Genomic DNA, 72,089 nt, shown 5'->3' with positions numbered 1-72,089 from the left:
TTATTACATATAGCCATCCTGAGTATTACTTTGTATTGCTAGTCCAGTGCAGTTTATGGTACATAATTTCTGCCTGGTACACTTGTGACTATTTAGGTGTGTGTGTGTGTGTGTGTGTGTGTGTGTGTGTGTGTGTGTGTGCGCATGTAGCTGCTGTGTGGTTGCCTTATTGCAGGGTATTTCACTTGGCATTCTATTCCTATATTGCTATACCTGAGCAGGCCAAGTGTTTCAGGTTTTTCTATATTTAATATCTGATTGTATCACAAGATATACTGTCGGGGTATTTTTCCTTGTGATTTATAGTCACCATATATTCTATATCTATTAAACTCCTGGTCTGTGCCATCTTAGGCTTTTGTTCTGAGAGTTCTTGCTAGGTATAGTGCTGCTACACTTTGTACCTGGTTGCCCATTATTGTGCACATAGTTATGTCTGCTACACGTGGCAACGACGTTGGAGCCTCTCCCACACTGCGTGGTAGTGAGGCCGCAGACGTAATAGAGGATAACTTAGCAGCTGAAAGTTCAGGTTCAGGGGGTTCATTATCCCCCCAGTGGGTCGGTAGCGCTTGGGGCATCACAGGACCCTCCTTGGGCTACATTCTCCACATTGTTAAACACACTTGTGACTAATTGACGCCCCCTGTGGGACTACCTGTGCCACTGCAACAGTTTATGGTCCCTGCTGTGAACCTGCCATGGGTGGATCAGCTTTCCACTCAGTTACAGCATTTGAACCGATTAATGACTAAATCTAAGTGTCGCTCTCGCCCGCCTAAGACTAAGTCATCTTCTAAACGGGCCATTACCTCCTCCCAATCCACGACTTAAACAGACACGTCCTCTGAGGAAGACAGTGTACATACTGACCGCTCTGACACTGACGCTGATGTTTCAGATGGGGAAGGGATGTCTTCCGTGGATGTCTCGGATTTGATTGAGGTGATCTGGCTCATTCTTCAAGTGTCTGATGATTCTGAGCCTGAAACTGTCTCCAAGAAACCGGATAGGTTTAAGCGTAAGAAGGTGGTTAAACAGGTTTTACCGTACTCGAAACGCCTGGTTGACATACGTCAGGAATCCTGGGAAAATCCGAGGACAAAGTTTACACCGAATGAGAGACTGTTGGCTCGCTATCCTCTCTCTGCAGAGGTGTGTAAAAATTGGGAAACCCCACCGCCTGTAGATTCTCATGTGGCACGCATGGTTGTTTCCTCTGCTCTGGCAGTAACTACCGTCACCTCTCTGAAGGAACCGACGGATCATCGTGTGGAGGGCTGTTTAAAAGCGATTTATACCCTTTCGGGGGCTGTGCAAAGGCCAACTATTGCAGCAACTTGGGCTGCTGTAGCTGTTGAGGTGTGGGCGGACTTGAGGCGGAACTGCCTTCCAATGCATCTGAGCATGCTCGACAATGTCTCATATATTGCCACGGCTTCTCTGTACCTTAAGGAGGCGGCCTCTGATGTCGGGGTGCTCGCGGCCAAGGCTGCTACTACGTCCGTCTTGGCCAGATGTATCCTTTGGTTGAGATCCTGGTCGATGGATATGGATTCCAAGAAAACCTTGGAGGTGCTTCCTTTCAAGGGAGACATTCTTTTTGGAGAAAACCTCAATAAGATTGTGGCTGATCTGGCTACTGCTAAAACAGCTTGCCTACCTAGTACGGCTCCTTCAATGCAGAAGGCTAAAAGTACTTTCCCTCGTCCCTTTTATCCTTCAGGAAAAGCAAAAGGTCAGGCGTACCCAAAGCAAGCCCATGCTTCCAGACCTGCCAAGCGCAGACCGAAGCGTGCCTGGGCCGCCAGTCAGCCAGCTTCCAAAATGGACAAGCCTGCCGCATGACGGGGCGGGCCTCCCTCTGAGGGATCCCAAGGTGGGGGGCCGACTTCTAGGTTTTGCCCAGGTATGGTTGAAAATCACTTCAGATACCTGGGCGAGGGAAGTTGTCGCTCGAGGTTACGCCATACCCTTCAAGAATCGTCCCCTGCATCGGTTTTGCCTGACAGATGTGCCTCTGGATCCAGCAGAAGCAAACACGTTGCACTCTGTGGTACATTCCCTCCTGACCACAGGAGTGGTAGTACAGGTGCCTCTGGCACAGAGAGGCAAGGGGTACTATTCATCGATGTTTCTAGTCCCGAAACAGAGCAGGTCCTCGTGACCCATTCTCAATCTGAAGTCCTTGAACAAGAATTTGCGGGTCTCCAAGTTTTGTATGGAAACTCTGCAATCTATTGTTCTGGCCATGGAGCCTGGGGACTATATGGTCTCCCTGGACCTAAAGGATGCCTACCTGCATATTCCTATTGCGGTAACTCATCAACAGTACCTGCGGTTTGTGGTGGGCAACCTTCATTTCCAATTTCGGGCGTTACCCTTTGGTTTGACAACTGGTTCCCGAGTTTTCACCGAAGAAATACGGTCATGACTGCTACGCTCTTTTTGGTCAGGATCCTACCGTACTTGGATGATTTGTTGATCCTTGCAAATTCCCCAGAACTTCTCCTGTGTCATCTCGATCTGACGGTCCAGTGCATGAAAGCCCACGGTTGGCTGATTAACTGGAAGAAATCCTCCCTGGTTCCTGCTCGGAGCATGTTACACCTGGGAGCGTTTTTGGACACTCAAAACCAACGGTTTTCCCTGTCTCAGGAGAAAGTCCTGAAGCTTCAGGACAGGATTCGATGCTTCCTATCTCGTCCGCAAGTGTCGATACATTCGGCAATGCAAGTGCTGGGTCTCATGGTGTCGGCTTTCGACATGGTGGAGTATGCTCCGTTCCACTCTCGCCCTCTGCAGAAGTTAATTCTGACCAAGTGGGACAGCCTGCCTCATCGGATAAGATCTCACATGATCTCATTGTCTACGGAGGTCCGCCTGTCACTGAGCTGGTGGCTGCAGGACCAACAATTGAGCAGGGGCCGTCCCTTCTGGATATCCAAATAGGTCCTTCTGACAACGGATGCCAGTCTGATAGGTTGGGGTGCAGTGTTGGAACAACACACTCTACAGGGTTGGTGGACCAAGGAGGAGTCTCTACTCCCGAAAAATATTCTGGAACTGCGGGCAGTGTTCAATGCGTTGAAAATGGCCCAGCATCTAATACAGAGCAGACCTGTTCAAGTACAATCAGACAACGCCACCACGGGGGCGTACATCAATCATCAATGCGGCACTCGAAGCCGCATGGCAATGAGGGAAGTATCACGGATTCTTCAGTGAGCAGAACGCCATCTGCAGGCCATATCCACAGTTATTTCATTCCGGGGTCCTGAACTGGGAAGCGGACTATCTCAGTCGTTAGGACGTGCACACCGGAGACTGGAGCCTCCATCCGGAGGTGTTTCAACTTCTCGTGGACACGTGGGGCCTTCCAGATGTGGATCTGATGGCGTCTCGACACAATCACAAGGTTCCGGTCTTCGGAGCAAGGACAAGGGATCCTCAAGTTGCGTTCGTGGACACTCTGGCAATTCCATGGAACTTTCAGCTACCGTACGTGCTCCCTCCGGTGTCACTCCTGCCCAGAGTAATACGGAAGTTCAAGCAAGAAGGAGGAAACCTGCTTCTGGTTGCTCCAGCGTGGCCCAGACGGCACTGGTTCTCCGATCTACTGGGTCTCTCGTTGGATCGTCCCCTTCTACTTCCACAACGACCAGACCTCCTTGTTCAGGGCCCTTGTGTTTACCAGGATTTGGCCCGTCTGGCTTTGACGGCATGGCCCTTGAGGCTTCCGTCCTGAGGGCCAAGGGTTTTTCTGAGGCGGTCGTTCAAACTATGTTGAAGGCCCATACGCCGGCTACTGCTCGGATCTCTCATAGGGTCTGGAATGCTTACTTTACTTGGTGTGCGTCTCACAATCATGACGTTTTCAAGTTTAGTACGGCCAAACTCTTGGCCTTTCTACAACAGGGCCTAGACTTAGGCTTGCGTCTGGCCTCCCTCAAGGTTCACATCTCTGCCTTGTCGGTTTGGTTTCAGAGAAAAATTGCTACACTACCTGATGTCCATACATTCACTCAGGGTGTGTTGCGGATTCAGCCTCCTTATGTACAGCCTGTTGCCCCTTGGGACTTGTCGGTGGTTTTGGAGGCCTTGCAAGTGTCTCCGTTTGAGCCTCTTGCCTCTGCTGACCTTAAGTTGCTTTCTCTTAAGGTCCTCTTCTTGCTGGCTCTTGCGTCAGCTAGAAGGGTCTCAGACTTTGGTGCCTTATCCTGTAAGTCTCCCTATTTGATTTTTTCACCGTGACCGGGTGGTTCTTAGAACGCGGCCAGGTTATTTACCTAAGGTGGTGTCTTCCTTCCACCTTAACCAGGAGATTGTGGTTCTGGCCTTTAATTTTCCTGAGTTGTCTGCCAAAGAGCAGTCTTTGTATGTGGTACGGGCTCTCCTTATCTACGTGAAGAGAACTTCCTCCATTAGGAAATCTGTGTTTGTTTGTTTTTTGTATTGTTTTGTTTTCACAAACGTGTCTGGCTTGCTTCCAAGCAGACTCTGGCCAGATGGATTAGAATGGTGCTTGCACATGCTGATGTACAGGCTGGTCGTCCAGCTCCTGTTACTATTAAGGCCCATTTTACTCGGTCGATTGGACCTTCTTGGGCGGCCCACCGTGGTGCGACCCTTGAACAATTGTGCAAGGCGGCTACGTGGTCCTCAGGGAACACGTTTATAAGGTTCTATGCCTTCGATACCGCCGCTTCCCAGGATGCTTCCTTTGGACGCCGGGTTCTTGTGCCCGCTACAGTGCGTCCCCTCCCATAAGGAACTGCTTTAGGACATCCCCGATGTGATTCCTTGTGGAGCACAGTGTACCCCGCAGCAGAAAACAAGATTTATGGTAAGAACTTACCGTTGTTAAATCTTTCTGCGAGGTACACTGGGCTCCACAAGGCGCCCACCCTGACGCACTTAGCTTCTTTGGGTTGGTATTGGCATAGCCGCGGACACCCTCTCCTGTGGTGAGTGTGTGGTGTAATTGGCTACGAGCAATTGTCGTCTCTGGTACCTGCTACTGCATTGGGCTGGTTAACGAAACTGAGCTCCTGTGCATGGAGGCGGGGTGATAAAGGAGGCGGTGCGGTGCATCTTGGGAAGAAGGTCAAAGCTTTGAGCCTGTTAGTGCCTCGGATCAAGATCCTACTCTACACCCCGATGTGATTCCTGGTGGAGCCCAGTGTACCTCGCAGAAAGATTTAACAACGGTAAGTTCTTACCATAAATCTCGTTTTCTCTTTGCGCAGTGTAGACCCATGCAGATACAATTGACAGCAAGCTAATTCTACACACTGACCATTGCTGAGGGAGATCAGCTTCAGGACCAGTACAGTGCTGATTATACAGTCGACAAAAATAGTTTAATTGAAGCTACAATATAAGAGAGATAGGGCCTAATTCAGACCTGATTGTAGATGTGCTATATTTTTACACGTCTACGATCGGCTTCCCTGACATGCGGGGGGACGCCCAGCACAGGCTAATCCGCCCCGCATGTCAGGACATACCCCGCCGCACAAGTACAAAAGCATCTCGTGGCGACTGAGCTTTTGTACTTGAAGAGTAGCTACCTACCAGCGCAGCTCCTGCGCGCTGGTAGGGAGCTACTCGTCGCTGTCAGAGTCGCAGCCTCTGCGTGTGACATCACGCAGCCACCGTGGACCGCCCCCGCACGGTTTGGGCACGCCTGCATTGCTCGGGCCACGCCCCTTAAACGGCGGCTAAGTGCCGCCGCCCTGCCCCCTCCCATCCAGCGAATGCCTCTGCCTGTCAGGCAGAGGCGATCGCAGGGCTGAGACGGCCGTCGGCTGTCCGGCATGCGCAGTTCAGACCTGATTGGCTGCTGTGTGGAAACGCACAGCAGCGATCAGGTCTGACTTAGGCCCATAGAGGCATCCACACAGCCAGCATAGCACATGCACAGTCGGGGTAAATTTACTGCAGCTTCTAAAAGAGAAGAGGTGATGTTGCCCATAGCAACCAATCAGATTCTCTCTCATTTCTTTATTGCATCTTAGGAAATGATAGAGAGAATCTGGTTGCTATGGGCAACATCACCTCTCTTCACTTTTAGAAGCTTTAGTAAATGTACCCCTTTGAGTCAGCTGCCAGCTTTATGCATCTGGTGCAGAATTAATAGATAGATAGATTGGGCTGGATGCAAATGATATCGCACCCACTATTTCCCGTGCGTCAAGTGCCAAAACCTGACTAAAGTAATGGGCGCGATCGTTTGGGCGCCCAAAGGGTCTCTTCACACGCATTTCAGCTTGCTACCTCCGGAGGTAGCGAGCTGAAATGGACTTGTCGCGCCCGTCGGCAGTAACATTACAATACTGCCGCCGGGCGCGATAGGGGGTGGGTGAAGGGGCGGAAGATTTGAATACGGCCAATAGTATTTGCTTCAGTGACTGCCCCTTATCTCTCACATAGTCACACTAAACAGCTATTAATGATGGACCCCTAGCACAGTATTGCTACTGATGACATTAATTCATTGTATGTATTTCATACTAAAACCATTCAATCAACTTCCCGAATGTCAAAGTACCGACATTTAAAATACTGACAAGGTCAAAATACCGACATTCCAAATGTTGTCAGGTCAAAAAGTCCACACCCATTTTTCATAGTGTTTTTTTTTATTTTTTGTTGTGTGTTTGACATAGGTTGACGTGGACACTGTATAAGTGTACCGTCTCCCCTTGCATGGCTCACTGCGGTCGGCACACTATCATATTCCCCCTCCAGATCCACTGGGATGGTAAAGTATGAACAAGTCTGTTTCAATGAAAAACTCAGGTCGACTTTTTGATCTGTCTGTATTTTAAATGGCGGGATTTTGACCGTCTGTCAATGGTTGTCGGGATTTTGACCGTAGGTAAATTGACCACACCCCCACTGAATGCTACACCAATCCTGTCAGCTGTAGAAAGTTTTTCAACAACTGGAGTACAGAAACTTAACTGCAAGAGTCATAAGCTATGTGCACCAACGAGATATTTGGCCAGATTAAAAAAAAAAAACAAGGGTGGGTCTATTTTATGAAGCAGTGAAAGAGTGGCAAAGTGAGCCAGTGGAGAAGTTGCCCATAGCAACCAATCGGTGTTGAGGTAACATTTAGAAAGTGCATTCTATAAAATTATACGGAGCAGCTGATTGGTTGCCATGGACAACTTCTCCACTGCCTCACTTTTCCATACTTTTCACTGCTTCATGAACAGACCCCTAAGTGGTAAGTTGATGTGATTAAGAAAATTGCTATAATTTAAAATAGGCTGTTTATATGAATTGCAAAAAGGACACATTCCTGATAAATAAAATAAGTTTTGTGTAACTGCTGTGATTATTGGGTCTAGGGATGGGTTGCCTTCACCTCTCTGCTAGGGAAGAAACAGGAACCTTACCTACGACTGAACAAACCTATTCGAACTGCAGGACATTAAAGGTGTGTCTCACACCTGCATTACATGTACTTATGTATGAACTGTGTAAAATAAACTAGGAGTGGTGCTCGTAGCCCCCCCCCCCCCCCCCCTCGCCCCCTCTCTCTCCCTCATTGGCCTGATAAATGGTTACCAGCAATCTTTCCGTTTGACCATTGCTTCAGGACTGAACAGGGTTGCAGATGTATTAACCTGGAGTAGGCATAAGGAAGTGATAAACCAGTGATAAATGCACCAACCAATCAGCTCCAATATGTAAATGAACAGTTAGGAGCTGATTGGTGCATTTATCACCTTGCATTTATCACTGGTTTTTCACTTCCTTATGCTTTCTCCGGGTTAATACATCTGCCCCACTGTTTGCTTTGTGGCCACAACAATGCATAACTGATACAAGTTTGTGATGACAAGATACACAATGTTCATATTCCATTTCCTCAAAATGTAACCTAGGTCCACAATGTTCTCTGAATGGATTAGGTGAGTACGAGCACCAGGTATTTGTTAATTGAATTCTGATACGTCTGTCTTCTCGCTGCTTCCGGAGGCACTATTATTGGAGGATGTGGCCAGTTTACCTGAATGGCTACAAAACATTACTATGTATCGCATCGATATGATGTATTATTTTCCAGTAGCTACTATGTGTTCTACATAAATAGAGCCTAAAGAGAGCTGCCCTTACCATATATGGCGATTTTCAGGGATCAGTGCGGGGCTGTGACAGGAGAAGTTTGAGAACTACTGTAACATACTGTATTTTAAATGCCAGGGTGCCCACTTTTCAGGTGCAGACTGCCTTGGTGGATAGCTCCAGCCATCCACCATGCTGACAGCCATTCACTGTGACTGCAGGCTCAGAGACAGGTAACCAATGCTGCTTGGCCACTCAGATTGTTCTCTGCCTGCCTGCCAAGACGCTATAGAGGCCCCAGCCCACTGGGACCTGGTGCCCATACGGTAAGGTGGCCCCGGGTGTGATAAAGGTGTCTGCTTTGCTTGTTTTTAACTATAACAGTGCCCGGAGCCAAGGAGAGAGGGTCAGTGCTGAAAGTGAGGGATGGGAAGAGACATTACGCCAGACCTACTGTTTGGTGAGACATCCTGATTTCCTCTCAAAAATCCCAGGCAACACTGTAGTAATTACCAAGAAAAGTCTTGGAAATCGGAAAGGAATAACCCAGTACCTGCAGCAGTTATCTTATTATTATTATTCTTAGGCATATATTTACTAAAGTGCAGGTCTTCAGAAGTGGAGATGTTGCCCATAGCCAGGGTCGCACTAGCCCACAGTGGTACAGGGGAAACCCCCGGTAGACCCCACTGCCTCCCCTAGGGATCAGGTTCCAGACTGTGCACTTGAATTATACACTATACATGTTACCTTTATACTGCACAGGACTATGGTGTATTTTCTACAGTGCATTGTTACTAATGTGGTACATTACCATGCATGCATTATTAGTATTTACTATATTTATGAAGAGATACAGCCCATGCACTCTCTAATGGTTAGGCAAACCATGTGGTGGCTGGCCACACCCCCTCTGGAGACTGACCACACCCATAAACATGTGTCCCTACCACTGCATTCCCCGGTGGGCCCTTCATGCCCTAGTCCGACACTGCCCATAGCAACTGGTCAGATTCTACTTATTTTTCTGGCCCCTTCTAGAAGATAATAGCTGCATTATGATTGGTCCCTAAGAGGAACATCTCCACTTCTGAAAACCCGCAGTTTAGAAAATATACTCCTTGGAGAACAGATGCTGACTGGAACGGACTGTAATAGCACTTCCCAATAGATAGCAAAATTGCCTCCAAGATAGATACAGAAATTTAGGGGCATATTGAACGGAGTGTATGATTTTTGCTGTAACAATTATACCTCTTTCACATCGCACAAATAACCCGGTGTCGACACGGGTCAGTGTGCGATGTGAAAGTACTTTCCGAGAATTAGCGGGTCGTCTGACCCAGTAATTCAACCCGGTATAAAAGAAGGATTATACCCGGGTTGAATACCTGGTCAGGTGCAGTGTGAATGGGAGCCGCGTCAATGCGACACGGTTCCCATTCACAGCATAGGGAGAGGTGGTGCAGGAGATGAGCTCATCTCCCAGCGCCGCCTCCACCCCTGCTGCTGCTGCTGCGCCCCCCTGCTGCTATGGCAACCGACCCGGTATATTGCCGGGTCGGAAAGCCAGCAAAGGAGAGCAAATGCCGGTTCCCACCTGGTAAGGACACGTTTCTCTTACCGGGTGGGATCCGGCATTTGCGATCTGAAAGCTGTATTACAGTGGCTATTGCGACTATTTTTCATTACCGCGGTTATGCACGCTTCCGATACCCATGGTATCCAATTTAAAATGGTTGTGGTAATTTGTACAGTAAAAACCCAGGGAAGAGGGAATTAAATCTACCTTAATCACCTTTTAAGCACTAGCAGAAGCCGAGTAGGCAGTGTATGCAGTAGTGCGCAATGCAAGACTGCTGGGGGAGAGGCTGTATCAGGGGGGTATTGTGTTCCAATGGGCAGGGGAGCTCTCCATACGGGAGCAGACCTATCTTAATTGTGGTGTAAAACAAGGTATCCGGACTCTGGGTCGACACACATTGGTCGACAGTGGCTAGGTCAACACTAGAAATAGGTCGATACGGCCGTTAGGTCGACCTGAACATGGTCTACATGCAAAAAGGTTGACATAAGTTTTTCACACTTGTTTTTTTTTTTTTTTTTTGTTTTTTTAACCTTTTTCATACTTTATGATCCACGTGGACTATGATTGGGAATAGTAACTTGGGCCGAGCGCAGCGGTACTGGGGTGAGGCACCTTGCCCGAAGCACGGCGAGCCATGTGAGGTGACACAGTGCACTAATTGGGGTTCCCGGTCACTTGACAAAGAAAAAACAACACCAAAAAAATATGAAAAACTCGTCTACCTTTTTACATGTCGACCTTGTTCGTGTCGACCTAGCCACTGTTGACCAATGGATGTCATCCTAATGGGTGTCGACCTAGACACTGTCGACCCTGAGTCCCATACCCGTAGAACAAAAGAGCTGGGAGCATACAGACTGTGCCAGGGTTGCCAGGTAGGCTGTGGCAATGCTCAGGATCAGCAAGACAGAATAACACCATGCCTCCCCCCAACGTGTCTCCCAATTCAGCTCTGACATGGATGGTTCCGGAGTGAGGTGAGGTCTCACCTGTCAGCTAGTATTAGGGCGCAGCGCTACTGGATCAGCAGAAGAAGGTGGAATATTGGGGAGGAGAAGGACAGGACTGCAGAAGGTAAAGTAATTATTTTTTACTACTTAAGCTTATTGAAAAGATTCAATTGCTTAATTAGCCTTTAGTGGGGTCCAAGATAGTCCTGACTATTTTTTCTTAAAATAAAAAGAATTGTATTTGCTTTGAAGCTGCGAGACCAAAGTTGCATTAATTTCTGTAGAAATTACTGCGTCTGATTTTCATGCAGGCAATTGAAAAGGAAAAACTTTGCTAATAACATTTGGAGTTTTCTTTGCCTTCATTTCCCTTGTTGATTTTAAGTTAAGGTACCTCAAATCTCTTACCGACTAGTAAGTGACTACAGTATAACTTAGCACATTAATATAATTATTCATTGTAATGCATTAGAGGTACCTCTTATCCTCAAGGAAACATCAGGACTGTAATCTTCAGAAAGCTTCCAATAGTACTGCTATGCTCTGTACAAACCCAGGCTTGCTCCATTCAAGATCAATATATAGTGAAAACACTGTGTATCTCCAATCCTATAGATTATGCTTAGGTTTTTTTTCGACTGTTAATAGTGAGTATAATGTTATAGTTTTTTTTTTTTTAGCATTTTGTCAATTTCTGGTTGGTTAGGTTAATATGACAAATAGCTTAGTGTGAAAGTAAACCCTTTAGGAGTTATGTGAAAACAAGTCTCATATTTTTATTTGCTATACAGTTACTGTATAAAGCTATAGAAACAAATTCTACATGAATTTTTACTATTTTTGTGTTTTATTATCCTACTGTTCTACTCTGTAGTTTGTTGCATCAACTTAAGAGAAATAAAATTACATTTGAAAGAAATTGTTCCTAATGTGTCTGGGGGGAGAGGGAGAACCTTGCCTCTCTGTCATGGTGTGAGGATAAAAAAAAGAATGTTAAGCAGAAGGACGAGAGTGATCTCATCCCAGTCTCCATTGGGGTCAGTTTTTTTTTTTTAAACATTGAATTTTTATTGATTACAAAATATGCATAAAGTAATCGTTCAGACAGCTATGAAGCATCATAGCATCAAGTACAAAAAGTACACAAATTATTAAATCAGTAGCCATATACCTGAAATCTCAAAACACAAAATATAAACTAAAAAAGAAAAAAGAAAACATAAGAGGGGGGACAAAAGATACTAAAGACAAAGACACAATAGAGTAAATGAGTATGCAAGATAACACAGTGCACGTGTGATAGCCCACTAGTATTAGGTATGCAAGATCTGCAGTCACTGTGTATAGTACATCACCCTTACCTTGCCCTGGCTGGTCATGGGTTCAGGCACAGTTACCAGAGGGTCCCCTGAAGAATCAGGTCTTTAACTACAAGTACATTGTGGGTGTGGACTACAGGTGTCGGTGCAGCGCATAAAGAATTGGGCGCCAGCCCATCTCAGATAAACAGCATAAAGTTTATTCAAACATCAAACAGGGAGATTGCAGGGATAACTTGTGAACACTCCTCCAGCACAAAGCATAAGTTACAGTGGATCACACATCAGGGCACCTCCTCCAGCGCATCGCTTAGTCGCAGCGGCATATACATGGCAAACAGCATTACGTACCAGGGCATTCTGTGACCAGTAGTGCTACACATCAGGTGACCGTCTCTCTCTCTCTCTATTACTTAGCGAGGATTCTTTTCCTTGGGGGCGCTTACTCACGCCGCGTGGCTTTCCGCCCACTTCACCCAGATACCTCTCGAGATACTTTTCCATGGGGGCGCTTACTCACGCCGCGTGGCTTCCGACCACTTCACCCAGATACCTCTTGAGACTCACACCATTAGCACACTTTTCTCCTGGCATCACCCTTTCGCTGGATTCTGCATACTGCTGCTCTCACACTGCGATGTCTCCCTCTGTCATCAAGTGCTTTGCTGTGGCTGGCATCACTCCCCACCTAAACATGTGGGGAGCCCTCACTGGGGCTACATCTTTCTGGCTAAATCCACCTCACTGTCTGCTCACTCTCCTCACTGACTGTCCTCCTCCCCCTAGGCTGCTGCAGGACAACCTTTTTATAACCCTGCATTCCCAGGTACACATTCTATCTGGGATTTCCCGCTCTGTGTTTCCCGCTCTGAGTCTGCAAATGAGTGAGTCATGCCGTTTGCATTTTGCAGACTAATCTGTATAGCTATGAGCTGTGCTGTTAACTCCTTCTGTGCTGCAAGCCGTAGGCTGCTGGCACAGTGCTATGCAACTCCAGCAAACATTTTACTTTTATTAAAGTCATGCTGGCACCTGTAGTGCCACAGGTGATTTGGGCTGCAGTTTCAGGGTATCACACACGTGCCCAGGGGCACAGCCATCGTAATAAAACTTGAACACTTACAAGGCTGTTTCAGAGTTCGGAGAACTCAAAATAGACAAATCAATAGGTAAAACTGTAAATAGTAGAATGCCCCTGTCTTTCTCGGTATTCACTCCACTTAAGCCATCGCATATGAATTGAAGCCGATGAAGAGTATACACAACCGGCTGTCTCAAATACAAAATGTTTTATCAATAATGGTCTGTATGCAAGGTATCGACTGTGATTTCTACAGCTGCCCTATTGCCCCTTTAGTTGAAATCAAAATATGGCTGAGAATGTAGCTATCGCAACGATGCTCAGTGTGATTTACTATTATTATTATCCTTTATTTATATTGCGCCACAAGGATTCCGCAGCGCCCAATTACAGAGTACATAAACAAATAATCAAACAGGAAAACAGCAACTTACAGTTGATGACAGTATAGGACAAGTACAGGGTACATAAACATAGTTACATCAGCAGATGACACTGGAATAAGTGATGGAGCAGTGCAACAACTGGATCATCGGGAAGATTTATTCTCAATATATCGCGTATAAGAGAGAACACCTCAGTGCACAGCGGCCTCAGAACCGGGCACTCCCAAAAGATATGAAAGATAGTACCAACTCAGCCACAATTTCTCCAACAGAGTTGGGACACAGAAGGCCAGATAAGATGTTGCCGCTGTGTAGTGAAGTACGCTCTATGGGGGTCATTCAGACCCAATCACACGCTGCCTTTTTTCGCAGCCGTGCGAATGGGTCTGAACAGCGCATGTGTAAAGGCCACAATGTGCAGGCATGTTGGCTGCCGCTGGCGACGAAAAACACGAACGCGTTTGCAGCGGCGAACGCAAGAAGATTGACAGGAAGAGGACATCCGGGGGTGTCAACTCACCGTTTTCTGGGAGTGTTCAGGAAAACGTAGGCGTGCCCGGCCGTTTCCAGGGAGGGTTCCTGACGTTGGCTACTGCAGGAATCATCGCAGCGGCTGAGTAAGTCTTGAGCTGTGCAGAGACTGCACAAACTTTTTGCTTGTGCAGCTCTCTGCACAAGCGAACGCACCACTGTACAGCCATTACCCCCTCCCCTGTAGTCGGCGATTACCTGGTCGCAGCAGTGCAAAAAATAGGCTGCGTGCGACCAGGTCTGAATTAGACCCCATGATGCAATTTGAAAAACATTTCAGAATGTTGTAAACATTTAGACATTTTAAAACACGATAAGGAGAAAGAGTCTCACTCCACATCTTGAAATACTCTGGATAGATCTCTCTCCCACTTAAGATAATAATTTACTCGTCTTATTCAATAGAACTTTATATTGATACCATCTAGATATACCGCCCCTATGGCCAGAAGACGACAATCTGATAGATAAAACTATTGGCAGTGGAGAAGGAGTAAATGATTTCCCCATATAAGTATACAGCCAGTGCCGCAATTGCAAATATTTAAAGAAGTCGTCCTTCGGGATATTAAATTGTGATTGCAGCTGGGAAAAGAAAATTAGTCTATCAGCTCCAAAAATGTCTCTCAAGCTCGATATTCCCGCTTCAACCCAAGAATCTAGTCTGAAATTAGGGATAGAGTTGGCTATAGTCCTGATAGAAAGATCAGCTGCCGGTAGTGAGATTGCATGATCAGCCGAGATTACTGGATGCCAAATCTGTATTGTAGAACTAATCGCGGCACCAGGACCGGTCCACAAAGGGGAAACCTGCGCTGGAAGCAAGAACAAATCAGCGCATGTGTTCCTAAAAAGGATCGTTCCATAATGACCCAGGGTTTAGGGGACTGTACAACAAACCAATCCCGGGCTTGACTAAGGAAGCAAGCAGAATTATAGCTGTCTAAGGGCGACATTTACTAAGCAGTGATAAGAGCGGAGACAGTGCCATCTTAACAGCAGTGTAGGCCCCTGGACACTGCAATGCACTGGGGCCTCTACCCATCCCCCACCGGTAGGGATGGGGGGTGCTATAAGCAGCAGCTTTGATGTCCTGTGGGTGGTAGGGGGTGTTCTATCTTCCGCTCAGCATGTAGGACCTTGGAGCAGTAATTTCTGCTAATTATTCCTTTACTGCACAGATGGTGGGAGATGGGGCGGGAGGGAGAACACAAAACTGTAGAAGGGGGCATTGGGCTGAATGAAGGGACCCAGTACATGACTTCCAGGGTGATAGGGGGTGTTCAATACGTAGGGAAGAGGTGGATAGTGGAGTTTGCTTGACTGCAGAAATCTCAAATTCCTGGAAATAGATTTCTTAGCTATGAATGGGGTAAAAAAAAAAACTAGAGAGTCCCACGTTTCAGGAGGTACTGGGGACTTCGGGATCAGAGTTCAGGAGCTAGAGCAATCCACTGACGAAAATATAAAACTGCATACCCAACGTGTGGAGCTTGAGCAGGGACCACCTGCTGGAAGGCTGATATCTCTGGTTCTGGGCGTAGTTGAGACAAGCTGGTAGTGTCCACCAATAGGGGAGAGTCTCAGTTTTTGGAGTATACCCTCAGATAAACCCTAAATCAGAGAGAACCTGAGATACCTAGCTGGGAAGAGCAATTAACAGGCGTGGATGGGGACCACTGCTTTGACATCGGATATCTCCAGTTTCACAGGGCTGATTTAAAATATCTGGTACCCCTGGAAAGAGGAGACCCTCAGCTATCAGCCTAGGGCCCTCAGGCTCCTGCGGCCCTTGGGGAAGTGCCCATTGAGCCCATACGAAAAGATGGCCCTGAGCGGAGAAGTGTCCATGGCAACCAATCAGCACTGAAGTAACATCTATAATTTGCATACTATAAAATTATACAGAGCTGCTGATTGGTTGATGGGGCAACTTCTCCACTGGCTCACTTCTCCACTCTTATCACTGCTTAGTAAATTTCCCCCTAAATCAGGATAAGTAACGCCTCCGGAGCGTTTAAGTAAAATCAAGATTCGCTTGGCTATACGGGGCCTAGAACCTTTCCAAATGAACTGAGAAAAAATTCTATTAGCTTTAATACTAAAAGACTTAGGGAAATTATGAGGGATAGCATGAAATAAGTACATGAGTTTAGGTAACAACACCATCTTAGCAGCAGCGATACGTCCCAGTCAAGAAATTTCGTGGAGCGACCACTCTTTAATCAATCTCTCAAAGGAACCCAGCAAGTGCGTGAAATGACGGTCAAAGAAGTCTGTATCCTGAGCTAGATGCACCCCTAAATATTTGATGGAGCTCGTCTGCCATACATACCTATATCTGTCTTTAAGTAAGGCAAGTGTTGTCATTAAAATGTGAAGCGGAAGGGCTTCAGTTTTAGAGGTATTTAATTTATAGTACGAAACTTTTGTGTATATATCTAAAATTGTATGAATCCCAGAAAGGGAGGTTTCTGGGTGAAGAAGGTAGAGCAAGATCTGGTCAGCAAGAAGGCTGATCTTGTGGTTAATTCCTCCTATCTCAGGGCCCTCTACATCTGTAGCGGTTCTAATAGTCTCAGCCAGGGTATCGATAGCCAAAGCAAAGATAAGGGGCGACAAAGGGCCCCCCTGCCTAGTGCCATTTGAGATACCGAAACCCAAGGGGAGACAGCCATTCACAAAAACCCTTGCAAAAGGGACTGAATATAGGTCCAAAATGGAATCCAAAAATCTACCTCGAAAACCAAATTTAAATAAGACAGACTTTAGGTATCCCCAATACAGTCTGTCAAATGCCTTCTCAGTGTCCAATGACAAGACTAATAAAAGAGATTTCTAACAATTACAGTATTCAATAATATTAAGGACTCTCCGAGTATTATCTGGGGCCTGCCTGGTACGAATCCAACCTGATCTGCGGCTATAAGAGAAGGTAGAAAGGGACAGAGGCGATTGGCAATCAGCTTAGCATAAAGCTTAATGTCTGTGTTTAACAGCGCTATCGTGTGATAATTTTGGACGGAAGTGGGGGTTTTACCCGGTTTAGGGATGGCGACGATTTGCGCTTCCAACATCTTCCTCTGGACATTTCCAGGATCAGATGCCTCATTAAAAACATTTAACAAAACCGGAACCAATTCCGCTTTATAGCTTTAAATAGAAATCAGATGGAAATCCATCAGGACCAGGGGCTTTATCACACGGCAAAACATCTGTAACTGCTTCAAGTTCCGAAATGGACCAAGCGGAGCAAAGGGCCAGGCAGGCCTCAGAGTCTAGCTCAGAAAGGGACAATTTACCTAGAACGAATTGAATGTCCGCCTCGATGGGTTGGGAAATATCGGGATCAGAATGCAAATTATAGAGTTGAGAATAATATTCTGAGAAAGAGTTTGCAATGTTGTGTGGATCAGAGACTTTAGAGCCCGTAGAAGTATAATTATGGTGAATTCGAGTCTTAGCATGACGACCACGTAAAAGCCAGCCAGCTTTATTCCCAAAGACCTAAAATCTCTGATTTAAACGAGCTATATTGCGCTGCACTTCATGGAGAGTAAGGGTGTTAATTCGTTCCCTCACAGAAAGCAAAAGCTTAAAGATGGACTTATTAAAGGGATCTGCTTTGTGCGCAGCCTCAAATCTGGCTACCTCACTCTCGGCTAACAAAGTTACCCTTAAGAGCCCTCTTGAGCCTAGCCGCTGCTTGAATGTCTGACCCCCTTAAAACAGCTATGAAGGAGCGCCAATGATTAAAAACTGAGGTGTCCTCAGGCTTTTTAGTATCCAAACATAACTTAAAAGATTGTTGAATAGATTGGAAGGCCTCTTGGTGGGAAAGAAGGTAGTTCCCTAACCTCCAGGTACCAGGGGCAACTTTACGTGCACCCAATTACCAAACAACCATTAAGGGGGAGTGATCTGACCAAGTCATAGGAAGTATGTCAATTTTACTAATAGATGGGAGTGTCCACTTATCCATCAAAATTAGGTCAATTCTAGAATAAGAGGAATGAACATGGGAGTAAAAAGAATACTCTCTAACTGTGGGGTGCTTTGTCCGCCAGGCATCGTAAAGGTCGTATTCTCCAAGTAAATGACGGAGAATTAAGGCTTTGTCTTGGGGAGTCTAGAGGGGAAAGACTTGGTCGGACGAGACCTATCAATAGAGGGGTCAACAACCATATTAAAATCGCCAAGCATCATTATGTCACCTTGTGCATGTTTTTGTACCAGCGAACAAAGCTTCCTGCAAAATGGGAGTTGTTTAGAATTAGGGGCATAACCCAAAAACCAAGGTGACCTCAGCATCATCTAGGCGTCCTACCAAAATTAAATATCGTCGGACTTCCGGTGGGCGGGGCATCTTGTATGGCCGCATTTTACTGAGCTCCCTATTCCTAGCTACAGAATCCGTGCAAATCCTGCTTTAATCCTGCAAATTTGGATAAAATTCCTGACTACCAGCAGAGTGCACACTGTGGGGATCATTTTAAGGTCCTTTTCATTAAGGAGCGATTATATACCACCGAAGCCCGGCCACCGACACTGATGGCCCTCGTGGCAGCTTGAGATGCCGGGAGTAACGTGCCCCCTCCCTTACCTGCTGTATACATCTAAAGCGGCACCCTGACCTGTCTCCTGATGGGCTGACAATACCCTCGTTGGACCCCCCCCTGAAGCCTATACCTGGCTCTGGTGTCTGTCTGGCAGGAGAGGTGGAGGAGAGAGCTTGCGGGACGGTGGAGATGGGACCCGCGTGAAGGCCTGCGCTTCGGCGATTGACTGCGCGCTCCCCGCCGCTGGTTTGCTGTGCGGTGCTGCGGGAGACTGCAGAGACGGACGTGGCACCCTGACATCCTGGCCCCTGGGAGCCCCACCATGCTTGTGGTGCAGCTGGACCTCGGAAGCCGCGTATATGCAGTTACATGCCCTCCTGAAGTGGTAAGCACCAGAAGCTTGCCTCGCCGGCCCCCATTTACTTGTTTGTATCTTCGGCACCGAAGGTCTGGGTGCTGAGGACGGGTTATAGCGGGAGGTTCGGAACAGCTGTGGCCGGCTCAGATCTCCTGGAACGGCCTGGAGTGGACGTGTTGGAGCACCTGCCAAGACCGCTCCAATATTAATATCTGGCTGGAGGAACAGCGCTTGACGCGCATACTGCGCTGGTGACAATTTCTATGCTACTGATCTCCCTCTCCTGATGGCACGATTATTGAGGAGACGCTGGGCTCTGCAGATCTTCCCCAGTGAGCATCTCATACACACGCAAGACGATTGGGCCTCTCCATTGGAGGAATACGGGACTCTATTCCCCCATTGTATTATAGCAGGGACGTAAACTCGCTCTCCGCTAACTGGATCGCTGCCTAGAATCGTTGCCCCCTACTTATCCCTGTTGGGGGACCTATCACGTTAACGGACGCTATATAGCACCGGCTGATGCTACACTGGGAAACCTTAGTCTCAGAAGGGAACTTTCTGTTTTGTCTGTTTAGCTGCCGATCACAAGTCCTGCTGAAAAATTCTATGTGACGTTTATTATTTTTCTTCTTCTACGAATTCTATGTGGTATTATTCTCTTCTTCTCTTCTTCCGTGACGTTTGTTATTTTCATTCGATAATTCTATTCTGTATTGCTTGACAACTACTCAAGATTTAAATATGCCACTTGTATACTCCTCTTTTGCAACGGAGATGGCGGAAGCCATTGCCGAGCTTCTTTTACCCTCAATTAACAGATGGATAGATAAAATCACATCAAAATTAGATGATAGTCTTCTTAATGAGGGGTCACCGGCATGTTGTGCAATCGTAACGGTTGGTGATGGTGATCCCTGTGCGCTGGGGGACCGGATTATTGCTTCTCCACACCTTTCTGCCCAGCAGACTAAGATCCCTTTCCCAATAAATGGTGTGGTTCATGCAGTCCATCACCAACATAACCAGAGTCCTTATCGCCCCATAGAGATCCTAGGCTACTCTGTAGAGTCAGTATTGCATGAACCGGTGGGGGAGGATTTAGTTAGTACCCTGAATGCAGTGGCTAGTAGAGACGCTCCCCAATTTGATAGGAAATTACGCATGGGTTTTGGTGGATCGGGAGCTGTAGATACTCTTGGGTTTAGACCACAACATTTTTCAACAAATATTAGCTTTTTTGACATTGCTCTCCCATTTCATTTTTGCCCGTGATTGTATCAACACTATGCATGCATTATCCTTACACCAGGGACCCCGAGAAGCTGTCACATGAACAAATTGCTCTTTGCTATTACTCTATTATCCAACCGGTATCGGACATGTGTTCACTGTTTTGACTACGGCTTTCTGTCTCCGACGCCTCTATTGGCTCTGCAACTTTGTCTTGTTTATGTTTGTGTTTCAGCTAATTTAAACCGCTACATTTGTTTATCCTGTTCATCTGTTGTTTTTTCTGCCTCTCCTGGTGCAGAACTACAATAGCTTGGATAAGTAACTCTAGAAATGAGAAATGAAGAGTATTCGCATATGTCGGGGAGACAAATAGAAACAACTGATTTTGTTAGATATTGTTCTTTTAGATCCATCATTTGTTATTGTTAGACCAGACCCTCTCTGGTGTATATTCCAGAGACGGTCACCTTAGTTAGGAAAGGAAAAGTTAAAACGATTGAGGCATTGACATCTTGATGCGTTATTTTACACTATGTACATTTTTCTATTTACCTGCACTTACGTTTTCACTGTTTTTCATGTATAACCTTTATTTATAGCAAATGTGATAACATCACATAATGTCTGATTCACACCACCTCTGATGACTATCTGGCACTTATGTAATCCTTTGATGTGACCTCCTTGCTCTTGTATTGTTATGTCGTGCTTCAATAAAAAAAAAATATTAAAATTAAATATCGTCATTCTGGGTCAACATATTGTGAATCTAATATAAAAGGGCAGTGAAGTGAGACAAGAATAGCTACACCTGCCTTTTTAGTGGGGCCGTTCGCCATATAACAGGTAGGGAAAAGAAAGACGCGGGGGTCAGACATTCTAACATGAGTTTCCTGACTAGCAACTATGTTCGCTTTCATTTTATGAAAGGAAGACGGGGCTAATCTACGCTTTTGCAGGGAATTCAATCCCTTAACGTTCAAAGATACAATATTAACCATAAAGAGTACATGAATGTATGATAGTGATAAGTAAGTATATAAGCTTGAAGAAACCTCAGTTTGTTCCCTACGCACATAAAGGGGGAAGACAAAAAGTAGACAACACACAGGAGGAAGACAAAACAGGAAGACACAGAAAAAAACCCGAACAAACTCTTATTAAGAGTCTTAGGCGCCCACCTTAAACCTACCAACACTAACAAAATTTCAAAATAAATTGTAACGACATAGTATCCGCAACAACATGTCAACTAGCTGCAGATTGGAAAAACCCTATCCTGCCTTCAATGCAATCTATAATTGCCCGTATCTGGTACGTTTACCGCATGGGCTACCTGACTAGCATCATAAACTGGTCCTCTAAGTCATTCAAGAAAATTTGGAGTCCATGGCTGGCAACCCAGCATGCCCCTTCACCCTTTAATTTGTGATACCCTGCACCATATTTGATGGGACCCTCCCGGGGACTCTATCCTATTCTATTTTGTCTATTCCTCTTCTTTCTTTTCTGTCCTTTTTTTCTTCCCGACCTTCTTTTTCTACTCTTACTCTTTTTTTCAGTTATCTTTATAATTACCAAATGTTATGCTATATTTGCAATGTAATTTTCTAAAACCACTATCTGTTGGTATCTGTTTGCATCTGTGATCCCATGAATAAAATTATTTAAAAAAAAAAAGTCTTAGGTGCCAAAAGAGCAATGCTTCACCTATCAGAGCAGAGGGGGTTGTGACCAACCACCCCACAATCACTTAGCGAGCAAATATAAACATAAACATATGACATAAGAAGCAGATAACTACTAGCAGAGTAGTAACCCAAAGCACATGGCACGGATCTCCAGTCCCATAGAGTAGTAAATCTGTTAAAATCACCTATGCGAATATATGGAGTGTGTTAAAAGGAAAAAAAAAAAAAACTAGGACCAGAGATCTAGGCATATAGTCCGGGCACACACACCAGTAATTATAACATCAATAAAAGATGCAAATTCAAAATAACATGCAGATGCAACATATAACACGTACGAAGATAATGAAGGGTCGTGACAAACAAAAGTTTAAGAAAACATTCTTATAAGCCACGAGCACAGCAACAACTGGTGTTATCAACAGAAAAAAATATAGAATATCATTATCGTAGTAAGTGGCATTAACGAGAATATAGGGTTACTTCACCAATGTCGTCCAGTTCTGCTGAAGCCGACGATCTAGAGAGGGAACTCTCTGGCCCACTGGCAAGTTCCTGTTAGTGAGAAGGATCAAGCCATCTTCTACGTTAGATACAGCAATGGTAGAGCCCTCACGGGGAATAAGTAAATGCATGGGGAATCCCCACTGATAGACAATACCTGCCTTACGGAGGGCAACTGTAACCGGTTGAAAGTAGCGTCTTTTAGAGAGGGTAGCTTGTGACAAGTCACCAAAAAGTTGAAGCGGTCCCAATGCATCTGCTGTGTTCGACGAAGGTCCAGCAGCTTTAAGAAGGGATTCCTTAATATAAAATAAGTGGACTCTTATCAGGACGTCTCTAGGGGCTCCTTCAGGAGCATTCCGAGATTTCAGTACTCTGTGGATACGGTCCAGAAGCAAATCGGAGGAGGAAGCAGAGGGCAAAGGCTTCTTGAAAATAGTAACAGTATAATCATGGAGGCTACTGTTGGAGACAGTCTCAGGAACCCCCCTAAGTTTTAGGTTATTTCTACGTGAGCGATCTTCCAAATCCGCTACTTTGCCCTTCAGGGCTGCCACCTCTCCCTCGAGAGAATCATGTGAATCAATTAAGATGTTATGGGATCCGACAACGTTCCCCATTTTAGTCTGTAGGTGACCAGTGCGCTCCCCCAGTTCTTCAATAGAACACTGGCAAGTCTGCAACATGGTACGAAACTCAGATGCTACTTCATCTCTAAATTGGTGTAATAAAAGCTTCATAGCACCAACCGTTAAGGCTTCAGTGTCTTGAGAATTAGAGCGCTGGGGGAATGGCTTGAAAAAGGAGACTTGAGAGATGGATTTGGAGATCTTATGTTTCTTTGGAGGCATAATGAGACAAATGCGAGACAAAAAATTAATAAAAATGTATCACTATAAAAAAGGGACCGTGAGGGCTCTCAGAGTGAATATGCCATATGGGTAGAGCAATCCAAAGGAGGTGACTGCGGGGTGTCACGGGGAGGGACCATTACAAGTGATAGCTACATCCGGCCATAAATCAGCCTCTGGAATGAGGCAGTTATGATAGCTTAATAGAGAGCACTGTGTACTCACAGACACATGAAAGCAATCAGAAGTGCTTGAGGCATCCGACCACCCCAGGCTGAAGAATAATAGTCAAGGCCAATTAGAGCAACAGATATATGCACCACAGTCTCCCAGAGCACTCTTGGCAGATATGCAGCAACAGATGTTTGTAGGCACAGTCAGTGTATCCAGGGGCAATAGTAATGGACATGCCCGCACCGACCACTATTTAAGTTGCAGTCCTTGGAAATCCCACTAGCCAGGGGGCAGTAAGGTACTTGAGTAGAGGTCAGCAGTGGGTTGTGGGGTCCACTGACAAGGGCCTTATCCTAAGGCAGTGGTTCTCAAACTCGGTCCTCAAAACCCCACATGGTCCACGTTTTCCATGTCACCCGACAGGTGCACTGTGTATCACCGACTGTCACATTTTAAAAATCTACAGGTGACCTGCAAAACATGAACCGTGTGGGGTCCTGAGGACCGAGTTTGAGAACCTATGTCCTCAGGCATAGGGTGGGAGGAGGTGGCCGACTCAATAAGTTCCAATACAGATGCCTCTCACCCACCTTAAAGAGACTGTAGCTGTGACTCACCCACTCAGGAGGGACCTGACCCCAGTGCACAGTCTCCAGGAAGGGCTCTGAGTGGGTCCCAGCACTGCAGCTGTTGTGTGGCCTGATCCGCGGACCTCCGCGCTGGACGCTCTCCATTTCCGAGTGTGGCCTGCTACTCGAGGCCGCGTCTTCCCCCGGAGGGCTAGGCTGCAACTCGCGAGAAGCAGAGGAAGCGTCCCCAGGCTCCTCAAACAGCACCCTCTGATGCCGCTGGAGTCTGGGCTGGGGAAGAGATGGATAGGGCACTCGTTTGAAGGCTGACGGCGTCTGGAGGGAAACTAGGAGCCGTCCGTTCGGGAGCTCCATATAGCTGCTTCCTCTCAGCTGGCCAGGCCATGCCCCCGGGGTCAGGTCATTCTAACCTGTGACTACGTATTCAGACATGATACTGTGATTCTGCTTTTAGACATGTGACCTGGGAATTTGCCAAATCTGGCAAGCTGGCAGATTCCCAGGTCTCATCTCCGTGACCTTGGTCGGGAGCAGGGTCCTGAATTCTGGACTTAGTCCCATGTTGTTTGGTTTCATACATGCAGAAATCCCGGGTTGACTTGATACGCATTCATGTGCAAAAATCTGGGATTTAGCTGCATGTGTGAAAGGGGTAAAAGAGGGGTTTTAAACATAGTTACTGACTTTTGAGATGCGCCACCAGAAAGGTGCAACCCAGTTGCCAAGCCGGGTGGGGGTGTATTTGTGATATGCAGTGGTGCCGAAGGGGAAGTTAGGAGGCGGGGGTACCTATTACCTGGGCTGCTGGAGGGGACAGGAGGGTTCATCTTCACGTTTCATATCTAAAAAATTTCATTTTATGGTCTAATGGCCCTTAATGAAGAAATAAAGTGTGTAAACATATTATGTTTTTAGTTTACATATTTTATTACCAGAAAAGCTCTATCAAAATTCTACAAACCCCCCCCCCCCCCCCACCACCACCACCACCAACCTCATCCTCCCCCCCCCCCCCCCCCCCCCAAATCTTGAAACACTTATTTTTTAGAAACTGCACAATACATTTGGCAGACATGTTGTTCATTTATATCTTGGGAAATAAATTAACCTTGTGTATATTCTAGCATAATTTCACACTGTTGCGCTACACCGTAAATCTGAATACTCAGGTGGGCCTACATCTGATGTCACTACGTCACTAGGCCACGTCACTAGGCCAGTGTTACATCAAATACAACATAGTTTCTGTATGACCACACAGAGCTGGGGGATAAAGCCATAAATAAGATGGGGCTCATTCTTGAGACTTGGGGGGTCATTCCGAGTTGATCGCTCGCTAGCTAGTTTTAGCAGCCGTGCAAACGCTATGCCGCCGCCCACTGGGGGGTGTATTTTAGCTTAGCAGAAGTGCGAAAGCACGTGCAGCCTAGATCTGCAAAAACAGTTTGTGCAGCTTCAGAGTAGCTCTGAACCTACTCAGCGCTTGCGATCACTTCAGCCTATTCGTGTCCGGATTTGACGTCATACACCCGCACAGCGAACGCCCAGCCACGACTACGTTTCTGCAAACACTCCCTGAAAACGGTCAGTTGACACCCACAAATGCCCCCTTCCTGTCAATCTTCTTGCGCCCGTCAGTGCGACTGAAAACTTCGCTAGAACCTGTGCTAAACAACAAATGCCTTTTGTACCCGTACATCTCGCGCGCGCATTGCGGAGCATGCGCAGAAATGCCGATTTATAACCTGATCGCTGTGCTGCGAACAACGGCAGCTAGCGATCAACTCGGAATGACCACCTTGATCCCAACAGGCTGTAGCAGTAAACATGTTTAAACAAATAAAATATTGCACCGTTCTGCAGAATATCATGATTGAACAATGACAACTATGTACAATTCCCTAAATGTCACCCCGGCGTCGTCTTCTTTCCTTGGTATTCCAGGTATGTTTCCAGCTATTGCCAAATGGTGGAAAAGGACATCATAGAAAAGCTCTGACCTGTGTGTAACCTGTACTTAAATAAAAACTGAAATAATCTCCTGTGTGACAATATCTTGGCTTCCATCAATGGGGGTCATTCCGAGTTGTTCGCTCGCAAGCTGCTTTAAGCAGCTTTGCACACGCTAAGCCGCCGCCTACTGGGAGTGAATCTTAGCTTCATAAAATTGCGAACGAAAGATTCGCAATATTGCGATAAGACATCTCTGTGCAGTTTCTGAGTAACTCGAGACTTACTCTTCCAGTGCGATCAGTTTAGTGCTTGTCGTTCCTGGTTTGACGTCACAAACACACCCAGCGTTCGCCCAGACACTCCTCCGTTTCTCCAGCCACTCCCGCGTTTTTCCCAGAAACGGTAGCGCTTTTTCACACACTCCCATAAAACGGCCAGTTTCCGCCCAGAAACACCCACTTCCTGTCAATCACATTACGATCACCAGAACGAAGAAAAAACCGTGAGTAAAATTCCTAACTGCATAGCAAATTTACTTGGCGCAGTCGCAGTGCGGACATTGCGCATGCGCACTAAGCGGAAAATCGCTACGATGCGAAGAAATTTACAGAGCGAACAACTCGGAATGACCCCCAATGTCTGGAAACCTTTACTTATGTATTTCTGTTGGACCTCTCACCGTAATGAATGTGGTGCAGTATAACAGGACATAAGTTTACACTTCCATACACTAAGCAAAATCCTTTAATCCCGTACACTTCCTCTGTCCTTCATAACTTTCATTACTCAAGCGGAACATAATTTGCCCTAGCCCTGTTATTTCCCTGTCCCGTGTCTCAGGAGACATCGTGGCCCAGCTTCTGACTGGTCGGCGGAATTACATTTTCGTTAGTCGGAGAGTATTGAGACGCGCTGCCAGAAATGTTGCTCCAGAAGCGTAGCGGATCTCTCTGAGGATCCCTTCCCAGGTCTTCTCATCTTCATTATACCTGAGGATGCAAGCGAGATGGAGAAGGTCAATGAGGAGACAGCAGCAGAGGGAGGTCATACAATCTGCCGACTGGGTCATATATAACTGAATGATCATGATATCGCTGATGTCTCACCTCCAGATGTCATTCATTTCTGTTGGCACAAGTTCTCCACTTTCGTTCTCCACTGTCGCAAACCCACCGACGGCGTAGAGCGTTCCGTCCATACTGATGAGGCTGAGGGAGCTCCGCTCCTGTGGAAACTCTGTAAAGTCTTCCCACCTGGTGAATGAGAAATGATTTATTGTAGGCAGCGGAGAATGCCATTTCCATAAATGAGGTACTAGTGACCTCACCGAGGCATGAGGCACGAAAATGCTTGTGCGTCACTGTACGATGGCGGATGCATATTACTCACTTATTAGTCTTGATGTCGTAGGCCTCCATAGTATTTGTCAATCCGGTGTCTGTAACCCCAGTAGCGACCAGGATCTTCCCGTTGTGAAACGTAGCTCCAAACAGTGACCGAGCGGTCTTCAAGGGCGCCAGATCGCTCCATTCAAACTTCTTAGGGTTGTAAACACAGAGTCTGTTCAGGCATTTTCTGCAAAGGACAAATATGACAGAGGGGGGTAATAAGGGTAAAAGGGACAAGACTTGATTTGATTTGATTAGCATTGTTTATATCACTCCTATAAGTGTATAAATCCAATAAGCAATAAATAAACTGTGGGTGTGTTTTAGAGGCATCAGTCAGGCCATTCAACCATTATAGAGAAATTGGTCCTTTAATATGACATCCGCATAAGCAGGATATAGCACTGCGGGTGGTCGTGTAACCGTCTGTGGGTACAAGGCCCTACGTTAGTTTAGATAAGGGATGAGAAACTTTCGCTTTTAAGCAGCAGCAAATTTACAGCAATTGTCTCATCCACAAAAGTCTAATAAATAATGTATCCCAGTGTTTCTCTAATCCAGTCCTCATGGCAGGGGCGTGTTAATAGAGTGAAGGGGTTTGTGTGCAGTCTGTCCGAGCCCCCTCCTTTCTAGCTGGCAGCAGAATTAATCTGAGCACTAGGAGCACAGAGTATCCTGGAAAAATGGCACAGCAGCCATTTTGCCAGTGATTTTCATACTACGCGTGCTCAAAACACCAGGAAAATGGTCTCCTTGCCATTTTCCCGGTGATTTGTGTGGGACTCCGGAGAGGTAAGTAATGAAAAATGGGTGCAGGGAGAGCTGTGTGGGCCCCACTGAACCCAGGACTTTACCCATAATAGATATACCACTTCCTTATGGAACCCTAAAAGTGCATGTTTTCACGATCATCTAGCTGGAGCACTGAAAACACAATAGGTCTACAGGTGGTTATAATTTTATTCCTTAGGATACCAAAACACGCACTGTAAGGGTTCCATGAGGACCGAGTTTGAAGAACACTGATGTTACCTATATTATTTCATCAGGACATGGTAGTGTGAAAGATTCACACCTGATCCCACTGTAACATAGGCAGTGTGTGGGTCGTGTTTACTTATGGAGCTCGGACTCTGATGATAAAGTCATTTATATATTTATAATAACATAACACCTGACCAATAGATGGGAATTAATCTGCAACTTGTCTTTGGGATTATTCTGTGAACTTTTCTAAAAGAGTACAGTATATTAATTTTTCAGACTTTTTTATGGTAACAGAAATGGGTAAAGATTATTTACTAAGGGGTATATTCAATAACTGTCGGAAGCTTCCGTCTTGTCGGAAAGACGGCAGTTTCGACAGTTTTAGGTCGGAAGGGGTACAGCCCCATTTATTCCGACAAGTTGGGAAACCCAACTTGTCGGAATGCACGCTGATCGGCGGTTTCACCTGCTCCCGGCGCTGAGGACATTACTTCCTCCAGGCAGCTCTCATCCCCCGGCGCCGCTGACAGCTCCCCCCGCTGCTGACAGCAGCAGCAGGACACGGGAGCGGCCAAATCCGACAGTCGGATTTGGCCGCTCTTTTGAATAGGGGTTGTCGGGTCCATTCCGACAACTGCATGTCCGAATGGACCCGACTTTTATTGAATATACCCCTATGGGGTGTATTCAATAGCTGTCGGATTTGATCCAACTGTCGGAAACCGGGGCTTTTCCGACAAAGCTTGTCGGATTCCGACTGTCGGATTGAATCCGACTATTCAAAACCCCGGTTTCCGACAGTAAACGTGTCGGAACGGTTCCTTTCCGACTGTCGGATTGCTGTAATGTATAGTAAATGGCATTCCGACAGCTTTCCGACAGAACTCTATTCAATAGAAGATTGTCGGAGCCTTTTCAGTGTTTTTTGTGTGGAATCCGACAATGTGATTCCGACTATTTTTTTTAAGGGAAACTTAAAAAAAATAAAATTATGGGGGCTATTTACTAAGCCTTGGATGAAGATAAATTGGACGGAGATAAAGTACCAGCCAATCAGCTCCTGTCATTTTTCAAACACAGCCTGTGGCATGGCAGTTGGGAGCCGATTGGTTGGTACTTTATCTCTATCCAAGGCTTAGTAAATAGACCCCAGTGTAACTGCACACAAACCCCCATCACTTTTATGGTACCGATTTATATAGTTGTGTTCCCCGCCTGAGTCAACGTTAAAGAGAATATAAAATGTTCTTAAAAATGTATATTAATAAAGTGCAAAAAAAACAACCTTTTTTAAGTACTAAATAACAAAAACCGTAGTTATTACATCCTTAATAATGTATTTTTTTTAAATATAAAATAGTAAAGTTGTTCCATCGAAGATAATCTAGGTCATTTTCACATGTCTCCACTTTCATATCCCGATCCACATCTGTAGTGGATAGGTGATACAGAGAATGAAGGGGACACGTTCCCCCCCGCCCCCCAACCGCCCCTTCCCCGACAGTGCTCCTTCTCCACCAGCCATTGTGGAAATGACATGTCGTACTCACCGGTCGCTTCCTTTCCCTCCGATAACATAAACCAGGTTACCATGCGAAACCACTGCGTGTCCGTAAACAGCATAGGGCAAAGGGTCAGACTCCCCCCATTTAAATGACCTGTAAAATAACAGACGCAAAAGAGAAGTTGAAGTCAAGAATGAACTCTACACATGACCAGTGATATTGTAGTAATCTTATTACACCAATAATAGTTTTAAAAAATGTATCCGTGTATATGCAAAACAAATAAAAATGAATTATGTGATAGAAACAGTGCCCTTGAATGGGTGCCTTGGATGACTGAGCTCTACGGGGGTCATTCCGAGTTGTTCGCTCGCAAGCTGCTTTTAGCAGCTTTGCACACGCTAAGCCGCCGCCTACTGGGAGTGAATCTTAGCTTCTTAAAATTGCGAACGAAAGATTCGCAATATTGCGATAAGACATCTCTGTGCAGTTTCTGAGTAACTCGAGACTTACTCGGCATCTGCGATCAGTTCAGTGCTTGTCGTTCCTGGTTTGACGTCACAAACACACCCAGCGTTCGCCCAGACACTCCTCCGTTTCTCCAGCCACTCCCGCATTTTTCACAGAAACGGTAGCGTTTTTTCACACACTCCCATAAAACGGCCTGTTTCCGCCCAGAAACACCCACTTCCTGTCAATCACATTACGATCACCAGGACGAGGAAAAAACCGTGAGTAAAATTCCTACCTGCATAGCAAATTTACTTGGCGCAGTCGCAGTGCGGACATTGCGCATGCGCACTAAGCGGAAAATCGCTGTGATGCGAAGAAATTTACCGAGCGAACAACTCGGAATGACCCCCTACATGCAGCCGGGAAGAATAGCACCTTTTAAAAAATGTTTTCTTATGTTTGATATCTGTGCTTTTATATACGTTTGCTTTTAATATTCCATTGGGATTATAGTTGGAATTATAGTTCACATCTAGTTAGGGAGACCATTGTACGTTAGGATTCATTTGGAATATGCACTGTTATGATTACCAGAACTTGTACTGTTATACTGCTGTTTTTAGAACTGCCTGTAAAACCTGACCTGCAAAACCTGCATTTGAAGCTGTATCCTGCCTGGTGTGGAATATGGGGGTCATTCCGAGTTGATCGCCAGCTGCCGTTGTTTGCTGCGTAGCGGTCAGTGAAAATCACGGCTTATCTGAGCATGCGTATGCACTGCAATGCGCACACGCGTCGTACGGGTACGAAGTCCTTTGTGATTTTGCACTGGTTCTAGCGACGATTCCAACCTGGGTGTCAACTGACCTTGGCCGGGCGTTTGCTGGGCGGGTATCTGACATCATTACCGTGTCACTCGTCGCAGCAATCATCGCACAGGATAAGTAACTACAGGGCTGGTCTTGTTTTGCACAAAATGTGTTTGCATGCGCTCTGCTGCACAGGCGTTCGCACTCCTGCAAAGCAAAAATACACTCCCCAGTGGGCGGCGACTATGCGTTTGCACGGCTGCTAAAAACTGCTCGCGAGCGAACACCTCTGAATGACCCCCATAGTGTGTTGGATTATACTCCATCTATGTGATTCCTGACACACTATGCTTCGTTCTTTTTGTGCCCTGGTTTTTGTTAAAGCAGCATAAGGCATTCATCCACCCATCCATCTGCCCATCCTACCTCCCATTCATCCACCCACCCATCCGCCCATCCTACCTCCCATTCTTCCATCCATCCACCCAACCTTACTCCCATTCTTCCATCCATCCAACCAATCTTCCTCCCATTCTTCCATCCATCCATACGCCCATCCTACCTCCCATTCTTCCATCCATCTGCCCACCCTTCCTCCCATTCATCCACCCACCCATCCGACCTCCCATTCTTCCATCCATCCACCCAACCTTCCTCCCATTCTTCCATCCATCCATACGCCTATACTACCTCCCATTCTTCCATCCATCTGCCCACCCTTCCTCCAATTCATCCACCCACCCACCCACTCATCCGCCCATCCTACCTCCCATTCTTCCATCCATCCGCCCACCCTTCCTCCCATTCTTCCATCCATCCATATGCCTATCCTACCTCCCAGTCTTCCATCCATCTGCCCACCCTTCCTCCAATTTATCCACCCACCCACCCATCCGCCCATCCTACCTCCCATTCTTCCATCCATCCACCCAACCTACCTCCCATTCTTCCATCCATCCACCCAACCTACCTCCCATTCTTCCATCGACCCAAACTTCCTCCCATTCTTCCATCCATCCCGTGCAGCATATTTTAAAAACTGACCTTCATGTGTCTGATATATACAATTGTGAGTTTATAATACTTTAACAGTATCACTCACGGTCGGTCATAGCACAAAACGGAGTCCATGGTTTGTTCCCCCTCCTTCAGTTCTTTGCCACCTACTAGATAGATGGTATTTTCTGACTCCCCAAAACCAAAGAGGCACCTTGCAGATGGGACAGGTGGCATTCCCAACCAGTCAGAATCCAGGTGATCAAACTGCAACATCAGAAACCAGATTTAAGAATACTGTGCCATTATGTAATATTACAGTCATTTACAGTGATGCAAACTGCCTTCTCACATGAGCTTGCAATTTAAAAGATAATAGATAACAAGAGAATATCACTGACGTACATTTAAAATGACAAGAGCATTATATTGAAAAATGGACTCCGCTTTTAATCACTGGAGATGATTTATGATGGCAGAAAGGCAATGGCCAGCGCTAAAGCCATTTGACAAAAGCTATTCTCATTGGTACCATGGAAGTGGGTTAGGAATATAGGGGCAAGACAAAAAACATGGCCTAACTCCGAGAAAGTGAGTGATATTCAGAGCTTTGTTGTTCAGGTTAGGTTTTATGTATACAGGGGGAAGTTTGAGTAAGAAGGAACAAGTTTGTACTAGTAAGGCTAGGACCAGGGATACCCAATATAAATAGCCACATGTGGCTGAAATGCAGTGCGCCGCAGCACAGTCTACACCTCCGGCCATCAAAAGGGCTGCACGTTACACTACATCTCCTTGATAAGTTAAAATAATACATTTAATCAAAGAGAGACAATTATCTGTAATAACATATTATCAGACATTTTCACATAAGATAAAGTTTGCAAGCTATGAAAAACATAACAATAGAGCGCTTGTGGCCACAGGTGCAGGCTCGGGGGGTCACATGTTGCCCATAACTTGTCTGAATCCACTTTATAGAACAGAGATATAGTAAAAATGTACATATAATAATAATAATAATAATAATAATCTCACACAAAGGCAGGTCCAATTTTCCAGTCGTCATTTACAGTATTATTATCTATAAGGAGCCACTAAGGTTCTCTAGCACCATACATATGATGGAACATATGGCACAATTGGGTAAGTACATGGGTGATCAGAGAGGACAGTTATAGACAAGTTCACAACTTTACAAATACACTATACATAATTGCATAATAATCTGCAGATTACATAATTACGTACTGACACAAAGGGAGAGAGGGTCCTGCTCACAAGAGTTTACATTCTAAAGGGGCTATGGATAGACACCTAAAGGGGGATGGCAACAAAGGCTGGAGTGTTTGGAAGAGGAGTTGTTGGCTTGGGTGAATGGATGAGTTTGGAGGCCCGGAGGTTGAATGAGTGTCTGTAAGAGCGAGGATTGGATCAGCACGGGAGAAGTCCTGTAGACGGAAGCAGGAGGAAGTGATCAGGCAGAGAGGCGGCAGTCATTGGTAGAGTGAGGTAGGCAGTAGGGAACTTGTGGTTATGAGGCTGGAGAGTAGGGATGGGAGAAGTGGTTGAGGACTTTGAAGGTGAGAGGTGATTGCATTTGGTTGTTAGTGGGAAAGGGGCCAGTGGAGTGACTAGCAGAGGTGGAGCAACAAGAAAGGAAAATTACGTGAACAGCAGGGTCAATGAGAGACTTAACAGGGGTGAGCTAGGAGATCAGTGGGGTGAGAAGTGTATTGCAGTTTTCAGGGCGAGCATTGATGATGGCGTGGTTGAGGGGTTTTTCTGTTCAAGGGTATGAGCCTGGAAATATTACAGAGATGGAAATGCCAGACTTGGGAGAGGGACTGAATGTGGGAGAACAGGAGAGGCCAGGGGAAGAGAGGTACATTTGGAGTCATCAGCCATAAGCTTTCGGGTTATATTGGAGGCTGAAGGAGCTGTGAAGCTTACCAAAGGAAAAGTTGTACTGGTAGAAGCGGACCAAGGACAGAGCTTTCAGTGAATGATAGGAGGGGGCCAAGAACAGAGCTTTCAGTGAATGATAGGAGGGGGCCAAGAACAGAGCTTTCAGTGAATGATAGGAGGGGGCCAAGAACAGAGCTTTCAGTGAATGATAGGAGGGGACCAAGAACAGAGCTTTCAGTGAATGATAGGAGGGGACCAAGGACAGAGCTTTCAGTGAATGATAGGAGGGGACCAAGGACAGAGCTTTCAGTGAATGATAGGAGGGGACCAAGGACAGAGCTTTCAGTGAATGATAGGAGGGGACCAAGGACAGAGCTTTCAGTGAATGATAGGAGGGTATGTGCGGGTGGGGAGACAGGTAAGCAGTGGTTGAATGGTGATAGTGTTGGCAGGCGGAGGGAGGAAAGAAGGGCATAGGTCCAACACCTAGTCAGGGGGTTGTAAGTTATGGGCGATATAATGTAACCAGTGAACACATTCTGGTAATAACAGTCACAGGTTTAATTTCCAGTGAGGCTGTAATTTGCCAGATGCTTTAGATGCTGAATTAACTCTTTGGAGTTTGAAATGCAGTAAAGATCTATATAAAGTGCTATACCATCTGGTGTGAGAGCTGTGATATTTTCCCCACCCCAATGTGGGTTCCTTGTTGCAGCTGCTGCAGGAGGTCACAGTATGTCCCTTACCCCACCACTCTCCTGTGTACAATAAGTGGTGAGCAGAGAAATCCCGTGCTTTGGGGGTCAGAATGCAGCTCGTTCTGGGTCTCTGAGCTGACCCAGACTTTGCCCCGAAACTCCCAGCAACCCCCCGATTCTCTTATCACATGAGCTGGAAACTCAATGTTTCCAAATCATTTTGTCTGTGTTCTTAAAGTGTTTCTACAGCTGTCTTTCCCGGAATTAAAGAGTGATACATAGAGTTTCCCAAAACATTTTAAACAGATTATCATGGATTTACACATAGACACCTATGTATTCCTAAATGAGCTTTGAGTGAGAGGAGAAAGCACATACAGATTTGGGATCTGTTATCAATATTATATAACTATAATCATTTAAGTTATTACATATAAGCATTAAATTGCCACTTTCTCCCCCCCCACTCCCCACACTAACCCCTGTGCTACCTTTCCAACTGTTTTCCATTGCACCTCACAAATAATTTTAGGAGCTGCTCAGTGATCATGTCTGGGTGTATGACACACCACCAGGACAACATGACAGCTTCCGATGGGCCGTTCCCATATCCCCCTCAGCCAGGCCGATTCACACTCAGGCTGGGCTGGCTCACACTGCTTCCAGTACTTGCGGTTCATTGGAACACAATCCGGAAGTTAGGCTAGAAAGGACTTCCAGGTGCCGCTAGCCGTGAAAAGTGGTGAAGCTGTTCTACCAACGGGGGACCTGGAAAAAGTTAACCAGTTCAGCAGCATCCTCTCCCTGGCCCCGGCCAAAGGTCTCTTCAATGAGCCCAGCCCAGGAGCAGCAGCAAAGTGATGGTCGGAGCCGGGTTCACTACACCCGCTGCCACCCTAGCTCCCACACCCTCACTGAACTGGCCAGAGCGGTGACTGAGCACTGAAGGGGACCCGACAGAGAGGTTATTTTTAATTACATTATTTGCATTATCATGATGGTGTAAGGGTTAGGGCGTCCCCGGTCACAGTGTATGGTTTGGGGACTGGACCCCAGCAGGATGTACCTTGTTCTCAGGATGCCAGCTGATCAGGCAGCACTCACAGCCAGCCCTGGGACAATATCTAATGCAACGTCCTTCAGCCCTACAGCTGCCCAATGTCTGTCCGTGATGATGGACCTATTTATGTAATGTGGTGGCTACGTATGTAATGCAGTGTCTGCGTATGTAATGTGGCTATGTATGTAATGTGATGCTATTTGTGTCATGAGGTGCTTTACGTGTAATGTGGTGCTATTGTATCATGCGGTGCTATGCGTGTAGTGCGGTGCTATACCTGTAATGTTGTGCTATTCGTGTTATGTGGTGCTATTTGTGTAATGCGGTGCTATACATGTATCAAATTCCAGAACCGCCCACATAACTTTCATAAACCTTCCTATCAAATTGCATCCACTCTGCACAGTCCACACATATCCTCACATGTCTTCTCACCCTTCCTCTTGAACCCAGTTCATCATTGCTGTATGACCATATCATACAGCCCTCCAAGAACCTTTGCAATCTGGCGGACAACTTATCAATAGACAGCACCTTTCCTTGTGTACACATGCCTATTTCCCTATAGATTGTAAGCTTGTGAGCAGAGCCTTTCTACCTCTATGACTGTTTGTTATCACCCAGTTTGTTATACCATTGTTATTTCCAATTGTAAAGCACAACGGCATTTGCTGCGCTATATAAGAAACTGTTAATAAATAGATAAATGTAATGCGGTGCTATACGTGTAATGTGGTGCTGTTCATGTAATAATGTGGTGGCTATGTATGTAATGTGGTGGCTATGCCAGGGTTGCCTACCCTCCCGCATTCAGCGGGAGGCTCCTGTTTTTTACATGAGCCTCCCGCTGCCCCGCAAAACCTCCGGGTCCTCCCGGTTTTTAGTGGAACTTGCCGAAAATGCGGACTGCGCATGCGCGAGTCCGGGTTGCCAGGGGGCGGGGGGGCGTTGTCGTATAAAGTGGAATGCCTGCCCCGCCGCCGCTAACCACAACCGCACGGCAGTCATTTAAATAACATGACGCCCACATTAGGACGCCCACGTGCAGGCCTTGCCCCCCGGCATTCAGCGTTTTCGGCAAGTCCGGAATACCAGGGGCGGGGCCTGCATGGATGTCATAATGTGGGCGTCATGTTATGTAAATGCCGGGTGTGTGTAGCGGTGGCCGCATAGGAGGAGAGGAGACTGTTTCTGGGCGGCAGTGTCACCAGTGGCGGGCGGCAGCAATGGGAGTCTCTTCCACCCCCACCCACACGATAGCCTGCTATAACTAAAAATAATGTAAGTGAAACTAAACAGCTGGGATGCTGGTAGGGACGGATACATGGTGGCTGGGCTGGGATCCGTGTGGCTGGCTGGGACGGATGCGTGCAGGCTGGGATGAATGCATGGTGGCTGGGCTGGGATCCGTGTGGCTGGCTGGGACGGATGCATGCAGGCTGGGATGAATGCATGGTGGCTGGGCTGGGATCCGTGTGGCTGGCTGGGACGGATGCATGCAGGCTGGGATGAATGCATGGTGGCTGGGCTGGGATCCGTGTGGCTGGCTGGGACGGATGCATGCAGGCTGGGATGAATTAGCTTTCGTTCGCACTTCTGTTAAGCTAAGATACACTCCCAGAGGGCGACGGCTTAGCGTGTGCAATGCTGCTAAAAGCAGCTAGCGAGCGAACAACTCGGAATCACCCCCAAAAGCTTCGCTAATTTTCTCGTAACGATTACCCCGCAGTTTCTGAGTAGCTCCAGACTTACTCAGCCATTGCGACCAGCTCAGTCCTTTTCGTTCCTGGTTTGACATCACAAACACACACAGTGTTCGTCCAGCCACTCCCCCATTTCTCCAGACACTCCCGCGTTTTGGAACTCGAACACCTGCGTTTTTCCTCACACTCCCATAAAACGGCCAGTTTCCGCCCAGAAATACCCACTTCCTGTCAATCACACTACGATCAGCAGAGCGATGAAAAAACTTTGTAATGCCGTGAGTAAAATACCAAACTTTTGTGTAAAATCACTAAGCGCATGCGCTCTGCGAACCTTGCGCATGTGCAGTTAGCGGATATTCTCAGTATAGCGAAAATCGGCAACGAGCGAACAACTCGGAATGACTCCCATAGTTCCATGAAAACACATGATATGCTGTTGGAAACTAGAAAATGCTGGATCGCTAGCTACCAGGTTGCAGGGGATTTTTTTCTATTTTCTATTCTTCCATCTTCCTATCCCTGTCGGTAGATTGTGATCTAGGCAAAGTCCTGATGAGACGTGTGATGAGATCCTGGAAATTTCATCTCCATATTTACTAGAGATGAGCGGGTTCGGTTCCTCGGAATCCGAACCCGCCCGAACTTCATGTTTTTTTACACGGGTCCGAGCGACTCGGATCTTCCCGCCTTGCTCGGTTAACCCGAGCGCGCCCGAACGTCATCATCCCGCTGTCGGATTCTCGCGAGGCTCGGATTCTATCGCGAGACTCGGATTCTATATAAGGAGCCGCGCGTCGCCGCCATTTTCACACGTGCATTGAGATTGATAGGGAGAGGACGTGGCTGGCGTCCTCTCCGTTTATAGAGAGTGAGACTAGAGTAGAGAGAGACACAGTAGTAATTTTGGCGAGCATTAGGAGGAGTACTTTAGGAGGAGTACTACTACTTGCTGAAGTGATAGATAGATAGATAGATAGATAGATAGATAGATAGATAGATAGATAGATAGATAGTGTGACTGTATAATGTATATCTGACTTGTGGGGGAGACACTGACAGTGGGGAGCAGTTAGAGTCTGAGAGCAGGACTCAGGAGTACATATAACGTACAGTGCACACTTTTGCTGCCAGAGTGCCACACTGCCATTGTGACCACACTGACCACCAGTATAATATATATTGTGATTGTCTGCTTAGGAGTACTACTTGCAAGTTGCTGATAGTGTGACCAGTGACCTGACCACCAGTTTATAATAATCACCACCAGTTTAATATATATAATATATATATATATATAATTGTATATAATATATATATAATATTGTATACCACCTACCCGTGGTTTTTTTTTTTTTCTTTCTTCTTGATACATACTACTATAGTAGCTTACTGTAGCAGTCTGCAGTGCTGCTGAGCTGACAGTGTCCAGCAGGTCCGTCATCAGTCATTACATAATAAATATATATTATATACCTGTCCGGCTGCAGTACTAGTGATATTATATATATATATATATATATTGATTTCATCTCATTATCATCCAGTCTATATTAGCAGCAGACACAGTACGGTAGTCCACGGCTGTAGCTACCTCTGTGTCGGCAGTCGCTGGTCCATCCATAATTGTATACCACCTACCCGTGGTTTTTTTTTTCTTTCTTCTTGATACATACTACTATAGTAGCTTACTGTAGCAGTCTGCGGTGCTGCTGAGCTGACAGTGTCCAGCAGGTCCGTCATCAGTCATTAGTACATAATAAATATATATTATATACCTGTCCGGCTGCAGTACTAGTGTGATATTATATATATATATATTGATTTCATCTCATTATCATCCAGTCTATATTAGCAGCAGACACAGTACGGTAGTCCACGGCTGTAGCTACCTCTGTGTCGGCAGTCGCTGGTCCATCCATAATTGTATACCACCTACCCGTGGTTTTTTTTTTCTTTCTTCTTGATACATACTACTATAGTAGCTTACTGTAGCAGTCTGCGGTGCTGCTGAGCTGACAGTGTCCAGCAGGTCCGTCATCAGTCATTAGTACATAATAAATATATATTATATACCTGTCCGGCTGCAGTACTAGTGTGATATTATATATATATATATTGATTTCATCTCATTATCATCCAGTCTATATTAGCAGCAGACACAGTACGGTAGTCCACGGCTGTAGCTACCTCTGTGTCGGCAGTCGCTGGTCCATCCATAATTGTATACCACCTACCCGTGGTTTTTTTTTTTCTTTCTTCTTGATACATACTACTATAGTAGCTTACTGTAGCAGTCTGCGGTGCTGCTGAGCTGACAGTGTCCAGCAGGTCCGTCATCAGTCATTAGTACATAATAAATATATATTATATACCTGTCCGGCTGCAGTACTAGTGTGATATTATATATATATATATTGATTTCATCTCATTATCATCCAGTCTATATTAGCAGCAGACACAGTACGGTAGTCCACGGCTGTAGCTACCTCTGTGTCGGCAGTCGCTGGTCCATCCATAATTGTTTACCACCTACCCGTGGTTTTTTTTTTCTTTCTTCTTGATACATACTACTATAGTAGCTTACTGTAGCAGTCTGCGGTGCTGCTGAGCTGACAGTGTCCAGCAGGTCCGTCATCAGTCATTAGTACATAATAAATATATATTATATACCTGTCCGGCTGCAGTACTAGTGTGATATTATATATATATATATTGATTTCATCTCATTATCATCCAGTCTATATTAGCAGCAGACACAGTACGGTAGTCCACGGCTGTAGCTACCTCTGTGTCGGCAGTCGCTGGTCCATCCATAATTGTATACCACCTACCCGTGGTTTTTTTTTTCTTTCTTCTTGATACATACTACTATAGTAGCTTACTGTAGCAGTCTGCGGTGCTGCTGAGCTGACAGTGTGCAGCAGGTCCGTCATCAGTCATTAGTACATAATAAATATATATTATATACCTGTCCGGCTGCAGTACTAGTGTGATATTATATATATATATATTGATTTCATCTCATTATCATCCAGTCTATATTAGCAGCAGACACAGTACGGTAGTCCACGGCTGTAGCTACCTCTGTGTCGGCAGTCGCTGGTCCATCCATAATTGTATACCACCTACCCGTGGTTTTTTTTTTTCTTTCTTCTTGATACATACTACTATAGTAGCTTACTGTAGCAGTCTGCGGTGCTGCTGAGCTGACAGTGTCCAGCAGGTCCGTCATCAGTCATTAGTACATAATAAATATATATTATATACCTGTCCGGCTGCAGTACTAGTGATATTATATATATATATATATTGATTTCATCTCATTATCATCCAGTCTATATTAGCAGCAGACACAGTACGGTAGTCCACGGCTGTAGCTACCTCTGTGTCTTTTAGTTGTGCCTATTAAAATATGGAGAACAAAAATGTTGAGGTTCCAAAATTAGGGAAAGATCAAGATCCACTTCCACCTCGTGCTGAAGCTGCTGCCACTAGTCATGGCCGAGACGATGAAATGCCAGCAACGTCGTCTGCCAAGGCCGATGCCCAATGTCATAGTACAGAGCATGTAAAATCCAAAACACCAAATATCAGTAAAAAAAGGACTCCAAAATCTAAAATAAAATTGTCGGAGGAGAAGCGTAAACTTGCCAATATGCCATTTACCACACGGAGTGGCAAGGAACGGCTGAGGCCCTGGCCTATGTTCATGGCTAGTGGTTCAGCTTCACATGAGGATGGAAGCACTCAGCCTCTCGCTAGAAAACTGAAAAGACTCAAGCTGGCAAAAGCACCGCAAAGAACTGTGCGTTCTTCCAAATCCCAAATCCACAAGGAGAGTCCAATTGTGTCGGTTGCGATGCCTGACCTTCCCAACACTGGACGTGAAGAGCATGCGCCTTCCACCATTTGCACGCCCCCTGCAAGTGCTGGAAGGAGCACCCGCAGTCCAGTTCCTGATAGTCAGATTGAAGATGTCAGTGTTGAAGTACACCAGGATGAGGAGGATATGGGTGTTGCTGGCGCTGGGGAGGAAATTGACAAGGAGGATTCTGATGGTGAGGTGGTTTGTTTAAGTCAGGCACCCGGGGAGACACCTGTTGTCCGTGGGAGGAATAGGGCCGTTGACATGCCTGGTGAAAATACCAAAAAAATCAGCTCTTCGGTGTGGAAGTATTTCACCAGAAATGCGGACAACATTTGTCAAGCCGTGTGTTGCCTTTGTCAAGCTGTAATAAGTAGGGGTAAGGACGTTAACCACCTCGGAACATCCTCCCTTATACGTCACCTGCAGCGCATTCATAATAAGTCAGTGACAAGTTCAAAAACTTTGGGCGACAGCGGAAGCAGTCCACTGACCAGTAAATCCCTTCCTCTTGTAACCAAGCTCACGCAAACCACCCCACCAACTCCCTCAGTGTCAATTTCCTCCTTCCCCAGGAATGCCAATAGTCCTGCAGGCCATGTCACTGGCAATTCTGACGAGTCCTCTCCTGCCTGGGATTCCTCCGATGCATCCTTGCGTGTAACGCCTACTGCTGCTGGCGCTGCTGTTGTTGCTGCTGGGAGTCGATGGTCATCCCAGAGGGGAAGTCGTACTCGTAAGACCACTTTTACTACTTCCACCAAGCAATTGACTGTCCAACAGTCCTTTGCGAGAAAGATGAAATATCACAGCAGTCATCCTGCTGCAAAGCGGATAACTGAGGCCTTGGCATCCTGGGTGGTGAGAAACGTGGTTCCGGTATCCATCATTACTGCAGAGCCAACTAGAGACTTGTTGGAGGTACTGTGTCCCCGGTACCAAATACCATCTAGGTTCCATTTCTCTAGGCAGGCGATACCGAAAATGTACACAGACCTCAGAAAAAGAGTCACCAGTGTCCCAAAAAATGCAGCTGTACCCAATGTCCACTTAACCACGGACATGTGGACAAGTGGAGCAGGGCAGGGTCAGGACTATATGACTGTGACAGCCCACTGGGTAGATGTATGGACTCCCGCTGCAAGAACAGCAGCGGCGGCACCAGTAGCAGCATCTCGCAAATGCCAACTCTTTCCTAGGCAGGCTACGCTTTGTATCACCGGTTTCCAGAATACGCACACAGCTGAAAACCTCTTACGGCAACTGAGGAAGATCATCGCGGAATGGCTTACCCCAATTGGACTCTCCTGTGGATTTGTGGCATCGGACAACGCCAGCAATATTGTGTGTGCATTAAATATGGGCAAATTCCAGCACGTCCCATGTTTTGCACATACCTTGAATTTGGTGGTGCAGAATTTTTTAAAAAACGAGAGGAGCGTGCAAGAGATGCTGTCGGTGGCCAGAAGAATTGCGGGACACTTTCGGCGTACAGGCACCACGTACAGAAAACTGGAGCACCACCAAAAACGCCTGAACCTGCCCTGCCATCATCTGAAGCAAGAAGTGGTAACGAGGTGGAATTCAACCCTCTATATGCTTCAGAGGTTGGAGGAGCAGCAAAAGGCCATTCAAGCCTATACAATTGAGCACGATATAGGAGGTGGAATGTACCTGTCTCAAGCGCAGTGGAGAATGATTTCAATGTTGTGCAAGGTTCTGCAACCTTTTGAACTTGCCACACGTGAAGTCAGTTCAGACACTGCCAGCCTGAGTCAGGTCATTCCCCTCATCAGGCTTTTGCAGAAGAAGCTGGAGGCATTGAAGGAGGAGCTAAAAGGGAGCGATTCCGCTAGGCATGTGGGACTTGTGGATGCAGCCCTTAATTCGCTTAACAAGGATTCACGGGTGGTCAATCTGTTGAAATCAGAGCACTACATTTTGGCCACCGTGCTCGATCCTAGATTTAAAACCTACCTTGGATCTCTCTTTCCGGCAGACACAAGTCTGCTGGGGTTCAAAGACCTGCTGGTGACAAAATTGTCAAGTCAAGCGGAACGCGACCTGTCAACATCTCCTCCTTCACATTCTCCCGCAACTGGGGGTGCGAGGAAAAGGCTCAGAATTCCGAGCCCACCCGCTGGCGGTGATGCAGGGCAGTCTGGAGCGACTGCTGATGCTGACATCTGGTCCGGACTGAAGGACCTGACAACGATTACGGACATGTCGTCTACTGTCACTGCATATGATTCTCTCACCATTGAAAGAATGGTGGAGGATTATATGAGTGACCGCATCCAAGTAGGCACGTCAGACAGTCCGTACTTATACTGGCAGGAAAAAGAGGCAATTTGGAGGCCCTTGCACAAACTGGCTTTATTCTACCTAAGTTGCCCTCCCACAAGTGTGTACTCCGAAAGAGTGTTTAGTGCCGCCGCTCACCTTGTCAGCAATCGGCGTACGAGGTTACTTCCAGAAAATGTGGAGAAGATGATGGTCATTAAAATGAATTATAATCAATTCCTCCGTGGAGACATTGACCAGCAGCAATTGCCTCCACAAAGTACACAGGGAGCTGAGATGGTGGATTCCAGTGGGGACGAATTGATAATCTGTGAGGAGCGGGATGTACACGGTGATATATCGGAGGATGATGATGAGGTGGACATCTTGCCTCTGTAGAGCCAGTTTGTGCAAGAAGAGATTACAGTAATTGCTTCTTTTTCGGTGGGGGTCCAAACCAACCCGTCATTTCAGTCACAGTCGTGTGGCAGACCCTGTCACTGAAATGATGGGTTGGTTAAAGTGTGCATGTCCTGTTTATACAACATAAGGGTGGGTGGGAGGGCCCAAGGACAATTCCATCTTGCACCTCTTTTTTCTTTCATTTTTATTTGCGTCATGTGCTGTTTGGGGAGTGTTTTTTGGAAGGGCCATCCTGCGTGACACTGCAGTGCCACTCCTAGATGGGCCCGGTGTTTGTGTCGGCCACTAGGGTCGCTTATCTTACTCACACAGCTACCTCATTGCGCCTCTTTTTTTCTTCTTTGCGTCATGTGCTGTTTGGGGAGTGTTTTTTGGAAGGGCCATCCTGCGTGACACTGCAGTGCCACTCCTAGATGGGCCAGGTGTTTGTGTCGGCCACTAGGGTCGCTTAGCTTACTCACACAGCTACCTCATTGCGCCTCTTTTTTCTCTTTGCGTCATGTGCTGTTTGGGGAGTGTTTTTTGGAAGGGCCATCCTGCGTGACACTGCAGTGCCACTCCTAGATGGGCCCGGTGTTTGTGTCGGCCACTAGGGTCGCTTATCTTACTCACACAGCTACCTCATTGCGCCTCTTTTTTTCTTCTTTGCGTCATGTGCTGTTTGGGGAGTGTTTTTTGGAAGGGCCATCCTGCGTGACACTGCAGTGCCACTCCTAGATGGGCCAGGTGTTTGTGTCGGCCACTTGGGTCGCTGAGCTTAGTCATCCAGCGACCTCGGTGCAAATTTTAGGACTAAAAATAATATTGTGAGGTGTGAGGTGTTCAGAATAGACTGAAAATTAGTGGAAATTATGGTTATTGAGGTTAATAATACTTTGGGATCAAAATGACCCCCAAATTCTATGATTTAAGCTGTTTTTTAGTGTTTTTTTAAAAAAACACCCGAATCCAAAACACACCCGAATCCGACAAAAAAAATTCGGTGAGGTTTTGCCAAAACGCGGTCGAACCCAAAACACGGCCGCGGAACCGAACCCAAAACCAAAACACAAAACCCGAAAAATTTCAAGTGCACATCTCTAATATTGACACACTGGAGGGTCAGGCGGAGGTGCCAGATCTGGCTGCATGGTCTCCGTCGGTGGCATTAGTGTCGGGGTGTGGGTTGGGCCCAAGTTGTTATGGGCTTAGCTGGATGCAGATAGTACTGGAGGAGGTGATTGGTTCCGCTATCTTTACATACAGTGAACTGTGGGGTAGACCCTATGTCTGCAGCACTAGGAGCTGGGGGGGTCTCCTGTAATCTCTAGTTCGCAACTTCTGAACAGAATTTAAGCGGCTTACATAATAGATATCCATGTTTATAATATTGGGGGTCATTCTGAGTTGTTCGCTCGTTATTTTTTTCTCGCAATGGAGCGATTAGCCGCTAATGCGCATGCGCAATGTCCGCAGTGCGACTGCGCCAAGTAAATTTGCTATGCAGTTAGGTATTTTACTCACGGCATTACGAGGTTTTTTTCTTCGTTCTGGTGATCGTAATGTGATTGACAGGAAGTGGGTGTTTCTGGGCGGAAACTGGACGTTTTATGGGTGTGTGTGAAAAACCGCTACAGTTTCTGGGAAAAACGCGGGAGTGGCTGGAGAAACGGAGGAGTGTCTGGGCGAACGCTGGGTGTGTTTGTGACGTCAAACCTGGAACGAAACTGACTGAACTGATCGCAGATGCCGAGTAAGTCTGGAGCTACTCAGAAACTGCTAAGAAGTGTCTATTCGCAATTCTGCTAATCTTTCGTTCGCAATTTTGATAAGCTAAGATTCACTCCCAGTAGGCGGCGGCTTAGCGTGTGCAATGCTACTAAAAGCAGCTTGCGAGCGAACAACTCGGAATGAGGACCTTTGTGCTGTTACACAATTCTGGAGAGATATTGGGGGTGATTCAGATCTGATCGCTGCTGTGTGTTTTTGCACAGCCGGCAATCAGGTCCTAACTGCATGCGTATGCACCGCAATGCGCACGTGTGCCGGACAACAACAAAGGGCATGGCCAGTCAGTGACTGGATGGTGCAAAAAAATCCGATCGCACGGGCGTTCGCTAGCTGATTGACAGGAAGAGGCCGTTTTCTATGAGTGGTTACTGACTGTTTATTGGTAGTGTCCGGAAAAACGCAGGTGAGCCCAAGCTTTTTAAAGGAGGGTGTGTGACGTCAGCTCCGGCCCCGATCAGCCTGTTCTCATCGCACTGTAGGAGTAAGTCCTGGGCTGCGCACAGACTACACACAGTGGATTTTTGCAGCTCTGCGTACACATGCGATCACACACTTACACGGCGAATTTACACTCCTCCCTGGGGGAGGCGACTATCTGAACACAGAACAGCAAAGTTAGCAGCTCAGTGATCAGGTCTGAATCACCCCCCATTGTCTCCAGGCCATTAGAAGATGCAATTGCATCGAGATAGTAAGAAGGGATGGCTATTCTAAATGTGTATTTAGTTGTTTCCGTCTTCCTGTTATGTACAGTATGATGACTTTTTGGAGAAAGCTGATCTGTGTTGTAATTTTGATTTCAAGAATACATTGTGAAAACCTATCACTAATGTTGAAGTTTAGATCTAAAATATTAACACAAACAATAAAAAAAGAAAAAAAAAAATCATGCCAAAAAACAAACCACAAACACACACATACAATAAAGGGGAATCTTGGATAAATGAGTTTGATTTTCTAGTGACAAATTCTGCTAAGTTAAATCCTTTTAAGTGGCTCCCCTGTAGTTAGTGTACATTTGTGATAATGCTCTCACCAGTGCTGTCAAGAGATCATCTGAAACCCGATATTAAGGGGGAGCGGCTATGCCATATAAGGGACCCTCTGCTATTTTGGGATTGGCACAAAATTTCCATGCACTGTCTGGCTATTTGCATAACAATATAACTTTAATACCCTATCCCTAATCCTCTATCCCAAACTGCTAAACAAACCCTAATACCCAGTGGCTCCCAAGCTGTGTGCCTAGGCACTCTGGGGTGCAACGAGACACTTGCAGGGGTGCCTCAGGTTGGGTCCAGAACCAAAATAAATTATTTATTGTCAAATTGATAGGCAAAACCAGTGCTACTGGCTGTCAATTATAAATTATTGGGCAATTAGAACCACAACTATGTCCACCACCACATAACTGAACCTAAGGGTGACAATTAAGCACCATTTACATAATCTAATATAATTTTTAAAATTTATCAATAAGAAACTTTTGGAGTAGGGGTGCCTTGAAAAAATGCTGATATTCTAGGGTGCCATGATTCAGTAAAGTTTGGAAACCACTGCCCTAAACTAACTCTAATACCCTAACCATAGAGGGTAGATTGGATAGGCCATTTGGTTCTTATCTGCCATCAAATTATATGTAACGCTAACCCTTCATCCTAAAACTAATGCCCTATTTCTCACCCTTAGTCCAAATACCCTTACGCTAATCAAGGGCTGGCTGACAACTTTTAGCCTGGGAGGGCAACATAAATCAAGTGGCCCCCGACTTTTCTAGCAGCGCATGACAATAACAAAATGGATGTGGCGCCCACAGGAAAAAAAAAAAACATACATTGGCCCCAACAGGAAGAACAAAAACCTATTAATTGCCCCAGATCCCCACAGAAGACTGACTTGATGTGTTGGTAGCAGAACAGAAGATACAGAGGAGCTCACAGTCTCTTCCTCAATCTCAGCTTATAGGGGTACAGAACGTGGGCGTCTCAGGGGGATCAGTACTAAATGCCGCCGGTCGGAATCCCGGCGGTCGAAATACCGACGCCGGAATCCCGACCACACAATCCCGACAGGGGTGGTGAGCGGAACGAAGCCCCTTGCGGGATCGCTTCGCTCGCCACGCTGCGGGCACGGTGCCTCGCTACGCTCGGCACACTATTATATTCTCCCTCTATGGGTGTCGTGGACACCCACGGAGGGAGAATATGTCGGGATTGTGGCGGTCGGGATTCTGGCGTCGGTATTTCGACCGACGTGCACAACAGATAGGCCAAAACTAGAATTGCATATTATTACTCCTGTGGTTCCAACAACAACTGCTAGAGCGTCTACTTCTAAATCAGGCCCAGAGTGTTCCTGAGCTCAGGCACATTAATTTTTTGGTAGATCACAGGTTGTCTAAAGTGAATGCGGAATCTGTTTTCTGGAGAGACACCACCACTCAAACCCTGTCCGGCAGCATACTGTACTTAGTACTTTAGGTTTCACCTGCCACTGCAGGACACACCCCTGAGTAAATATAGATACGCCCATAGGTGGAGCTAGATACACCCTTTTGGCGGAGCATGACCCACCCTCTCAGCGGCACGGAACATCCTACTACCAGCTAAAATCTCCCTCATTCTAGTTTTCAAAAGTAGGCAAGTATGGGCTATGTATGTAATCAGGGGCGAATTGGCCACTGGGACAGATTCCGCTGCGCTGGTCCCCTGTGTTTATGTTTCACTACTTGTATGTGCCCACTCCCTGTGCTGTGCTGTATGCAGTGTGTGCTCCCTCCCTGTACTATGCTGTATGTAGTGTGTGCTCCCCCTCCCTGTACTGTGCTGTATGTAGTGTGTGCTCCCTCCCTGTACTGTGCTGTATGTAGTGTGTGCTCCCTCCCTGTACTGTGGTGTATGTAGCGTGTGCTCCCTCCCTGTACTGTGCTGTATGTAGTGTGTGCTCCCTCCCTGTACTGTGCTGTATGTAGTGTGTGCTCCCCCTCCCTGTACTGTGGTGTATGTAGTGTGTGCTCCTCCTCCCTGTACTGTCAGAGCCGGCCATAGACATAGGCAAACTAGGCAATTGCCTAGGGCATTTGATATGCCTAGAGGCATCAGCAGCTTCTGCTGATTAAAATGATATGTGGCATGCCTATATTCTGTGTGTAGCATTTCATAAGCAGATACAGCCACAGTCTCACACAATATATAGGCATGCTGCATATCATTTTAATCAGTAGAAGCTGCTTGTGCATCCTAGCCACATAGCAATGCAAATAAGATGCATTTTCATTAAAAAAAGGTGCCAGATGTTAGCATTGAGGCAATATTTATGAGGACACATCTGTATCCAAGCAGAGGCAGAGGTCACAGTGTTAGTGGCAGTGTGATTGCTGTGTGCATGTGAGTGGGTTGGTTGTGCAGTAGTGTTCAGAATATGTGTAAGGAGCATTATGTGTGTCATGTAAAAATGCATTAATAATGTGCAACATGTGTAAGGGGCACTATGTGTGTCATTATGTGTATAGGGGCACTAATAATGTGCAGCAAATGTGTAGGGGGCACTATGTGTGTCATTATGTGTATAAGGGCATTAATAATGTGCGGCTTATGTGTAAGGGACATTATGTGTAAGAGGGCATTAATAAAGGTTGTCATAATGTGTAAGGCGCATTATGTTTATAAGGACATTAATAATGTGTCTCATATGTGTAAGGGGCATTACTGTGTGGAATTATGTGTAAAAATGCATTACTAATGTGTGGCATTATGTGTATAAGGTGCTCTACTATGTGGCGTTGCATATAGAAAGGGCACTACTGTGTCGTCTAATGTGAATAAAGAGCAATAGGGTGTGATGTAATGTGAATAAGGGGTTCTACTGTGAGGATTAACGTATATAAGGTAAAGTGATACTACTGTGGGATGTAATATGAATTATGGACACTATCGCATGATCAAATGTGAATGAAGTTGCAGTACTGTGTGGCGTAATTGAAATTGGGGTTACTGTTGTGTGGCCATGCACCTTGCCAGCAAAAACACACCCCTTTTTGGGCTGTGCGCCAAATGTGCAAACTGTTACTATTTAAAATATAGGGGGTACAAACACCAAAATAAGTACTGCTATGAGTGAGGGGAAATGGTGCTGGGAAAGAGGTGCAAGGTCAGAGGCGGAACCAGCGGTGGTGCTAGGGGGCACCAGCCAAAATCTTGCCTAGGGCATCATAGTGGTTAGGGCCGGCTCTGTGTACTGTGCTGTATGTAGTGTGTGCTCCCCCTCCCTGTACTGTGCTGTATGTAGTGTGTGCTCCCCCTCCCTGTACTGTGCTGTATGTAGTGTGTGCTCCCCCTCCCTGTACTGTGGTGTATGTAGTGTGTGCTCCCCCTCCCTGTACTGTGCTGTATGTAGTGTGTGCTCCCTCCCTGTACTGTGCTGTATGTAGTGTGTGCTCCCCCTCCCTGTACTGTGCTGTATGTAGTGTGTGCTCCCCCTCCCTGTACTGTGCTGTATGTAGTGTGTGCTCCCTCCCTGTACTGTGCTGTTTGTAGTGTGTGCTCCCCCTCCCTGTACTGTGCTGTATGTAGTGTGTGCTCCCCCTCCCTGTACTGTGCTGTATGTAGTGTGTGCTCCCCCTCCCTGTACTGTACTGTGCTGTATGTAGTGTGTGCTCCCTCCCTGTACTGTGCTGTATGTAGTGTGTGCTCCCCCTCCCTGTACTGTGCTGTATGTAGTGTGTGCTCCCTCCCTGTACTGTGGTGTATGTAGTGTGTGCTCGCCCTCCCTGTACTGTGCTGTATGTAGTGTGTGCTCCCTCCCTGTACTGTGGTGTATGTAGTGTGTGCTCCCCCTCCCTGTACTGTGCTGTATGTAGTGTGTGCTCCCTCCCTGTATTGTGCTGTATGTAGTGTGTGCTCCCTCCCTGTACTGTGCTGTATGTAGTGTGTGCTCCCTCCCTGTACAGTGGTGTATGTAGTGTGTGCTCCCCCTCCCTGTAATGTGCTGTATGTAGTGTGTGCTCCTCCTCCCTGTACTGTGGTGTATGTAGTGTGTGCTCCCTCCCTGTACTGTGCTGTATGTAGTGTGTGCTCCCTCCCTGTACTGTGCTGTATGTAGTGTGTGCTCCCCCTCCCTGTACTGTGCTGTATGTAGTGTGTGCTCCTCCTCCCTGTACTGTGCTGTATGTAGTGTGTGCTCCCTCCCTCCCTGTACTGTGCTGTATGTAGTGTGTGCTCCCTCCCTGTACTGTGCTGTATGTAGTGTGTGCTCCCCCTCCCTGTACTGTGGTGTATGTAGTGTGTGCTCCCCTCCCTGTACTGTGCTGTATGTAGTGTGTGCTCCCCCTCCCTGTACTGTGCTGTATGTAGTGTGTGCTCCCCCTCCCTGTACTGTGCTGTATGTAGTGTATGCTCCCCCTCCCTGTACTGTGCTGTATGTAGTGTGTGCTCCCCCTCCCTGTACTGTGGTGTATGTAGTGTGTGCTCCCTCCCTGTACTGTGCTGTATGTAGTGTGTGCTCCCCCTCCCTGTACTGTGGTGTATGTAGTGTGTGCTCCCTCCCTGTACTGTGCTGTATGTAGTGTGTGCTCCCCCTCCCTGTACTGTGGTGTATGTAGTGTGTGCTCCCTCCCTGTACTGTGCTGTATGTAGTGTGTGCTCCCCCTCCCTGTACTGTGCTGTATGTAGTGTGTGCTCCCTTCCTGTACTGTGGTGTATGTAGTGTGTGCTCCCCCTCCCTGTACTGTGCTGTATGTATTGTGTGCTCCTTCCCTGTACTGTGCTGTATGTAGTGTATGCTCCCCCTCCCTGTACTGTGCTGTATGTAGTGTGTGCTCCTTCCCTGTACTGTATGTAGTGTGTGCTCCCCCTCCCTGTACTGTGCTGTATGTAGTGTGTGCTCCATCTCCCTGTACTGTGCTGTATGTAGTGTGTGCTCCCTTCCTGTACTGTGGTGTATGTAGTGTGTGCTCCCCCTCCCTGTACTGTGCTGTATGTAGTGTGTGCTCCCCCTCCCCGTACTGTGCTGTATGTAGTGTGTGCTCCTTCATTGTACTGTGCTGTATGTAGTGTGTGCTCCCCCTCCCTGTACTGTGCTGTATGTAGTGTGTGCTCCCCCTCCCTGTACTGTGTTGTATGTAGTGTGTGCTCCCTTCCTGTACTGTGGTGTATGTAGTGTGTGCTCCCCCTTCCTGTACTGTGCTGTATGTAGTGTGTGCTCCCTCCCTGTACTGTGCTGTATATAGTGTGTGCTCCCTCCCTGTACTGTGCTGTATGTAGTGTGTGCTCCCTCCCTGTACTGTGGTGTATGTAGTGTGTGCTCCCCCTCCCTGTACTGTGCTGTATGTAGTGTTTGCTCCCTCCCTGTACTGTGCTGTATATAGTGTGTGCTCCCTCCCTGTACTGTGCTGTATGTAGTGTGTGCTCCCTCCCTGTACTGTGCTGTATGTAGTGTGTGCTCCCTCCCTGTACTGTGGTGTATGTAGTGTGTGCTCCCCCTCCCTGTACTGTGCTGTATGTAGTGTGTGCTCCCTTCCTGTACTGTGCTGTATGTAGTGTGTGCTCCCTCCCTGTACTGTATGTAGTGTGTGCTCCCTCCCTGTTCTGTGCTGTATGTAGTGTGTGCTCCCTTCCTGTACTGTGCTGTATGTAGTGTGTGCTCTCCCTCCCTGTACTGCATGTAGTGTGTGCTCCCTCCCTGTTCTGTGCTGTATGTAGTGTGTGCTCCCTCCTTGTACTGTATGTAGTGTGTGCTCCCTCCCTGTTCTGTGCTGCATGTAGTGTGTGCTCCCTTCCTGTACTGTGCTGTATGTAGTGTGCGCTCTCCCTCCCTGTACTGTATATAGTGTGTGCTCCCGCCCTGTACTGTGCTGTATGTAGTGTGTGCTCCCTCCCTGTACTGTGCTGTATGTAGTGTGTGCTTCCTCCCTGTACTGTGCTGTATGTAGTGTGTGCTCCCTCCCTGTACTGTGCTGTATGTAGTGTGTGATCCCCCTCCCTGTACTGTCTGTGCTGTATGTAGTGTGTGCTCCCTCCCTGTACTGTGCTGTATGTAGTGTGTGCTCTCCCTCCCTGTACTGTGCTGTATGTAGTGTGTGCTCCCTCCCTGTACTGTGCTGTATGTAGTGTGTGCTCCCTCCCTATACTGTGCTGTATGTAGTGTGTGCTTCCTCCCTGTACTGTGCTGTATGTAGTGTGTGCTCCCTCCCTGTTCTGTGCTGTATGTAGTGTGTGCTCCCTCCCTGTACTGTGCTGTATGTAGTGTGTGCTCCCTCCCTGTTCTGTGCTGCATGTAGTGTGTGCTCCCTTCCTGTACTGTGCTGTATGTAGTGTGTGCTCTCCCTCCCTGTACTGTATATAGTGTGTGCTCCCTCCCTGTACTGTGCTGTATGTAGTGTGTGCTCCCTCCCTGTACTGTGCTGTATGTAGTGTATGCTTCCTCCCTGTACTGTGCTGTATGTAGTGTGTGCTCCCTCCCTGTACTGTGCTGTATGTAGTGTATGATCCCCCTCCCTGTACTGTCTGTGCTGTATGTAGTGTGTGCTCCCTCCCTGTACTGTGCTGTATGTAGTGTGTGCTCTCCCTCCCTGTACTGTGCTGTATGTAGTGTGTGCTCCCTCCCTGTACTGTGCTGTATGTAGTGTGTGCTCCCCCTCCCTGTACTGTGCTGTATGTAGTGTGTGCTCCTCCTCCTTGTGCTGTGCTGTGTGTAGTGTGTGCTCCTCCACCCTGTACTGTGCTGTATGTAGTGTGTGCTCCCTCTCTGTACTGCATACTTACCGACTTTGTATTTCTCCTCTCCGGGAGAAGCCCGGAGGGGAGACGCTGCAGGTTTCTTCGGGGGGCGGGGCCGGACTGTGACATCACTAAGCCCCACCCCTGCTTCGGGAAATGCCGCGATTCGCGGGTCCGCGGGAAGGGGTCGGGGCTAAAATGATGCAATTTACGTCATTTTAACCCCTTCTCCACCCGACGGACCTGCGAATGCGGGAGGTTATCTCTCCATCCTGCCCGCATCACTAGGGTGCGAGCAGGATGCGGGAGACCTGCCCACTCTTCCGGGGGTGCGGGAGGCTACCCCAAAAAACGGGTGCCTCCCGCAGCTTCCGGGAGAGTAGGTAAGTATGCTGTACTGTGCTGTATGTAGTGTGTGCTCCCCCTCCCTGTACTGTGCTGTATGTAGTGTGTGCTCCCCCTCCCTGTACTGTGCTGTATGTAGTGTGTGCTCCCTCCCTATACTGTGCTGTATGTAGTGTGTGCTCCCCCTCCCTGTACTGTGCTGTATGTAGAGTGTGCTCCCCCTCCCTGTACTGTGCTGTATGTAGTGTGTGCTCCCTCCCTATACTGTGCTGTATGTAGTGTGTGCTCCCCCTCCCTTTACTGTGCTGTATGTAGTGTGTGCCCCCTCCCTGTACTGTGCTGTATGTAGTGTGTGCTCCCTCCCTGTACTGTGCTGTATGTAGTGTGTGCTCCCTCCCTGTACTGTGCTGTATGTAGTGTGTGCTTCCTCCCTGTACTGTGCTGTATGTAGTGTGTGCTCCCTCCCTGTACTGTGCTGTATGTAGTGTGTGCTCCCTCCCTGTACTGTGCTGTATGTAGTGTGTGCTCCCCCTCCCTGTACTGTGCTGTATGTAGTGTGTGCTCCCCCTCCCTGTACTGTGCTGTATGTAGTGTGTGCACCCTCCCTGTACTGTGCTGTGTGTGGTGTGTGCTCCCTCCCTGTACTGTGCTGTATGTGGTGTGTCCCCCCCCCTGTACTGTGCTGTATGTAGTGTGTGCTCCCTCCCTGTACTGTGCTGTATGTAGTGTGTGCTCCCTCCCTGTACTGTGCTGTATGTAGTGTGTGCTCCCCCTCCCTGTACTGTGCTGTATGTAGTGTGTGCTCCTTCCCTGTACTGTGCTATATGTAGTGTGTGCTCCCTCCCTGTACTGTGCTGTATGTAGTGTGTGCCCCCTCCCTGTACTGTGCTGTATGTAGTGTGTGCTCCCTCCCTGTACTGTGCTGTATGTAGTGTGTGCTCCCTCCGTGTACTGTGCTGTATGTAGAGTGGGCTCCCCCTCCCTGTACTGTGCTGTATGTAGTGTGTGCTCCCTCCCTGTACTGTGCTTTATGTAGTGTGTGCTCTCCCTCCCTGTACTGTGCTGTATGTAGTGTGTGCTCCCTCCCTGTACTGTGCTGTATGTAGTGTGTGCTCCCTCCCTGTACTGTGCTGTATGTAGTGTGTGCTCTCCCTCCCTGTACTGTGCTGTATGTAGTGTGTGCTCCCCCTCCCTGTACTGTGCTGTATGTAGTGTGTGCTCCTCCTCCCTGTACTGTGCTGTATATAGTGTGTGCTCCCTCTCTATACTGTTCTGTGTGTAGTGTGTGCTCCCTCCCTGTACTGTGCTGTATGTAGTGTGTGCTCCCTCTCTATACTGTGCTGTGTGTAGTGTGTGCTCCCTCCCTGTACTGTGCTGTATGTAGTGTGTGCTCCTTTCCTGTACTGTGCTGTACCTGTATGTAGTGTGTGCTCCCTTCCTGTACTGTGCTATATGTAGTGTGTGCTCCCCCTCCCTGTACTGTGCTGTATGTAGGGTGTGCTCCCTCCCTGTACTGTGCTGTATGTAGTGTGTGCTCCCTCCCTGTACTGTGCTGTATGTAGTGTGTGCTCCCCCTCCCTGTACTGTGCTGTATGTAGGGTGTGCTCCCTCCCTGTACTGTGCTGTATGTAGTGTGTGCTCCCCCTCCCTGTACTGTGCTGTATGTAGTGTGTGCTCTTCCTCCCTGTACTGTGCTGTATGTAGTGTGTGCTCACCCTTCCTGTACTGTGCTGTATGTAGTGTGTGCCCCCTCCCTGTACTGTGCTGTATGAAGTGTGTGCTCCCTCCCTGCACTGTGCTGTATGTAGTGTGTGCTCCCTCCCTGTACTGTGCTGTATGTAGTGTGTGCTCCCTCTTCCTGTACTGTGCTGTATGTAGTGTGTTACCCTTCCCTGTACTGTGCTGTATGTAGTATGTGCTCCCTCCCTATACTGTGCTGTATGTAGTGTGTGCTCCCCCTCCCTGTACTGTGCTGTATGTAGAGTGTGCTCCCCCTCCCTGTACTGTGCTGTATGTAGAGTGTACTCCCCCTCACTGTGCTGTATGTAGTGTGCTCCCCCTCCCTGTACTGTGCTGTATGTAGTGTGCGCCCCCTCCCTGTACTGTGCTGTATGTAGTGTGTGCTCCCTCCCTGTACTGTGCTGTATGTAGTGTGTGCTCCCAATCCCTGTACTGTGCTGTATGTAGTGTGTGCTCCCTCCCTATACTGTGCTGTATGTAGTGTGTGCTCCCTCCCTGTACTGTGCTGTATGTAGTGTGTGCTCCTCCTCCCTGTACTGTGCTGTATGTAGTGTGTGCTCCCTCCCTGTACTGTGCTGTATGTAGTGTGTGCTCCTCCTCCCTGTACTGTGCTGTATGTAGTGTGTGCTCCCCCTCCCTGTACTGTACTGTGCTGTATGTAGTGTGCTCCCTCCCTGTACTGTGCTGTATGTAGTGTGTGCTCCCTCCCTATACTGTGCTGTATGTAGTGTGTGCTTCCTCCCTGTACTGTGCTGTATGTAGTGTGTGCTCCCTCCCTGTACTGTGCTGTATGTAGTGTGTGCTCCCTCCCTGTACAGTGCTGTATGTAGTGTGTGCTCCCCCTCCCTGTACTGTGCTGTATGTAGTGTGTGCTCCCCCTCCCTGTACTGTGCTGTATGTAGTGTGTGCACCCTCCCTGTACTGTGCTGTGTGTGGTGTGTGCTCCCTCCCTGTACTGTGCTGTATGTGGTGTGTCCTCCCCCCCCTGTACTGTGCTGTATGTAGTGTGTGCTCCCTCCCTGTACTGTGCTGTATGTAGTGTGTGCTCCCCCTCCCTGTACTGTGCTGTATGTAGTGTGTGCTCCTTCCCTGTACTGTGCTATATGTAGTGTGTGCTCCCTCCCTGTACTGTGCTGTATGTAGTGTGTGCCCCCTCCCTGTACTGTGCTGTATGTAGTGTGTGCTCCCTCCCTGTACTGTGCTGTATGTAGTGTGTGCTCCCTCCGTGTACTGTGCTGTATGTAGAGTGGGCTCCCCCTCCCTGTACTGTGCTGTATGTAGTGTGTGCTCCCTCCCTGTACTGTGCTTTATGTAGTGTGTGCTCTCCCTCCCTGTACTGTGCTGTATGTAGTGTGTGCTCCCTCCCTGTACTGTGCTGTATGTAGTGTGTGCTCCCTCCCTGTACTGTGCTGTATGTAGTGTGTGCTCTCCCTCCCTGTACTGTGCTGTATGTAGTGTGTGCTCCCCCTCCCTGTACTGTGCTGTATGTAGTGTGTGCTCCTCCTCCCTGTACTGTGCTGTATATAGTGTGTGCTCCCTCTCTATACTGTGCTGTGTGTAGTGTGTGCTCCCTCCCTGTACTGTGCTGTATGTAGTGTGTGCTCCCTCCCTGTACTGTGCTGTATGTAGTGTGTGCTCTCCCTCCCTGTACTGTGCTGTATATAGTGTGTGCTCCCTCTCTATACTGTGCTGTGTGTAGTGTGTGCTCCCTCCCTGTACTGGGCTGTATGTAGTGTGTGCTCCCTTCCTGTACTGTGCTGTACCTGTATGTAGTGTGTGCTCCCTTCCTGTACTGTGCTATATGTAGTGTGTGCTCCCTCCCTGTACTGTGCTGTATGTAGTGTGTGCTCCCCCTCCCTGTACTGTGCTGTATGTAGGGTGTGCTCCCTCCCTGTACTGTGCTGTATGTAGTGTGTGCTCCCTCCCTGTACTGTGCTGTATGTAGTGTGTGCTCCCCCTCCCTGTACTGTGCTGTATGTAGGGTGTGCTCCCTCCCTGTACTGTGCTGTATGTAGTGTGTGCTCCCCCTCCCTGTACTGTGCTGTATGTAGTGTGTGCTCCTCCTCCCTGTACTGTGCTGTATGTAGTGTGTGCTCCCCCTTCCTGTACTGTGCTGTATGTAGTGTGTGCCCCCTCCCTGTACTGTGCTGTATGAAGTGTTTGCTCCCTCCCTGCACTGTGCTGTATGTAGTGTGTGCTCCCTCCCTGTACTGTGCTGTATGTAGTGTGTGCTCCCTCTCCCTGTACTGTGCTGTATGTAGTGTGTTACCCTTCCCTGTACTGTGCTGTATGTAGTGTGTGCTCCCTCCCTATACTGTGCTGTATGTAGTGTGTGCTTCCCCTCCCTGTACTGTGCTGTATGTAGAGTGTGCTCCCCCTCCCTGTACTGTGCTGTATGTAGAGTGTACTCCCCCTCACTGTGCTGTATGTAGTGTGCTCCCCCTCCCTGTACTGTGCTGTATGTAGTGTGCGCCCCCTCCCTGTACTGTGCTGTATGTAGTGTGTGCTCCCTCCCTGTACTGTGCTGTATGTAGTGTGTGCTCCCCATCCCTGTACTGTGCTGTATGTAGTGTGTGCTCCCTCCCTATACTGTGCTGTATGTAGTGTGTGCTCCCTCCCTGTACTGTGCTGTATGTAGTGTGTGCTCCTCCTCCCTGTACTGTGCTGTATGTAGTGTGTGCTCCCTCCCTGTACTGTGCTGTATGTAGTGTGTGCTCCTCCTCCCTGTACTGTGCTGTATGTAGTGTGTGCTCCCCCTCCCTGTACTGTACTGTGCTGTATGTAGTGTGTTCCCTCCCTGTACTGTGCTGTATGTAGTGTGTGCTCCCTCCCTGTACTGTGCTGTATGTAGTGTGTGCTTCCCCTCCCTGTTCTGTGCTGTATGTAGTGTGTGCTCCCTCCCTGTACTGTGCTGTATGTGGTGTGTGCTCCCTCCCTGTACTGTACTGTATGTAGTGTGTGCTCCCTCCCTGTACTGTGCTGTATGTAGTGTGTGCTCCCTCCCTGTACTGTGCTGTATGTAGTGTGTGTGCTCCCCCTCCCTGTACTGTGCTGTATGTAGTGTGTGCTCCCTCCCTGTACTGTGCTGTATGTAGTGTGTGCTCCCTCCCTGTACTGTGCTGTATGTGGTGTGTGCTTCCCCTCCCTGTACTGTGCTGTATGTGGTGTGCGTGCTTCCACTCCCTGTACTGTGCTGTATGTAGTGTGTGCTCCCTCCCTGTACTGTACTGTATGTAGTGTGTGCTCCCTCCCTGTACTGTGCTGTATGTAGTGTGTGCTCCCTCCCTGTACTGTGCTGTATGTAGTGTGTGCTCCCCCTCCCTGTACTGTGCTGTATGTAGTGTGTGCTCCCCCTCCCTGTACTGTGCTGTATGTAGTGTGTGCTCCCTTCCTATACTGTGCTGTATGTAGTGTGTGCTCCCTCCCTGTACTGTGCTGTATGTAGTGTGTGCTCCCCCTCCCTGTACTGTGCTGTATGTAGTGTGTGCTTCCCCTACCTGTACTGTGCTGTAGGTAGTGTGTGCTCCCTCCCTGTACTGTGCTGTATGTAGTGTGTGCTTCCCCTCCCTGTACTGTGCTGTATGTAGTGTGTGCTTCCCCTCCCTGTACTGTGCTGTATGTAGTGTGTGCTCCCTCCCTGTACTGTGCTGTATGTAGTGTGTGCTCCCCCTCCCTGTACTGTGCTGTATGTAGTGTGTGCTCCCTTCCTATACTGTGCTGTATGTAGTGTGTGCTTCCCCTCCCTGTACTGCGCTGTATGTAGTGTGTGCTCCCTCCCTGTACTGTGCTGTATGTAGTGTGTGCTTCCCCTCCCTGTACTCCGCTGTATGTAGTGTGTGCTCCCTCCCTGTACTGCGCTGTATGTAGTGTGTGCTCCCTCCCTGTACTGTGCTGTATGTAGTGTGTGCTCCCTCCCTGTACTGTGCTGTATGTAGTGTGTGCTCCCCCTCCCTGTACTGTGCTGTATGTAGTGTGTTCTCCCCCTCCCTGTACTGTGCTGTATGTAGTGTGTGCTCCCTCCCTGTACTGTGCTGTATGTAGTGTGTTCTCCCCCTCCCTGTACTGTGCTGTATGTAGTGTGTGCTCCCCCTCCCTGCACTGTGCTGTATGAAGTGTGTGCTCCCTCCCTGTACTGTGCTGTATGTAGTGTGTGCTCCCCCTCCCTGTACTGTGCTGTATGTAGTGTGTTCTCCCCCTCCCTGTACTGTGCTGTATGTAGTGTGTGCTCCCTCCCTGTACTGTGCTGTATGTAGTGTGTTCTCCCCCTCCCTGTACTGTGCTGTATGTAGTGTGTGCTCCCCCTCCCTGCACTGTGCTGTATGTAGTGTGTGCTCCCTCCTGTACTGTTCTGTATGTAGTGTGTGCTCCCTCCCTGTACTGTACTGTATGTAGTATGTGCTCCCCCTCCCTGTACTTTGAAACATATATGGTTAAAAAGGGGTTTGTAGAATGACAAATCAATAAAATCAAAAGTTGATTAAAGGTATGACAGCAGTGTCAGTAGATACTGAAAGTAAAATATCGGTCCTTGTATATTCAGACGTACAGATGTACATCAGGGAAGAGCATTGTAGCAGCATATGCATAAAGTTGCAGGTAAACATTAGCATAACATAAAGCAGATGATGCCCCAACTGTATCTATCTCAGAATCAGGACCTCTGAGCAGTGACCCCGCCCTCTTGACAGGCCCCTCCCCCTCAACAGACTCCGCCCCCATTATGGCTGCTTCCAGAAATTTCCTGGGCTGGTGTTTGATCCCAATCTGCCGCTGCACACTACTCAGTGCTCCTCACAGTGACTGTAGGAGGAAGTTATGGTTGTATGACCCTCCTCTCAGTGCTCCTTACAGTGGTTGTAGGAGGAGGTTCTCTGTGAACATGTCTGGGTGTATGACCCTCCTCTCAGTGCTCCTCACAGTGACTGTAGGAAGATGTGATCATATCTGGGTGTATGACAAGCTTCTCAGTGCTCCTCACAGTGGTTGTAGGAGGAGGTGCTCAGTGATCATGTCTGGATGTATGACCCTCCTCTCAGTGCTCCTCACAGTGACTATAGGAAGAGGTGCTCAATGATCATATCTGGGTATATGACCCTCCTCTCAGTGCTCCTCACAGTGATTGTAGGAAGAGGTGCTTAGTGATCATGTCTGGGTGTATGACCCTCCTCTCTGTACTCCTTACAGTGACTGTAGGAAGAGGTGCTCAGTGATCATGTCTGGGTCTATGATCCTCCTCTCAGTGCTCCTCACAGTGATCGTAGGAAGATGTGCTCAGTGATCATGTCTGGGTGTATGACCCTCCTCTCAGTACTCCTTACAGTGACTGTAGGAAGAGGTGCTCAGTGATCATGTCTGGGTCTATGATCCTCCTCTCAGTACTCCTCACAGTGATCGTAGGAAGATGTGCTCAGTGATCATGTCTGGGTTTATGATCCTCCTCTCAGTGCTCCTCACAGTGGTTGTAGGAAGATGTGCTCAGTGATCATGTCTGGGTGTATGATCCTCCTCTCAGTGCTACTCACTGTGACTGTAGGAAGATGTGCTCAGTGATCATGTCTGGGTGTATGACATGCCTCTCAGTGCTCCTTACAGTGGTTGTAGGAGGAGGTTCTCTGTGAACATGTCTGGGTGTATGACCCTCCTCTCAGTGCTCCTCACAGTGACTGTAGGAAGATGTGATCATATCTGGGTGTATGACATGCTTCTCAGTGCTCCTCACAGTGGTTGTAGGAGGAGGTGCTCAGTGATCATGTCTGGGTGTATGACCCTCCTCTCAGTGCTCCTCACAGTGACTATAGGAAGAGGTGCTCAATGATCATATCTGGGTATATGACCCTCCTCTCAGTGCTTCTCACAGTGACTATAGGAAGAGGTGCTCAATGATCATATCTGGGTATATGACCCTCCTCTCAGTGCTCCTCACAGTGATTGTAGGAAGAGGTGCTCAGTGATCATGTCTGAGTGTATGACACACCACTCAATGCTCCTCACAGTGACTGCAGGAAGAGGTGCTTAGTGATCATGTCTGGGTGTATGACCCTCCTCTCTGTACTCCTTACAGTGACTGTAGGAAGAGGTGCTCAGTGATCATGTCTGGGTCTATGATCCTCCTCTCAGTGCTCCTCACAGTGATCGTAGGAGGATGTGCTCAGTGATCATGTCTGGGTGTATGACCCTCCTCTCTGTACTCCTTACAGTGACTGTAGGAAGAGGTGCTCAGTGATCATGTCTGGGTCTATGATCCTCCTCTCAGTACTCCTCACAGTGATCGTAGGAAGATGTGCTCAGTGATCATGTCTGGGTGTATGACCCTCCTCTCAGTACTCCTTACAGTGACTGTAGGAAGAGGTGCTCAGTGATCATGTCTGGGTCTATGATCCTCCTCTCAGTGCTCCTCACAGTGATCGTAGGAAGATGTGCTCAGTGATCATGTCTTTGTGTATGACCCTCCTCTCTGTACTCCTTACAGTGACTGTAGGAATAGGTGCTCAGTGATCATGTCTGGGTCTATGATCCTCCTCTCAGTACTCCTCACAGTGATCGTAGGAAAATGTGCTCAGTGATCATGTCTGGGTTTATGATCCTCCTCTCAGTGCTCCTCACAGTGGTTGTAGGAAGATGTGTTCAGTGATCATGTCTGGGTGTATGACCCTCCTCTCAGTGCTACTCACAGTGACTGTAGGAAGATGTGCTCAGTGATCATGTCTGGGTGTATGACATGCCTCTCAGTGCTCCTCACAGTGATTGTAGGAAGAGATGCTCAGTAATCATGTCTGTGTGTATGATCCTCCTCACAGTGATCGTAGGAAGATGTGCTCAGTGATCATGTCTGGGTGTATGATCCTGCTCTCAGTGCTCCTCACAGTGATTGTAGGAAGATGTGCTCAGTGATCATGTCTGGGTGTATGATACTCCTCTGAGTGCTCCTCACAGAGGTTGTAGGAAGAGGTGCTCAGTGATCATGTCTGGGTGTATGATCCTCCTCTCAGTGCTCCTCACAGAGGTTGTAGGAAGAGGTGCTAAGTGATCATGTCTGGGTGTATGATCCTCCTTTCAGTGCTCCTCACAGTGGTTGTAGGAAGAGGTGCTCAGTGATCATGTCTGGGTCTATGATCCTCCTCTCAGTGCTCCTCACAGTGGTTGTAGGAAGAGGTGCTCAGTGATCATGTCTGGGTGTATGACCTGCCTCTCAGTGCTCCTCACAGTGACTATAGGAAGAGATGATCAGTGATCATGTCTGGGTGTATGATCCTCCTCTCAGTGCTCCTCACAGTGATTGTAGGAAGAGATGCTCAGTGATCATGTCTGTGTGTATGATCCTCCTCACAGTGATCGTAGGAAGATGTGCTCAGTGATCATGTCTGGGTGTATGATCCTGCTCTCAGTGCTCCTCACAGTGGTTGTAGGAAGATGTGCTCAGTGATCATGTCTGGGTGTATAATCCTCCTCTCAGTGCTCCTCACAGAGGTTGTAGGAAGAGGTGCTCAGTGATCATGTCTGGGTGTATGCCATGCCTCTCAGTGCTACTCACAGTGATTGTAGGAAGAGGTGCTCAGTGATCATGTCTGGGTGTATGATCCTCCTCTCAGTGCTCCTCACAGTGATTGTAGGAAGAGATGCTCAGTGATCATGTCTGTGTGTATGATCCTCCTCACAGTGATCGTTGGAAGATGTGCTCAGTGATCATGTCTGGGTGTATGATCCTCCTCTCAGTGCTCCTCACAGAGGTTGTAGGAAGAGGTGCTCAGTGATCATGTCTGAGTGTATGACCCTCTGCTCAGTGCTCCTCACAGTGATTGTAGGAAGAGGTGCTCAGTGATCATGTCTGGGTGTATGATCCTCCTCTCAGTGCTCCTCACAGTGGTTGTTGGAAGAGGTGCTCAGTGATCATGTCTGGGTGGATGACCCTCCTCTCAGTGCTCCTCACAGTGACTGTAGGATCTATGCTTATGCTGTCACAAGTAACCAGCTCAGCTCCATTTGACTAATGTTTCTAATAAATGGATGGCCCGTATTCTGATGAATACTAGTGCAGCCCACAGAATTGCTTTGTTTGTAGTGTGTAGGGGACTGGAGGAGGCCGGAGATATCTGTACATGAAAAAGAATGGTGCTGGTACATGTGCAGAACATCACTATGCCAGAGTCTTCTGCATTTGCACAATAATTCAACATTATCTTTGGGATTATATTGCAGCGCCATTCCTCTGCGGATTACTGCCCGTCCTCATATTTCTGAAGATACAACGGAGTAATGGCACTAGTAGCAGCAGGACGGACAGGAGGTAAGTAACCATGCAATGTGCTGTGTGGATAAATACTATTCCCGTGGTTTAGTACTCCAGAGAGTGAGGTGAACGTCCAGGTGTCTATGGGGGTGATTCAGTAATGATTGCTAATAGCGACACTGCTGCATCTTGGGACACAATATATAATGGCAAACTGCTCTAATCAAGCTGGTAACAATCCTCAGGTGCTGCGGGAGGGGGTTACTCTAGACAAGGAAAAATTAGGATTTTTCCCACGCACCCTGAGGGCTATTAGTAACAAGATCTGTACACTATTGGGGTCATTCCGAGTTGTTCGCTCGTTGCCGATTTTCGCTATGTTGCAATTTGTTGCTAACTGCGCATGCGCATGGTACGCAGAGCGCATGCGCTTAGTTATTTAACACAAAACTTATCTGTTTTGCTGTGGCTTCTGCGGCACTTTTCAGTCGCACTGGTGTTCGGTAAATGATTGACAGGAAAGGGGCGTGTTTGGGCGGCAACTCAGCGTTTTCCCGGCGTTTGCTAAAAAACGCAGGCGTGTCATGGAAAAATGCGGGAGTGTCTGGAGAAACGGGGGAGTGGCTGGCCGAACGCAGGGCGTGTTTGTGACGTCAAACCAGGAACTAAACGGACTGAGCTGATCGTAATTCGTGAGTAGGTCCGGAGCTACTCAGAAACTGCAAAGAATTATTTAGTAGCAATTCTGCTAATCTTTCGTTCGCTATTCTGCTATGTTAAGATACACTCCCAGAGGGCGGCGTCCTAGCGTGTGCAATGCTGCTAAAAGCAGCTAGCGAGCGAACAACTCGGAATGAGGGCCTATATAATAATAGAAAATTTAGAGATCTTAGTTACATATATTTTGCAAAAAATATGATAAGCCGCCAGGCCACTTCATGGTGTCTCTATTGCTGGAGGTCCCTAATACTAAGTATAAGTCCAGGGTGCGGACCCCACAAAGCTGGCTCAGGCCCAACCACCCCAGGGCAGCACACCATTGAAATATTAAAGTGTTAATATATGTTAATAAGAAAGAAGCAGGAGCTATGTGTTAGAAAGTGATACAAAAATAAGGGTGTTAGTAAAATACTCAAAGGAGTAGTATTAGTGGAAAAATAAATACGAGTGCTACAAAAGTGCTAAATAAATATCATGGTGTGCTACCCCAAGGCAGCCCGGCCACACCAAATCCGGTGGGTACTACACCCCAAAACTCACACACAGCAATAATAATTATATACTTAGTATTAGGGACCTCCAGCAATAGAGACGCCGTGAAGTGGCCTGGAGGCTTATGATATTTTTTGCAAAATATATGTAACTAAGATCTCTACATTTTCTATTATTATATAGGAGGTCATTTCGAGTTGATCGCTAGCTGCCGTTGTTTGCAACGCAGCGATCAGGCTAAAAATCGGCATGCGTATGGGGCGCAGTGTGCATGCGCGACGTACTTTCACAAAAAACTATGCAGTTTCACACAAGGTCGAGCGACTCTTTTCAGTCGCTCTGTTGATCGGTGACTGATTGTCAGGAATGGGGCGTTTCTGGGAGGTAACTGACCGTTTTCCGGGAGTGTGCTAAAAAACGCAGGTGTGTCAGATAAAAACGCAGGCGTGCCTGGGAAAACGGGGGAGTGGCTGGCCGAACGCAGGGCGTGTTTGTGACGTCAAAACAGGAACTAAATAGACTGAAGTGATCGCAAGGTAGGAGTAGGTCTGCAGCTACTCAGAAACTGCATGAAAAAATGTCATCACTGTTTTCTAACCTTTCATTTGCACTTCTGCTAAGCTAAGATACACTCTCAGAGGGCGGCGGTTTAGCGTTTGCACTGCTGCTAAAAGCAGCTAGCGAGCGATCAACTCGGAATGAGGGCCATAGTGTACAGGTCTTGTTACTAATAGACCTCAGGGTGCATGGGAAAAACCCTTCTGTTTTTTTGCATCTTGGGGCACAGTAGTAATGCTAAAATATGCTAGTGCCGCAGGAGTCATCTGAGGGGTAAAGAAGCCAACTGCCGATACTAGCAGATCCAAGTGCCACGTCCAAAGATGTAGCATCGGATCACCATCGCAACCATCGGATGACAATGGTACTGGCATCGGCATTCCTACAAAATGGGGGCGACACCCCAAACAGGCTATGGCTTAGGGGGCACTGTGAGCGACAATGCATTACCTGTTCTGCACACGCGCAGTCCACCCGCTATCGGAGTTTCATGCATACTACTGGGTTTATGTACAACCAGGGGTTAAAGTGAGCCGGAACGGGGCAGAACTGCCTTCCGTCAGTTCCACTTGGAGACGGAACGCAGTTCCGCCTCCTCTGGCTCACCTCACCCCATGTGTCCCCGGCGCCGCAGCAGGGAGATGACGGGCGCCCGCTGAGATTGTGTTACCAGCGGGCGCCCGTCTCCCTGCACAGCGGCAGCCGGAGGCAGGAGCTCAGTACTGAGCTCCGGCTTCCGGCTTTGTCAGTGCGCGCTATGGGAGAGACGTCATGACGTCTCTCCCATAGTGCCGAGGAGAGGACTTACAGAAGACTGCAGCGGCCGGACATGGAGCGGGGCTTTGTAAGTATGGTGTGTTGTGCTTGGTTTTTTTTTTATTTGTGCAGCGGCGCATCTACTGGGGGGCAAACTACTGGGGGGGGGGCATTACTACTGGGGGAAAACTACTGAGGGGCATCTACTGGGGGCAAACAACTGCGGGGCATTACTACTGGGGGCAAACTGCTGGGGCATTACTACTGGGGGGCATCTACTGCGGGGCATTACTACTGGGGGGCATCTACTGGGGGAAAACTACCGGGGGCATTACTGCTGGGGGGCAAACTACTGGGGGACATTACTACTGGGGGTAAACTACTGGGGGCAAACTACAAGGGGGCAAACTACAGGAGGGCATTACTACTGGGGGGCAAACTACTGAGGGGCACCTACTGGGGGCAAACTACTGGGGGGGCATTACTACTGGGGGGCAAACTACAGAGGGGCATCTACTGGGGGCAAACTACTGGGGGCATTACTGCTGGGGGGCAAACTACTGGGGGACATTACTACTGGGGGCAAACTACAAGGGGGCAAACTACAGGAGGGCATTACTACTGGGGGCAAACTACTGAGGGGCATTTACTGGGGGCAAACTACTGGAGGGGAAAACTACAGAGGGGCATCTACTGGGGCAAACTACTGGGGGCATTACTACTGGGGGCAAACTACTGGGTGCAAACTACTGGGGGGCATCTGCTGGGGGCAAACTACAGGGGCAAGCTACTGGGGGCAAGCTACAAGGGGGCTAACTACTGGGGGCAAACTACAGGAGGGCATTACTACTGGGGGCATAACTACTGGGGGCATAACTACAGGGGAATTACTAATGGGGCGTAACTACAGGGGCTAAACTACTGGGGGCATTACTACTTGGAGACATTACTACTGGGGGCTAAACTACAAGGGGGCATAACTACAGGGGCTAAACGACTGGGGGCATTACTACAGGCAACATTACTACTGGGGGCAATATTACACACGGGCATTACCATTAAGGGCATTACTACTGGGGGCACTACTAATGAGGGCATTGTAAAGGGGGCACTTCGTAAGGGGCATCACTCCTGGGGACATAAGGGGCACTGCTATTGCGGGCATTGCATAAGGGGCACCACTACTATGAGCTCTATATAAGGGGCACTACCACTGTGGGCATTGTATAAGAGGCGCTACTGCTGTGGGCATTACGCGTTTATGGGGTGCTACTACGGCGGTCATTATTACTATTGTGTAACACGCCCCTTTTTTGAGACCACGACCCTTTTTTTACGGCGCACGCAATACCTTTGTTACATTGGCGCTGTGGGGAGGGGGGTGAGTTCCACCACCTCTCTAGGACCACTTTAAGCACTGTGTACAACTATGAATCTGGCTTTCTGACTAATGGTGGGATGCAGCAAGCATCGCATTTTGCTTGCGATTCATCCCGACATTCTCCGCATGCATATTGGTGTTTACTAACACCATGGCCCTCATTCCGCTTAGTACGCATGCGCAATGTTCGCACTGCGACTGCGCCAAGTAACTTTACTATGATGAAAGTATTTTTACTCACGGCTTTTTCTTTGCTCCGGCGATCGTAATGTGATTGACAGGAAATGGGTGTTACTGGGCGGAAACTGCTAAGTAGTTAGTAATCGCAATATTGCGAATACATCGTTCGCAATTTTAAGAAGCTAAGATTCACTCCCAGTAGGCGGCGGCTTAGCGTGTGTAACTCTGCTAAATTCGCCTTGCGACCGATCAACTCGGAATGAGGGCCCATATGCATGAAGAAAATCACTTGCGGTAAAAGCTGTCCTTCTGGGTTAAGGACCTGGAGTCCTATCTGCGCATGCATCAAGTGAGGCGCGCCGCGATGGTGATGGCTGGGATCTGGTTGGATCCCTCTCAGAAGGGACCATAGGCTTCTATTAGGCAACACCATCTGAAAATGGTGTTGCCCACTTCCTCCAAGCCCCGGAATCTATCGTATTCCGGGGCTTGGTGCATATGCGGTACGCGACCGAACCTCTGGAAACTGCATTTTCGGAGGTTTGGTCGCATATTTAAGCTTCCTGCATCTCGCCCCAAGTCTCATGGTTTAGACTGATTCACAACTTTGTAACCTGCAACAACCACACGGCAGTTGGATGCACTGAGGTGAACACACCTCAGCATCACTACAGTTCCAAGATACATTTATAAATGGCTGGAGGCCCGTGCTGCAGTAGGCGTAGACAGAAATACTCTTCTATCACGTCTACAAGAGAGCTGCTGAAAGATTGAGGGCCTATTTATTAACATTGTTTTTACTAAAATAATGTGACCCCTTTCACATTATTTTAGTATCACCTGAATGTATTAAAGGGCATCTGAAACCGTTTTCATGAAAAACTGCTCCAAACCCTTTAGTTGTCATTTTCTTAGTAACCCACATTGCATTCTCCATACTTATAATGGGAAATGTGATGTGGCCGAATTTACAAAAAAAAAAAAAAAAAAGGTAAAAAAACACCTCAGTGTGCTCTGTGATGTACACCCCCTGGCAGAGAAAGCTGTGCAGGGACCAGGCTCCGCTGATCACCTGCGTGTGTCCAATGGGCACACAGGCTGATCACAGTGTAAAAGAATAGACTTTTAATACTGAAAGCAAGATGAGGAAAATTCTATAATAACAAAAATGCTTAAATTTGGTTTTCTAATGTGTGATAACAGGTAAAGTGGTGAAATATGTGGCACAGTCCGCTCAGTCATTCCCTCCTGCTCACAGGGCAGGTTATTGCCTTGAATAAGATTGGCGCTTTAAAAATGCGGGAATTCTTGCACAAAGCCCTGCACCTCTGGCTTCTCGCAGGCTATTACATTTACCCATAGGCGTTTCTATAATGGGTGCAGTGTGTGCGGTGCACACAGGCCCCTGGGTCCACACACTGCACCAATAGAATATACTTACCCCTCCGGAGTCCCGAGATGGAGGCCCTGCTGTGAGGGCACAGATCACTTGGAAAATGCCCCCCGCGGCCATTTCTGAGTGATTTGCACATGCTCACTGGAGGTGTCCCCCCGGGAACAAGACGCGCACGCCATGTTCCCGGAGACCGGCGGCATTATATCAGAGTCTACTGCTGCCAGGGAGGTTGCACGTGGGTCCCTGACTCCCCTCCTCTCTTAAAACAGCCCTGCATTTACCCCTATATGTCAGGTAAGTTCTATAGATGAAATGTGTACTGCTGTGCAGACAGGGACCTTTACTATGAAACCTGATAATGTATTAAATATATACAGTATATCTATCTATCTATCTATCTATCTATCTATCTATCTATCTATCTATCTATCTATCTATCTATCCACACTCACGTGTGCACATACACCTTTCCCCATTTAAGCCGTATTGCCAAATTAGCCATGCAATGGAATCTGTGACATAGCTGTGCCATGTTATTTTTCTTCAATGATGTGGTATCAGGGGGTACAGCATACGAACAGGAGCAAATGAAACTGCATCATGAATAAGGGGCCCATCACATCATTGTACTATTATCAGTGGAAGTGTTTCTCAATTCTAGTCCCCAGAGACCATTTACAGCAGAGCCGGCCTTAGGCATAGGCAAACTAGGCAAATGCCTAGGGCATTTGCTATGCTTAGGGGCACCAGCAACTTCTGCTGATTAAAATGATATGTGGCATGCCTATATTCTGTGTGTGACTGCGGCTGTATCTGCATACAAAATGCTACGTTTCAGTGTATTCCTGGAAATCACTGAAATGTAGCATTTCATATGCAGATACAGCCGCAGTCGCACACAGAATATAGGCATGCTGCATATCATTTTAATCAGCAGAAGCTGCTTGTGCATCCTAGCCACATAGTAATGCAAATAAGATGCATTTTCATAAACAAAAGGTGCCCGACGTTAGCAGAGCTGCCAGCTGACTCATGCCAGGCATTTCCTGCAGAACTTGCGGCGGTGCTAGGGGGCACCAGCCAAAATCATGCCTAGGGCTTCATATTGGTTAGGGTGTGCTCTGATTTACAGTACAGGTTTTCCAGGAGTGCTGACAGAATCACAGCTGAAGTAATGGAGTCGGTCTCTGACTATTACACTTGTGCACCAGATAGGAGCTGTGGAAAACATGCACTGTAAGAGGCCTCAGAGGACCACCCTTGAGAAACATCATACTGCACCATTTTTTCACATTTATATAAAACAAGTTTATATAGTGGTTACCTGCATGAAATATGAGCTCAAAGGATCGTCCTTGATCTCCTCGTTGTAGTAAAGTCCACCAGCCACGAAGATCTGGTTTTCCTTTGTTACCAAGCTGACGTGATTTTTTGGGATCTGCGCTGATAGTGATGCAAAGAAGCATTCATTTGCGATTGGGTCGTAGGCAACTGCACCCGTGTCACTTATCATAAAGATGAGATCCTTTAAGAACATCCCAAATCTCAGTGTGTCATTCAAAATTCCAGGAAGAGCATCTTCCTCTTCTTCCTCTACATCCCCATTAACTACTTTCTCCCCATCTTTACCCTCTTCCGCCTTTCTGGGGTTTTTCATTTTAATGATCGGTAGTTTCCCTTCTTGTGCTTCCTTGACCATCTGAAGCTTTTTCAAGAGTTCCGAGTTAGATGTAACCAGCTCGTGCTTCTCCACCTTGTTCTTGATGTAGTCTTGTGGTATCAGGCGGAAGCGGATGCTTTCAAAGATGACTGGGAGGGCTTTAACGGATTTCTCCTTGTCCTTAGCTGCCCATTTCATAACCACCTGAAACACCTCCTCTTCCTTCTCGATGTTAAGGGAGTCGCTGGAAATGATGGCGATGAGTTCGTCAGGGGACAGTTGGTTGAACTCCTCATCTCTGGTGATGAGGTTGAAGCGATCGCATAAGAAATCCCGCGCGGAGACCGCCAGACGAGGACAGTCCAACATGAGGCCCAGGCGAAAAATAGCCAGACAGTTACTAAGGCACAACTTCTTCTGGAGGAACGACACACACACGGTAAAAATGGAAGGGATCTGGAACATGTTCGCCACAGCAAATATATCCTGCACGTTTTTCTCTGTGATGTCAATCTCAGAGGTGTATATATAATGAAGGATCTTCTCCAAGACATCAGGATCCACATCATCCAGGTCTATTTCCTTTTTCTTACTCTCCTCTAAGTCCGACAGGAACATGGATCGGAAGTAAGGACTGCAAGCAGCCAGCACCAGACGGTGGCATGGGAATTCCTTTTCTTTGATCCTTAGAACACAGTCTACAAACTTGTTGTGGTCTAACATATCTTTGAGTCCATCTTGAAGTAGGGTTTGTTGGTAGAGTCGTAGCTCTTCGGCCTGTTGCACGGGGAGCGTCATTTTGCAACACAAATCTTTCTCTTGTTCTTTGCCCACAGAGCCTGGGCAAATATGTCTTTCTTGCAAATGTGAACAAGTCTCAGAGTCAGACTTAGTTACTTACAACCTGACACTCCACCCAGCGTTTAAAAGCCTTGCTGTTACAGCTGACTTTCCTCGTCAGCTGCTCTTTATATATATATATAGCAACAACATTACAAAGCCGCAGAATCCTGGATGTAATGTGATCTCTTATTGGCATGACACATTGGGACAACTAGAAGTGACAGCTGTCTCCACAAACCTGGAGCACCAGGCATGGACCGTCCAAGCGTGACTCATCAGTAGAGGGCACCAGTCTTTACTTGGTTCCTCGTTACCAGGAAGGGTTATGACAACCTCTGATGCTAAAGTGATTCACTCAATTATATCTAA

General features: G+C 47.5%; 1 protein-coding gene across 1 annotated transcript; it reads right to left on the bottom strand.

Annotated features, from left to right (window-relative positions):
* Window positions 1-26,582: 26,582 nt before the first annotated feature.
* KLHL40 (kelch like family member 40) lies at window positions 26,583-71,841 on the bottom strand. Its single transcript, XM_063924352.1, has 6 exons — window positions 70,542-71,841; window positions 32,101-32,261; window positions 29,782-29,889; window positions 27,246-27,431; window positions 26,963-27,109; window positions 26,583-26,845 (listed from the first exon to the last, which is right to left on the bottom strand). Exons 1-6 carry the CDS (start codon window positions 71,673-71,675, stop codon window positions 26,734-26,736), a joined length of 1,848 nt encoding a protein of 615 aa, XP_063780422.1. The 5' UTR covers window positions 71,676-71,841; the 3' UTR covers window positions 26,583-26,733.
* Window positions 71,842-72,089: the final 248 nt, after the last annotated feature.

The sequence above is a fragment of the Pseudophryne corroboree genome, chromosome 5 (genome assembly GCF_028390025.1).
Source record: "Pseudophryne corroboree isolate aPseCor3 chromosome 5, aPseCor3.hap2, whole genome shotgun sequence".
In the NCBI taxonomy this organism is placed as follows: Eukaryota; Metazoa; Chordata; class Amphibia; order Anura; family Myobatrachidae; genus Pseudophryne; species Pseudophryne corroboree.
The sequence above is the reverse complement of the archived record's forward strand: the minus strand, read 5'-3'. Positions and strand labels throughout refer to the sequence as shown.

Excerpts from the sequence above, each read along its gene's own strand:
- KLHL40 (XM_063924352.1), bottom strand. The coding sequence starts at position 71,675 with ATGACGCTCCCCGTGCAACAGGCCGAAGAGCTACGACTCTACCAACAA. Across the intron at positions 27,432-29,781 it reads GGAGGGAAAGGAAGCGACCG|AAAATGCCTGAACAGACTCT; the intron begins GTGAGTACGACA and ends TGTCCTTTGCAG. Across the intron at positions 26,846-26,962 it reads GAAATGAATGACATCTGGAG|GTATAATGAAGATGAGAAGA; the intron begins GTGAGACATCAG and ends TTGCATCCTCAG.